Genomic DNA, 72,089 nt, shown 5'->3' on the forward strand with positions numbered 1-72,089 from the left:
GCTTTAGCTTTTTTACCCATTGCTGTTTGGCTTAGTGTTTTCAGTATGTGTGTGGTACCATTGCTGAAACACTCTCTCTCTCCTCTGAAGATAATGCTTCTGATGCGTCACAACTTGTTCATGCAGTCACTAACATTTTCTGCTAATATACACTTCAACTTTGATTCAGTCCTTCGAAACTTTCAAAACAATAACCCTACTCTACATACAAATCACCATTCACACTCTCAATATATATGAACAAACCACTAATATTAAAAAATGAAGCACACAAGTTTTAAAACTAAACAATTCTTGTGCTGCCATAAATATGTGATAGTCATATTTTCAAAGGAGCACCTGCACAATAAAAAGCTACCTAACTTTTTTCTATCGCTCAGCGTCGCAGTTACCATTTAATCCTACTTTACTATTATGTTCTTACGTTCAACACTTAAAAAACTGCTTTCACTGCATTTGTATTGAAACAAGTTCATTATTTTCCCACTCAAAACACTTGAAATTCTTTCATTATGAAACGTTTAAACATCAGGGTAAAAGTGCATTTGTTTGTTTTTTTTTTCTTTTTTTCAAAATTCTGACACTATTTGTGGCCTATATATACGTGACAGCATTTCATTTTTAGTGCATTAACTCCAAACCCTCTTGAACTTTTTCTCTATGGATCAAATTTCTACACCTGTACTACTCATAACCATGATCTATCATGAGATTTATTTTCCCTGATAAAACTATGCTTTTCTAACAATTTAGCTAAGTAAACTATAAATAATCCTTCTATAATCCAGATTTTTTAAGAAATTCAGCAAAAATAAAGCAAGGTTATTTAATCTGCTTTGTAACATGTATATATATATATATATACAAACAAATTTGTGTGCCCTCCAAAAGTTAGAATTCTGTTTACGTTGTCATAATCAGATATAAAAAAAAAAAAGAGTAACTAGTTTTTTTTTTCTTGTTTGACAAATTTGTACTCTTTCTTTCTTCGATCATGACAAAAAGTAAAAAAGATGAGTAAACACAATAATGGCATAGAGCTAGAGAAGTTTGATCTGTTTTTGACCTAATGGTCGATTAAGCTATAACTGATTGGTTCTGTAAATGAATTAATTGAGAGTGGTCACGTAGACAAATTACTGGAACATCCTCAGTCATTGTTGAAGTTTCAGAAGGTGTGATATTCTGAGAACGGTGCTCACGTGGGGCTCTCTTACTCTCTATGTTTTCATAATGTTCCTCCGTTACAGTTCCCAATTTTCTTGGCTTCTAGTAACTTTTTTTCTCCTATGCTCGTTCACTCCTTACAACTCCTCGTGATAATGTCCTATAACATTCAAACCATATATTATTAAAAATTCAATATTAAACTATTTGATATCGAGATACGATGCACATACAGCAATTCATGCAATATAATTTTTTTATCTATTTCTCTTCATTATTGTATCATTTCTTACGTAATCTCTTTCTTTTTTTCTCCTCTACCAAATCATTAACAATGTTGTTACTTCTGGAAGCTGTTTAAATGCATCGGTAAGGTGTTTTTTTAATATAAATTTGTTGTTTATGTAAGCAAAGCTCATTGTTTATGAATAAAAGGTGTTTTTTTATGCTAAGAACCAGTAGAAAAATTAAGTATTAATTAGTTTTGACAACTTTTAATATAGTATAGTTTTACGTAGAACTTTTATATCTATGTCATAATATTTAAGACACAGAAATTAAATCACATTAAAAGGATTAAAATGTGGTTTATTTATAGAGATTTCATGTGGGAAAGATCGCATCAACATCATCAAATGTGTTTCGTGGGAATTTTTCCTCATATATCCTTGTCTCCGTAGTCAAATGAAATAGTACCCACAAGAACCTCCAAAATCCAAAAGAACATGAAAATTGCCATCCCTTTGTATTTGACATTTCAAGTTTGGATTTTTAAAGAGAAAAGTGTTATTTAGTAAGAAATAATTAATTTTCATCTTTTTCACTCCAACAAAACTCTATTATAAGTTACATTTAATTAAGGTCACTTCATATTTTCCTTCTTTTTAATTTTTTTCTCTTAATATAACAGTATAAGAAGATGTTATTTAATAAATCATATATATAATCAATCATTACATTTACTCTAGATCCACGGCCGAAATAAAAAAGCAACGAAAAGTATTATAAAAGAGCAATTGTAGTTGGTCGAATGCATTTACTAAAATAAATAGGTTTCTTTAAAAGGCCCACAAAGAAATAAGCAAGTTATGTAATTAATTAAAGTAAAGCTAAAAGAATGGTAACATTTACATGATCTGAGGGATATGGGTGCAACGTCAATAAAAGGAATTTATGGATGAGATTGTAGTGACAAAAGATGATGAGTTAATTATTTGTTTGTGAGATGGTAATTAATGAGAGATGATTGAAGAAATGGAAGAATTAGTTTGTGATGTGATGTAATGAAAGAGATAGTGGGATATGAATTATTATTATGAGTGGTACATGAGACGAGAGTATTAAGTGAGTGAGGATGGGAGATGAGAAAGAAGTTGGAGGGGAAGCAGAAGTAGAAGTTGGATACTACAAAGAGCTTTGTCTCACCTATCTCTGTCAGGATTTTGGGGCCGAAAGAAAGGCCTTCCTTATCGCTCAAAGCTCTGCTTTAATTTGGGAGCAAAAGGTACAGAGAAACACCAGTGGAATCTGTGCACCAAACGAAAGCACAGACAATGAATGGATTTGTTTGTTTGCAGGAAAATTGAAATGGAAACCCAGATCCCGATTTTGTGCAAGGAAGCAACAGATAGATAGATCTAGAGACAGGAGAGGTGAAAGTGAGATTGTCTCAGCTTTCTTCTCTGTGACACTGCAAAGATATAATTAAGGTGAAAGGGAGAGGTGGAGGTTCAAAGAAACACAAGTGAGTGAGGTGAGGCTATGTGTTGTGTTTTATTTACCTTCCTTTATTTGTCTCATATGAGTGTAGCAGTGATGACAGGTTCACGTACCCTCTTTTGAGGGCCAAACGAGTTCTCCTATGTTGCTATTAATTTCCCGTTTTCTAACCCATTTTACCCATTTTGCAAAACTGCCACCATTTTTTCTTCTAACACAAAGAGATAGTGCCACAATTGAAACACCCGATTCATAGGTCTATGATCAAATATGGTCCCCTTTCAAGCCTTCCTGGGGGCCAACTGACACATGCCTTCCCTTTTTCACGCCTTCCTCTCTCTCTCTCTCTCTCTCTCTCTCTCTCTCTCTCTCTCTCTCTTCCCAACCTACTCTCTAGTACGGTCTCTGCATTAAACACAATACTTTGTTGCGCCCCAAAAGTGAAGTAGGATCATCCACGCAACAAAAACCTCACCAAATTCACATCCCTTCTCTTAATATACCCACCTTTGTTTTAAATCCTTCTCAGTACACCTTTAAATGCCATAAACTCTATTCTTTTCTTTTTATTTTTCTCTTAGAGGAATCTAATCCCTTAAACTCTATTTATCAGCTCTCTCTATCTTCTCTTCACTGCCTGTGTGGTCCATGTATTTGCCGAAGCAAGTGAGGTCCATATAAAGCTTGGAGCAAGAGTGTGATAAGTTAAAGGGAAGAGAGACAAGAAAACAAGAGCAGACATGGAGTGGAATGGAAGCACAAGACGTTATGTTCCTCGACCAGACTCTTCCTTCGGCTTCCTTTACAACTACAACTACACACCATACCCAGGTAAACTAACTATCTACTCTTCTTCTAAAACCCTTCTTCACCCTTTTCCCTGATTGGCATCAACTTACTTTTCTTTTTCACTGCTTACTCCCTTCTACCATGCATTTTACTCACTCTTTTACGTTTTCCACACTCTATTTTTGTAAACTTCGAATGAATAGTAACTTCCACTTCAACCTATTACGCTCCATAATTATTGCTTTTCTTCAACAACTGCTACACAATAGAATAGGTATACTCCTATGTTAAAGCAACAGCCGAGTTAATTTGGCAACTACATCTCATATTTTGGCTCGGTCAACGTTAAAAAAGACACTCAACCCTTTAAGAAAATTGCAACTCTTGTTCACCGAAAACTCTCTTTCTGTTTCTGTCTGTTACTTAATCAAGGAATTGAAGTGAAGCAACAAAATATAGCAGAGTCAAGTTCGTCCATGGAAAAAATGAACTGCGGGAACCAGGACAAGAAGAAGAGATTAACGACTGACCAGTTGGACTCGTTGGAGAGTAGTTTTCAGAAGGAGATAAAGCTAGACCCTGATAGGAAGATGAAGCTTTCCAAAGAGTTAGGGCTTCAACCTCGCCAAATTGCTGTTTGGTTCCAAAATAGGCGTGCAAGGTGGAAGAACAAGCAACTCGAACACTTGTACGATTCACTTAAACAGGAATTTGATGTCATATCCAAGGAGAAACAGAAGCTAGAGGAAGAGGTAGGTTACATTTACACAACACAGTGATTAGATATATCATCGTTTATTACTATTTTTTCATTCTTTTTTTTATCACATCACACACTAATTATGATATATGTACTTCTCTCTCTTTCTTTCCCTGTATACATGTCATCTGGTATTGGGTCACCGTGAATTATTTTCTTAAACAATATGTTCCCAAATCTCAAATTTTTACACACGTGACGATAGTGCAATCACCCATTTGTCGCTTTCCATGTCTATCCTTTTCTTCTGATATCATAATATCGATTACATTTTTCTTTTCTGTTTCTTTCAACCTCAAAATAGACACCTCACTCTTTGTAGACACGTATTGAGATTTCTATACCCAGAAAAAAAAAAGTGATAAATTTGATAAATTTGAACTGGGTTTTCTCTTGGATGCACCAGAGTTGGAGTTAATTATACACACACTCTGTTGAACCTTTTTCTTTCACATTTGAGAAAATATACTTTTAGCAGCACTTATACAACTCCTTTTCTTTTTCACAACACTGTTTTTCGGTGCTTGCAATGACGTAATGATTGGTGCTTTGGTGAAGTGTAGCATGAAGTAGACATTCATTCTTTGGAACTGGTCACTTCCTTTAGCTGTTTTGCGTGTGCAGGTAATGAAGTTGAAGGGTATGCTGAGAGAGCAAGCTTCTAGAACACAAGTGTCAACAGGTTACACAGAAATCTCTGGAGAAGAAACAGTAGAAAGCACGTCAGAGGCTCTGCGTTGCTCCAAACGGAGAACACTGCAGCAGCAGCAGCAGCATCATCATCATCATCAGAATATTGGAGAAGGAAACTGTTCTTTCACTTTGGAAGATTACAACACAGTTCCAGTACTACCCTACTGGCCTGGGGTCCCTTACTATCCCTAATGAATAATATTTTGTGTTTCAAATAATAATATTGCGAGTGATGAGTTTAGTTAATTAACTTAATTTATTGGTAACGTAATGTGTGTGTAGTTAAGGTGATGGAAAACCCTTTTTCCGTAGGAACTGACATTAGAGATCAAATCAAAGCGATCGAGCAGAGAGACCTGCATGTTGTTGGTTGGTACGATAATTATGACGTTAAAATAGCTGTTCCTGCAGACATAACTTTATTAGTCCATTCCAAGATGCATGAAAATCGTTAATTGTTACGTACTGTTATTTTATATATATGATCCTTGTTTATCGCTAAAACTTTTATGATCTTTGTTTCTATACTATAATGTTAATGTTTTGAATGTGTCTTAATTACTTCATGAAGTGAAGTGTCCGTCTACGCAAGTAAAGTCTTTTTCTAACTGGGCTGAGGAAGACTCTATTGCATATGAATGATACCTAAAACACCAATTTATACTTAGTCAAAGAGGGAAACTAAAAAATAAAAGAGAGAGGTGATGGGTTTCTAGAAAATATGATATGACAACAAGAAAAAAGGTTGGGAAAAAAATGTGTTTATTGAAAAAATATTATATATATATATATATATATATATATATATATATATATATATATATATATATATATATATATGTATGTATGTATATTGAAAGTTTAATTAGTTGAGAATTGAAACTTTTTCTAAGGTTGAGTTTGATTTTCTTAATTACTATCAAAGTTTTAATCAGCTTACTCAATTCTTTGACATAAATATGTGCAAAATACATGTATCAAAGTCCAGCGTGCGCTAAATACAATTTCATTTATGATGATTTGTATTGTTTGGTTTGAGACTTAGTTAGTTTTGGTACTGAAATTTTGTTTCTAAAATTTTGTAACAACTAGATCATCACTAAGTCGTATTTCAAAACAAATATTAAACATAAACAAAATCAATAGAAAAAACATAAGTATTTATAGACAAACGACGTATTAAAAAGTATAAAAAGATAACTGAAAAACATAAACATAAGTCTAAAATAGTTACAAATGTTAAAACTGTCTTGAGTTGAAACACAAGTTCCTTACGATGTTGTCAAAACTTGTTATAATAAAATAGTAAGTATTTATATTTTTGTCACTTTTAACAACAACAAAAGTTGTTAAAAAGAGTATAAAAATTATTATTTGGTGAAAGGACATACAAATAATAACTTTTTATGGGAGAAATATTTTACAATGTGATGATTTTACAAAAAGAAAAAATAACACATTTTATCGTTTAGTAAAATGTTTCTATGATGTAACACATAAAGAGAATTTGGCAATGGCGCTTGGAAAAATTAATATATTTTATGTAGAATCATCTTTTATTTTCGCATGACAAATTTTTCATTGTGAGAGTAGTGCGCAATCATCTATTGTGTCAAAGTTGTAATTGGAGTTAATGAGATTTTAAGTGACATGATCAATATTGCATTCAACCTGTTTTGTTTGGTAGTACCTTTTGGCTTTCATGTTTTCCTTATATTGAGAGCTCTATTTTGAGCATTCAAGAAAAGGAAGTTGGTCTACTAGCTTTGTAAGATAATATGATAGATTTGAATTGGGGTTATACTTTGTTCTAAGGTTTCGATTTGTGTCATTTCATCTTTTGTTATTATGACCTTTAGGTGAGTTAGGTGAGAGGGTTTCTCCTTACACCACACCAGATTTCTTTCTCCATCACCTCATTTCACAATTGTCCCTTAGAGAACAATTTAACCAGTGAAAAAGAAAATTACTGCTTCACCTAATTTTTTAACTTTTAACCACTTCAATAACTGGTCCCCACTATATACACCGCCCTCACAGAAATGGCATTCTCATTCTCATTCTCTGTTGTGTGCTTCCTTGATAGTGGTGTGCTTCCTTGGTGGTGGTGTGCTCGTGTGGTGGTGCAAGAACTTGGTTGAAGAGGTTCATGGTGCAGGAAGGTGGTCCAATGGTCGTCCATAGTGGTGGTAATGGCTTGTACCAGCTCGTCGCAGGTACAAATGCTTAAACGGAGGCTTCAAACAGATTTTCATATTCGTGAATGCTTTCAACGGATATCAAAATTTGTTAACGGATATTGAAATCCGTCAATGAAATTTCAAATCTGTTGAAGGGTTGATAGATTTTTATATTCGATGACCCTTCAACGGATATCGAATTTCATTGACAGATTTTGATATTCGTTGAAGGTATTTACGGATATGAAAATTCGTTTCAAGTTTACTGTATTCAATTATTTATTTATTTTTTATTCTTTTATTTTAATTATTTATTGTATATGTATATATTTCATAATTTATAATGTTAGTTTATTAATTTAATAATTAGTTTTTTTAAATGCTAGTTTATTAATTTATAATGTTAGTTTGTTAATTTAAAATAATGTTAGTTTTTTTATAATGTTAGTTGATTAATTTAATATAATTGTGTAGGTGAATATTGTATAGATTCCATTATTTAAAATGTTAGTTTATTAATTTAATAATTATGTAAATATTTTTTTTATTAATTTGTATTTTATTTGTTTAATAATTTAATAATTGTATAGGTGAATATTGTGTAAAATAGAAGAATATTGCCATTATATGGATTCTCAAGTTCATTCTAGTTTATATCATATTTTTCTTCTTTCATAAAAGAAGTTGAAGAGGGAGATTTTACAAATAATTTTACCACAAATGAAATATTTCTTTCTCGCGATCACTTAATTGAATTGGTGAGAGACATGAGTTATAATTTAGGATTTATCGTGGTTATAATAAGATCTGACATAGCTACTGGTGTACGGAGAAGAAAAACGTTTGTCTTACTTGCATGTGAAAGAAGTGAGAAATATCGGAAATACAAACCTGATGCAGAGGCTAGTGTATACGGGACTCGAAAATGTGAGTGTTCGTTTAGGTTAAAGGGTAAATCGTGCTCTGATGGGGACGAATGGGTGTTGAAGGTGATGTGTGGACATCACAACCATGATTTCATTAAAACTTTAGTTGGTCACCCTTATGCTGGCAGGTTAACTCCAAGTGAACAGTCATTACTCGTTGATATGACAAAGAGTAAAGTCACACCTGCAAATAATTTATTAACCCTGAAAGAAAATAATGATCGTAATGTCACAACGATTAAACAAATCTACAACGCAAGGCATGCGTATAAATGATCATTGAAAGGTTCCAAAACTGAATTACAACAACTTATGATGATGTTGGATCGAGATAAGTACATTCATTGGAGCAAGTGTGTCGACGAATCAGAGGTTATTAGTGACCTCTTTTAGACACGTTCTAATACGATGAAATTGTTAAACGCATTTAATATTGTACTTTTGATTGATTTGACGTATAAAACAAACAAATATAGACTTTTGTTGCTTGAGATTGTTGGCATGATGTTTATGGGGTTAACCTTCTAAGCCGCATTTGCATTCTTGTCAAGTGAAAGGAAAAATAATTTCACTTTGGCTTTGAAAAGGATGAAAGGTTTATTTTTGACATCTGAGGGCGGTTTTAAAGTCATTGTGAGTGACCGAGACTTAGCTTTGATGAATGTTATTGTAAATGTTCCCTGAGTCATATCAGATGTTATGTTGGTTTCACATCCTTAAAAATGTTAAAGCTAAATGCAAAGTGTTAGTTGATTCTATTGAGGCTTGGGATGTGTTAATGGAGGCATGGGAAAACATGATGGAATGTGCTAATCAGACCATGTTTGGTGACTATATGAATTGTCTTCAATACGCCTCTAGTTCATGACCTTTATTCTTCGAATATGTGAATCATACTTGGATTATTCCATGCAGTACATACTTTGTAAAGGCTTGGACGAACAGAGTAATACATTTAGGGAACACAACCACAAAATAGGTATTTTTAATTTTATTTTACTTAGTTATTTTTTATAAATATTTTTTGCTACTGTTGATGCTTTTCTTTTCTTTCAGGCTTGAGTCTATTCATTAGAGTCGGAAGAAACTTGTGCAAAATATATAATCTGAATGTGAAATAGTATTTATAGGTTTACTTGTAAATTATTTAATGTGAAAGTGAAATGATATAAAATTATCATATTGATGTATTTAGATTCTAATTGACTTTAGGTGTCATATATAATGTGTTGGTTCTAGCTTATTCTAATTAGATATATATAAACATAAACAAAAGCAAACAAAATATTTTTAGAAAATGAACCAAAGCACGAAGGTTATCAGATTTCGGTTCGGGTAATAACTTAAGTCTAATCCTTTATTGATTAAAAAATACTTAATTTTACGATTATTGGACTTTTATTATAGTAATAATCGAAGTTTAATCCTTTTTGATTTAAAAATTATTTAATTTTAAGGACATTAGGCTTGGGTTATATGAAATCTAATCCTTTCTGATTTAAAAAAATTATTTTGTGTTAAATAGTATTAGTGTTCAGTTCTTAATAAAATTAAACTCTAATACGTTTTTTTTATTTTCTATTATTTATTTATAATTTTATGTTTTAGTTCTAAAATAACTAAAGCTTAATATGAAAATTTTTGTGTCAATTTATAACCGAAGTAAAAAGACTATTCTTTTTTTCCTAAAAAAAATATTAAAAAGTTAAACTTCAAATTTTATAATAATATAATAATGATTTAACGTTTTAAATTTTATTCAAAAAATAAAATTAGTTTGTTCTTTTATCTTTTCTTTTATATTCTTTATCCTCTTCTTTGTTCAATCTCTCTTCTCATTTCTCTTCTATATCGTTTATCTCTCTTTTCTTTTTTCTTTTTTCTCTCTTTCTGTTTTCTTTATATTATTATATTGATATAATAAAAAAGTGTTAAAATTTGTATTTTTGAATTACTTCAATACTATTTATATTAAATATTTTAAATAATCTGATTTTTATATTCAAATAATTTAATTATGAAGTTTTATTTTTAAAATTATATTTAATTGTTCTGTATTCAGTAAATATCAATTTTTTTATCTAATTTGAAATTTAGAATATTTGAATTGAATTATACAATAAAACATTTAAGAAAAATTGAATGAAAGAAATTTAAGTTCTAAATATTTCAATTTATTATCTAAACATGTTGACAAAATAGTGAACCGTAACATTCAATATAAAATTACTGAGAAAAAAAATAGTTGTATTCCCAACTAATAATCACTTTAAAATAGTTTTATAGAATAATTTTATAAAAATATATTAGAATGTCTAATAATAACGTATAAGTTGTTTTTTAAATATTAAAAGAATTTAAAATTCTAAGAATGAAGGACAAAACAATTTTCAACTCCTTAAGTTTTTATAAATAATTTAAATATATTTTCAACTTTCGTACTCCCATTATTTAGGAGTGAAGATGTTAAGATATCGACAAATGTACCGAATCGTATCAAGTAATACTTAACTAATTAAGACTTTGAAGAACAATTGAGGGTTTTTAAAAGCAAAAACAAGAAAGTAAATATGAATGCAATTTTGATCAATTGAAAAGAAACGCAAAAGTGAATGATGATGTTTAAACTATGAGATGAAGATGTTGTTGGGGTTTAGATTTCACCTAATCATTCTCATGCATATATGAATTCTTCTTCTTTATTAATTGTTAATGTCACTTTCTAAAGTACTTAGAACCTGATGTCTCGGCGAAAAAAGTCTATCCTTAATTACTAGTTTATAATGTCTTGTCTTCCTATTAATTAATTTTGCATTACGAATGGAAGCTTAAGACAACCAAGCGTTTTATCCCTATGTCTAGGCAATAGTTCCCATGGGAGAAATTCCCTAGTTCTAGGTTTCTCCGTATGTGTCCATATCAAAGAAAACATATAATCATGCCATGAATGAGTTAAACATAACAAACATAGAGCAAAGGAGAATAACCCTAACAATTAATGAAAGAAGCATAAATAAATTGGAATCAATTCAAATACATGAGAGTTTAGAGGTTACATCTTCCCCAACAACAAATTGAATTTAGTTCCCCCTTGTCATGGAGAAACTAGATGAACAATGGAATGAGAATCAAAGATAAACCCTAAAAACCGAAAAGAAGAGCTTCCGCATCCAATTCTGCCTCTAGAGAGCTGAGAATATTTGAATTTGTGTCCCTTCTGTCAAAAGATACCTTCTCTAGAACGTTCAAGTCCTTAAATAGGGTTGAATTGGATCATGGGCCAACGTCGTCAGTGCTCAGCGCCCCTACTTAGGGCGCCCAGGCGAACTTGCGAGAAGAATGGTGCTCAGCGCCCCAAGAAGGGCACCGAGGCATGAAACAGTGCTCGAAGGCTGGCGCTCAGCGTCCTTGAAAAGGCACCCAAGTGTGGGTGCGAGATTTCCAGCACTGAGGGCTCCAGAAAAGGGCGTCCAAGCATCCTACGAGCTTTTGCAGTCTTATCTTCTGGTGCTCTTTTTTTCCTTTCTAAGTTCCAACTCCTTGATATTTTAATCCTCTTCAAATTCATTCCAATTTCCTACAAAATCAAGGGAATTTAGTGATATAATCCTCAAGTATAACCTAAACTCTCTTATTTATACAATAAGCTAAAAACATAAGTTCAAGCAAGCTTCTAAGTCAAAAAGGGTTATTTCAGTATCAAAATTGCATCACAGATAACGGTATATTCAACCGTTATCACAACCCCAAAAGTATCAAAATTGCATCACAGATAACAATAAAAAGCTTGTCCAGCCAATCTCTCCAACATTTGATCCATGAAAGGAAGAGGAAAGTGATCCTTCCTTGTAGCTTTATTCAATTTTCTATAATCAACGCACATCCTCCACCCAGTAACCGTCCTAGTAGGTATGAGCTCATTCTTGTCATTGTATATAACTGTCATTCCACTTTTCTTTGGCACCACCAGTACTGGGCTTACCCAAGCACTATCAGAAATAGGGTATATAATACCAGCCTCCATAAGCTTTAACACTTCTTTTTTAACCTCCTCTTTCATCACATGATTCAGTCTTTTTTGTGGTTAGGCAACTGGCTTATACTCATCTTCCATGAATATCTTGTGCATGCAATAAGTTGGGCTTATGCCTTTGAGATCTGAGATTGACCATCCAATAGCCCCTTTGTTGGCTTTTAATACTTCCACCAACTTTTCTTCTTCTTTGGAGGATAAAGAATTATTGATTATGATCGGCTTATTCCCACCTTCTTCTAAGGAAACATACTTTAAATGTGGAGGTAACATCTTCAATCCCGATTTATTTTCCTTGACTTTTTCCTTGGTATTAATCTCTTCAATTTTCACCTCATGAAAAGGGATTTCTTTCAATGAATCCAAGTCAGTCAAGCACTCATCAATCAATTCCTCTTCTTCCTCACTCAAATCTTCACATGCATCAATGAGCGTTTTCTCCAAAGGAGAAGAACAACGTATCATCTTCTCTTGAATCATACATACTTCATCTAGTGCATCAAGATGAAAACACGCCTTATCATCTTTTGGATGAGACATGGCTTCAAACACGTCAAAATTCACTTCTTCATCTTGTACTCTCACCTTGAGTTTGCCATTTTTCACATCAATTAAGACTCGAGCCATCTTCATAAAGGGTCTCCGAAGAATAAGAGGCACATCAATATCCTCTTCCATCTCCATGATGACAAAATCCATCGGAAATAAGAATTTGTCCACTTTAACAAGCACATCTTCAACCACCTCATAAGGATATTTAAGAGATCTATTCGCTAATTGGAGAGTCATCCGAGTATGCTTGAGTTCTAAACCTTCAATTTTTTAAACATAGAGAGCGACATTAGATTGATGTTGGCTCCTAAATCAATCAAAGTTCTTCCAACAGCTAACTTCCCTATAGTACATGGAATGGTGAACCTTCCTGAATCTTTAAACTTAGGAGGTAAGAGTTTCTATATGATAGCACTACAATTCCCTTGCACTTCAATAGTTTTTTCTTCAATGTATTTCCTCTTTTTCAAGAGAAGTTCCTTCAAAAATTTAGCATATGAAGGCATTTGCTGCAATGCCTCAGAGAAGGGTATGTTAATCTCCAATTTCTTGAAAATTTCCATAAAATGCTCAAACTGTTTTTCTTTCTCCTTCCTAGAATAATTCTTTGGGTAAGGAAGGGGTTTTTCAAATAATTTTTTCTTTTTCTTCTCATCTTCTTCTTCTTTTTCTCTCCCCTCATCTTTCTTATTTTCTTTTCTCTCACTTTCTTCTTTTTCACTCAACCTCTCTTTTTCTTTTCTCTCTATTTTTCTCTCATCTAAGACCTTGCCACTTCTAGTAATAATGGCTCTACACTCCTCCCTACGGGTAACTTCAGTATTAGCCCCAAAATCTTTTATCTTCTTAACTAGTTGACCAACTTGTGTCTCCAACCTTCTAATTGCAGCTTCAGTGCTTTTGTGATTGGAGTTGGATACTTGCATAAGTTGTTGAAGTGTGTCATCTAGCTTTGACATTCTGTCAGATAAGGAAGGTTGTTGTTGTCATTGTTGTTGTGGTGGTCTATTGAATTGCCCAGCTTGCCCTTGACTCATACTTGGGTGAGGTTTCCACCCTTGATTGTAATTACCTGGACGGAATTGATTACCTTGACCCATAAAATTGACTTCCTCTTGGGTAACTTATGGTATATCACATTGACCATTAATATAATCTCCACCACACAACTCACAAAGTTGTTGTTGAACTTGTGAAATATTCTGCAACTCTTTTGGTAATTCAGAGATTTTCTTCATCAGAGTTTCCAGTTGTTGAGTCATAATCTTGTTTTGTGCCAACAGAGCATCTTGAGATTGTAATTGTAGAACTCCTTTTTGTTGAAGTTGAGTTCTTTCACTGTGCATCTCATTATCATTTGTAGCCATATTTTCAATCAACTCATAGGCTTCCTTTGGAGTCTTGCACTTGATATTACCTCCAACTAAGGAATCCAACATCAATTTAGTCTGTGAGCTTAGACCTCCAAGGAATAGAATGACTACTGTAGGATCATCAAATCCATGTGTAGGCATATTCCTCAACAAGCCTTTAAATTTGTCCCATGCTTGACCTAATGTCTCATCCATGCCCTGCCTGAAAGAAGAAATTTCTTGTTTACCTTTGTTTACTTTTGATTGTGGGAAGTATTTGTTCAGAAACTTTGCAACCACAGGTTTCCACTCAGTAAAGTTGTTCTTTGGAAAAGAGCTTAACCACATCTTAGCATTGTCTCCCAAAGAGAAAGGGAACAAGCTAAGTCTAATAGCTTCATCTGGCACGCCATTGATCTTCACAGTATTGCATATCTCATTGAATGTGGCCAAATGCTCATATGGATTTTCATGTGATAATCCATTGAATTGGTTGTTCTTCCCCAATTGAATCAAAGCAGGTTTCATCTCCATATTTGCAGCATTAACCCTCGGCCTTGCAATGATATTAAAATGATGAGGGCCAATAACTATTGCATAATCTGCTAAGGTACGTCTATCATTCTGCTCTTTAGCCATATTTTTTCTTTCTTGGTCAGATCTTTGAGGTGAAGGCTGTAAAAGAGCCTCAGGAGAAGGGAAAAGTTCTTTGGACGTCCTATTCCTCCTTTTTCATCTACTATTGTCCAGACCTGCAAGAAGAGGTTCAGAAACTTTCGTGCTTCTAGTCCGAATTGTACCCTGTATACACTAGAGAACAAAATGCTAGAGCACCCAATTAGCACCAACATATAAAAACATTAAAAACAAACAAATAAAATTAAAATAAAGTCTAATTGGTTAAGTATCACACAAAAGTATAGTTTAAACCACGAGTCCCCGGCAACGTTAATGTCACTTTCTAAAGTAGTTGAAACATGATGTCTTGGTGAAAAAAGTCTATCCTTAATTACTAGTTTACAATGTCTTGTCTCCCTAATAATTAATTTTGCATTATGAACGTAAGCTTAAGACAACAAAGCGTTTTATCTCTATGTCTAGGCAATAGCTCCCATGGGAGAAATTCCCTAGTTCTAGGTTTCTCCGTATGTGTCCATATCAAAGAAAACCAATAATCATGCCATGAATGAGTTAAACATAACAAGCATAGAGCAAAGGAGAAGAAGGATAAATAAATTGGAATCAATTCAAATACATGAGAGTTTAGAGGTTACATCTTCCCCAACAACAAATTGAATTTAGTTCCCCCTTGTCATGGAGAAACTAGATAAATAATGGAATGAGAATGAAAGATAAACCCTAAAACTGAAAAGGAGAGCTTTCGCGTCCAATTCTGCCTATAGAGAGTTGAGAATATTTGAATTTGCATCCCTTCTGTCAAAAAGATACCCTCTCTAAAACGTGCAAGTCCTTAAATAGGGCTGAATTGGATCATGGGCCAACGTCGTCAGCGCTCAGCGCCCCAAGAAGGGCGCCCAAGCGTGAAATGGTGCTCGAAGGCTGGCGCTCAGCGTCCCTAAAAGGGGGCCCAGACGTGGGTGCGAGACTTCCAACGCTGAGGGCTCCAGAAAAGGGTGCCCAAGCGTCCTGCGAGCTTCTGCAGCCTTCTCTTCTGGTGTTCCTTATGGCCTTTTTGAGTTCCAACTCCTTGATATTTTAATCCTCTTCAAATTCATTCCAACTTCTTATAAAATCAAGGGAATTTAGTGATAAAATCCTCAAGTATAACCTAAACTCTCTTATTCACACAAATAAGCTAAAAACATAAGTTCAAGTAAGCTTCTAAGTCAAAAAGGGTTGTTTTAGTATCAAAGTTGCATCACAGATAACAGTATATTCCACCGTTATCACAAGACCAAAGATAATTTAAATTTGAACTGTCAAAATGAGTTAAAATCCATGAGCAAACTCAGCCCATTAAAAATTCGGTTCACTGAAGTTGAACTCGTGGTAAGTTAGGTTGGCTCACCAATCCACTCATAAATTCTAAATATTAAATTATATTAAAAATTAGAAACCTTAAATGCTCTCGCTGATTTGATTTGAAAGAGGTCGTGCTCCTCCAATTGTGCTTCTTCATAGATTTAAAGCAAATCATGCTCCTTCGCATGTTTCTTCGATTGTGTTTCTCCAATCATGCTCTTTCGCAGATTTAAAGTAGATCGTGCTACTTTCCATGCTCCGCATATTTAAAGTAGATTGTACTACTTTCCATGCTCCTCTGACCGTGCTCCTTCACAAGTTCCTCTTTTCACTTCAAGGACAACAACCTTGGTTTTCAACTAAAAGAAAGTGTTATTTTTTTGGATTAAAAAAATTACAATTAAGTGAGTCAACCTGTTTAATCCACCAATCCGTGATGAGCTAAGTTGGATTCAAATTTTTTAGGCTTCCTAAGTAAATGAGTTAGGTTGGATTAGCTACTAAGTGATCAATCTGTGATGAGTCGGCTGAGTGACACATTTTGACAATTCTAATTTAAATACACATTTCTTTTCTAATCTTTCGAGACATGTTTTAAAGATAAAATCGTAAAAAGATTTTAAGCTTTAAAAGAGTACATCATTAAATGCAACTATTAACCTTAACGATATCATCTCAATGAACTTGAGATCTAAAGTCTTTTGTGACAATGAAAATGAGATTCCAAAAACTAATTATAATTAACCTAGGTCCCTCAGTGACAATTTAAACACATTATTTCTCCAATCTTCCAATACATATTTTAAAATTAGTTTCATACAAAAAAAATCAGACAATATCTCTACAAATTGACTCTATCAACATTACCTAATTGTACTTAAGCTCAACATAAATTATAATAATAGTTTAATAATTAGATAATTTTAAAATTTAGTTAAAAAGAAAATAAGAATTTAAAGATTTTATACTCTCATTTATGATTTTTTTCTCTTTTTATAATATTTCTGACTTGACTATAGTAGAAACATTATTAATTCAACTAAGATCGTAAAGTTGTCTACTCGGCATTTTGTACAGCTTTCTTTCAGGTTAAAATGAATCAAGGTTACTTTTCAATCACCATCATCAATTTTTTTTTCACCGTAGATAAATATTATTTATTAATTAATATTAGTAAGTGTTTTCTTTTTAATTGAAGTCAATTACCAATATTTTCAATAAAAATTAATCGAAACAAAAAACATAACATAGAACTACTTCTTTTCCAATGTCAATCAACGTTAATAAAGTTATTTGTCTCTGTCAATGAACAATAGTAATCGACCTCTATAAGAAATTTTCTACTTTTAATTAATACATGCTGGAATTGTTTTCCCAACTATATCACTGATTTTGATACTGCAAGTGCAAAAGAAATTCATTCTACAATCAAACGATTATCTTGAATATATTTTCTAATTATGTAAAAAGCATTCAATCTTTACTCATACATTCGAATTCTTAATTGGGAGACAATAATTTAGTCTTTTTTTTTCTTTTGGGTACCGACGAAGAGATGTAATTTAAACATTAGGTAAAAAAACCCTTAAAGTGACGGTCCAACTATATGATTTTTGAGACTGGAAGGATTGTTGCAAAATTAAGAACTTTGATTTTACATATATTGAAACAAAGCGTCTTATGAGGTACAATAAAACTGAATAGATGCTTGTAAACTTTTCAAAATTAAAATCAACCTCTTGTAATTAAGTTACTGTCCTAATTCCATCACATGGTTGAGAATACTGCAATCTCTAATAACAATATAACTATATAATTATTTGATATTTGAAACACATGCATTAAGTTACGGTCCTAATTCCATTACACAGGGTTGAGAATACTGCAATCTCTAACGACAACATAAATATATAATTATTTGATATTTGAACCACATGCATGACTAAGAACTGGTTGGAAAGGTAAGGAGTGATATTCCATTCTACGATTTGAAAAACACAAGGTATTTTTATAAAATTAAAATTAGCTCTACGGGAAAATCCATTCAATATAAGGTACTATAAGCCCAAACAGGTTTTGAATAATGAAGCAAATAAAATATCAGCACAAAAGGAACAAAAACAGCTCTATTTGAGTACAAGGCCAAAATGGAACAAAATTTTAGACTCAGCGCTTGCCACCGCCACCACCAAGCTTGGGTCCTTTGGGTGCAGCACCCTTGCTGACAGCACCTTTGCCTTGGGATTTTTGTAACTTTGCCTGAACTTCAGCCTTCTTTGCCTTCTTCTCATCCTTTGTTTTCTTTACCCTTTCTTTGATTTCGCTGCAGAACATGTCAACTTCAGATAATGAGATACTGTTCTATATTTGTATGCGATGAAATACAGATGTTGTTATATAATCACTCAACGACAACATTGAATTTTAGCATGAGATAACTAAAAAGAAAAGAAAACACACCGCAGAGCAGCTTCTCTAGCAGCATCGCGAACTTCTGGTTTCTCTGTTCTTTTTTTCTGAATAACTTCCAGTGTAGCACCAACAATGGACCTTGAGTAAGGTTTCTTTGTGGCCCTACGCCTCTTTTTCACAGCTTCTTGGGCAATATCCTACACATTACAACACACAGATTGAAAACCAATGTAAAATTTAATCAACACATACACAGGTGCATAGAGATATATGGTAACATCATCACCAATATCGTGGTACAGTAAGCTGTTTGAGTGTGTAAAAATTTAAAATAAGGAATAATAAGATTGTTATGATACAAATAATTTCATTTACATATTTACCTTCTTATGCTGTTTCCTGTACATGGCAGTCCAGGTGAGCTTTGAAGGCTTCAATCGGTTGTGGAAATACCTCTTGCATTTGGAGTTCGCAAAGAGGAAGACCTACTCATTTAAAAATCAATACTCTCGCATAAGTAACCAATTATCAAGGCAGCATTGCTTGGTACTATACCATCCGTAAAATTCAGTAAATGACACAATAATGTTACCTGAGAATCACCACGCACAAATCTTATGCCTTTACCAGGGTAGATTTTTGCACCACTGAAACGGCAAAGTTCGGTCCTAACATACAAATATCAGCTACCAGTTAGCATACAGTTTAGGTGCAGAGATTATAATTTGAAATATCACCAACCATTTAATTCATACTAATACAATGATCCATAAAAGACTATACCCTTTATTAGTGAACAAGAGTTTTATATATATAGACACAACTTTTTTTTTCGAAAAAACAAATAACTAGATACTAGCACTGATACATAAAAAGTGCAAATTACTTGATACTAGCACTGATACATAAAAAGTGCGAAAAATTTTGAACTCCCACGTATATTGCCTCAAAAACTTAGATAACACCAAGAGTAACTGCAATGTGTGTTTTCCATGTTTTATTACGCAGTCTAACAATAACAAATTTCGGATAAATACATCCAATCAACTCGACAGGACAAACTCAGGCAGAAAACGTTTCAAACAGAAAACAGTAGTTCTGAAAAACGATCAAAAATTTATTATTCCACTGGGATGATGATCATGACTATCATCATTCAAACATATCACCAGATCAACAATCACAAAAACAAAAAATACACGTCGACATTTCAGAAAACTAAAGGTTTTATTTGCAAAACATAAAAAAACAAAACATGACAGCATTGCAAATCTCTCATCTATTATAAATTATTCGATCAACGATGTCAATTTCTAACAAATACATAACAAAACAACAATAATCTCTAATAGAAAAAACAACCCCGCTTAAGCCAGCCTAAATCGATTGTTCAGCACTCTAACAATTTGCCCATCCCAAAAAGATGGTGCAGCTATCAACTACAAGAATGACAAAAGGAAAAGTCGCGTGCTCGCACCGATAAGAAAAAACGAAAACAAAGAGCAGAGACGTTTCAATAAAGATCTAGAGTGCATGAAAATCAGGAATAAGTTTATTGAACGAAAGCACAGAGTTCGATTTTGGAGAAAACTTACTTGAGAACCATTGTCGCTGCTGTTCCTCCTGAATCTCCGTTTCCGTAGAGAAACCCTAGGATGCAATGGTTGTTTATATCTATGTATACCCAAAATCTCAGTAAATAGCCTTGGTTTGTAATAAAAATACAATAATGCCACCCCAAATTAGGCCGGACTGTCAGTATAATTAGAAAGCCCACTTCTAAAGAAGGGGAAAAGGCTGCTATTTCCTGTACCTCCACATTTCTAACTGCACCCCCATAAGTTATAATATCTCACTTTATCCTTTATTAAAAAGTATTAAAAACCGTAATTTCACAATCCTTTTCTTTCTTGTATCGCAAAATGTTCTGCACCTTCCTCCCTCTAATTTTTTTTTCACACAAAGTCATACAAGATTAAATGTAAAATCCCCCTCAACATTGATGAGAGGTGAAAGATCGAAGGAAAAAAGAAATATTGAAGAAAATTAATGATGAGAAAGAAATTGTTTGAGTTATTTAAAAGAGAAATTTAAAACATCCAAGAATATAACTCCTTTTTATATTTAGAATCACTTAAATATATTTTTAAATCAGAAATGAAAAAATAATTTTTAAAATAAATATTCCAAAAGATATTTTCAAATTTAAAAAATGTATTTTGGTACATCTATTTTAGAATTATTTTATATTCCAAAATAACTATTACAAAAGTGCACCTATTACAAAAACAAAAAGCGTATTAGATAATTGGGTCTCGACTAATTGTAAGAAATTTATTAAAAAAACTCAAAATTGTTTGAGGGTTTCACCCTACACCTCCAAGCTATTCATGCTACACCTTCAAGTATTTTCAGAATGTCAGCTCTATCCCTACCTAAAACATTATTAATATTTAAATAATTTAAATGGTCAAAGATTTTCTACACTAGTCAGTTTTTATTCTTCACGGTGCTTTCAAATCTCACTGTCTCACTTTCACTCTTTTTCATTTTTGAAAAAATACTTTCACTCTTTTTCATTTTTTAAAAACCCTCTCATTTCATTTTCCAGACACAGTTTTCGCATCTCATTTCAGTCGAACACATACATAGCACAGTTCCTCTTCTTCATCTTCTTTCACTAGTTGGACGCATACTCCAGGCGGCACACACAAACACCACACCACCATTGCTTCCACAAGTTTGTGTTCTTCCACTGCTTCCAGGGCACACAAATAGCACAATTTCTCGCTTCTTTTCGCTGGTGGCCAAAGGTTGGTGGATCGTGCCATATTTATTTTGATACTGTGTTGTGGATATAGTAGTGTAGATGATTAGAAGTTGTTACGGTGGTATGATTTGTGTTTGGTGGGATATGCAAAGGCGAAGGGGGCTGAATCGGATCTGCATATTCGATTCATACTACATCGGTTTTCTATATCCGATGTAGGCTGAATCGCATATGTAGATCTGATTTAGCCCCCTTCGCCTTTGCATATCCCACCAAACGCAGATTCGTCTTTGACCTCTATTTGTCCTCTATGTATGCTATCTATCTTCTTCAACCTTTCCCGTATAATTTTCTTTGTCTCTTTCCAACCTAAATTGTACATGACCTATACTCCATATTAGTATGTTGTGGTATATTTGAAACTGTTGTTTAGTTGTTTAGAAGCGTAATAACATCTTATTTATGTAAATAACACTCTGACTCTGACATTGGTGTTCATGATAGGAAAAAGTGAGTGTTATGTGGTTGAGTTAAGTAGAGAAAATGGAGGAGTTTTTTTTGGTGAAGGTGTGTGATTTTAATGTTTTTTTAGAATTTATGGTGGATGATTGAGGGCTTGTGATTTAAGAGAAGTGATTGAGGGTTGGTTTTTGATGTACTCATGGGATTATAGTAGAATAGATATATGAAAAAGGGTATAAGTAGTTGGTTTAACGGTGAGGAAAAAAGAAGGAAGCTAGGAGGAAGAAAAGAGTATTTGGAATGTACCTAAAGAAATGGGAGTGGTTTCATAAAATGAGAAAAGAAGTGGAATTGATGCATGGGTCATTGATATAAAGAAGAGTGAGTGTGGTGGAGCGTTTTCAAACCTAGGAAGATGATCTGAGGCATGTATTGGTTAGAATCATTTAATGTTATGGAGGGTTAGCATGTATTTTGGGGAAGTGGTGTACATAAGTTTGACTATGGGAGAAGAAAACAAAGAAAGATAAGGAAGATTATGCGACTTGGCATTGGGTGGTGTTAGAAATCAAAATGGAGATTTAAGTAAGGGAGCCATGGTGTTAGAAATCAAAATGCAGCACTAACATAGGAGCGACGGTGTTGCATGACAAAGAGTGTTATTCATATAAATATTTATTTATATAAATATTTTAATTATTTTTTTAATTGTATAATTAATTGAATTGGTTATTTTTTGTGTAATGTTGTTAATAAAAATAGATATGGCTCGTACTCGAGGAGGTTCATCTTCACATCGTGGAGAGAGTTCCTCACATGGTGAGAGGAGGAAACTTACTACTTCTACTCGCAAAAGACGTGGAGTAGTTGAGTCTTATGTTCATGTTGAGGACCATGGAGATGTGAGGTTTCAAGAGGATGCAATTGAGGATCATGCATTTGAGGAGCATGATATTCAGCAAGAGGAGGAGCATGAGGATGTTGCTGAAGGTGGATTTCCTGGAGGTCCAATAGACACTTCAGTATTGACACATTACATTCACCATGTTCCTTATGCGATATGACAGGGTCGGGTAAGTGCAAAACTTTAATTTTAATGATTATTGTTTAGTTGAAATAATTTTATATTAAATATTATTGTTTAGGAATGGGAGGAAATCAAGTTGATCTCCCATGGGAAGAAGTTAAACAAATTAGGATCCTGCCATGAGGGCATTAGAAACATCGTTAATGGTTCTGGTCTGATGTCTCTAGTGGGCATCTCATATGACTACGTTCACAGGGTCTACTGCTGGCATTTGTAGAGAGATTTCATTTCGAGACCAGCAGTTTCCATCTCCCCATGGGTGAGATTTTCGTGACTTTTGATGATGTGTCATCCTTGCTGCACCTCCCAGTTTTAGGCCAGCCATGTCATCTAGAGGAAGTAGATTTTGAAGAAAGTAGATGCGCCATTGTGGAGCTTTTAGGAGTGGATAACGGGAGAGCTGGTGCTGAGTTACATGTAGCTCATGGTGTGAAATTCATATTGAGTTGGCTTCGAGACATCTACACTGAGCACTGTGAGCAACAGCAGTGGGAGTATGCTATTTGGGCATACTTTTTGCATCTAGTTGGATGCAGTATTGATGGACAAATTTATGATCACCAAAATATGATGTCACAAACTTGTTTTTCAATCGGCAAGTGTGACCGAATCGTTCAAGTAATAAACTTGGTAAGACCAAGTATCGTTCTTCCCAAAGGACTCACGGCCTAGTTTAGTTGTGTGGTTTCTTGATTAGCTAAGACTTAAAGACGAAATATTTGGATTTTATATGCAAAAGACGAAAATTAAATATGTATGCATGAAGTTTTGATCAATGGCAAAAAGCAAAAGATAAACACTTTCAATGAAATTTATGTATGAATATGTTGTTGGGGTCAATTTCATCTTATCCACTCTCATATATTTTAGGAATTCAACATTCAAATCATCATTGTTAATGCCACTCTCTAAAGTACCTTTCAAGAAGGCTTCTCCCTAATCACGAGTTCATACAATTCCTAGCATTCCTAATGATCAGTTCATAAGTGCAGGAGCTTAACGACAACCAATATCATATTGGGAGAAATTCCCCGGATCTAGACTTCCCCGTACGCGCCCGTATCGACAAAACCAATAATCATGCATCGAATGAGTTAAACAATGCAAGCATTAAGCAAAGAGGAAAAACCCTAACTAATGATGAAAGAAAGCATAAGTCTTAATTAAAAGATGTAAAAACAGATTCCATATATGAGAGCTTCAAAAGATTACATTGATTCCCCAACAAACATACAGAGTTTAGTTCACCATATTCATGGTGAACCTAGATGAATTACAATGAAAGAATGAAAGATAAAACCCTAAAAAGGTGAAGAGGAAGCCTCAGCATCCAAGATCCTCCTTCAAAGGGGTGGAAGAGAGAGTGTTTGCTTCGTTCCAGCCAAAGATACAAACCCTAGGAAACCCTAAAGCTTATATATTATTCGTAAATTACAGAAAATTAGGTCCAAGCCCATTAAAGTGCCGCTCAGCGGTAAAATACCGCTCAGCGGTAAGTGTGTGTCACGTTTCTTCCCCTCAGTAGCCATTTTGCCCCTCAACGGTCCTCCCGTGAGCTCCTGAGTGCCGCTCAGCGGTAAACTGCCGCTGAGCGGTGACTTCGGCTTCTCCTTTTGCACTTTTTGATGTCTTTTCTGATTCCATATCTCTCCTTCTTCATTTCTTTCACCAAATTCACCTTAAAACCTGCACAAAAACACTGAAATCAAGCATAAACCTGTCCAACTCTCTTATTTCTGAAAATATGAAGAAAAGCATGATTTCAAGCTAGTTTCTAAGTATAAAGGTTGCTTTTAGTATCAATTTTAAGTATGAAAATAACAGTTTTTCAACTGTTATCAAGTATATTTGTTGATAAGACTGCCACATCCGTTCGCGTGTCTTATCTTTTTCTCTTTAGAGGCATACACACATGTGGCTGATATGCTTGGGGCGTTGTTACACTAGCATATATGTATGAGTAGTTAAGAGATGCCAGCTTGGCTTCAACCAAATAGATGGGAGATTATTTGACTTTGTTAGAGGTACAAATTTAGTTTACACTTTGATTTGGTTGAATTTTTTCGATGTGGATTATGAAATAATTTGTAATTTTCTATTTTGTAGAGTTTGATATATGAACACTTAACTAGGCGTCTAGTGTCTTCGTACATGGAAGACATACCTCGTGCTGCAAAGTGGGAGTCACTAAGGCAGGGTTCCACCCTTTTAGAGGTCAGGGTACACTTGGATGCGCTTACATATGATTCAGTCATCTGGTACCCTTATGAGTCACATCGGGAGACTCGTCCTTTTTATAGCGTTTGTATGTTCTTGGGATGGATCAAGATTGGTGACACGTTTTGCTGACATTTACCTGAGTGTGTTTTGAGGCAGTTTGGGTTTCAGTAGTCCATCCCTCGAGACCTACCCGTTGTTGCAGCCACGGACATACTGGTGATTGATGATGTCTGGTTGCACTATCATGATCACGTGGTAAGGGTGTGTCCATCGGCAGATTCTCATCTGATTATGTTGATGGTTACCTTCCTTAGTTTAGGATGATATCTCATCCTTACATTATTCTTGTTGTTGATGAAGATCGGCCGAGTCCTTCTCCCAGACTCCGACGTGGCATTCCATATGAAGTGTTGCAATGTCGTAGATCGGCTTCATAGTCTCATGTGCTAGTATGTTGACCTACATTGTTTATGTTATATAATTTTGTTGTGATTTTTTATAAAATTTTGTCATTGTTATAATGTAGGGTGTAGTGAGGACATTTGCCAGAAGGTTATAGCAAATGCTCTCTTGCAGGGAAATTCTCGAGGGGACGGTAGAATACTCATGCATGGGAGCTACTAGATTTAGCTGAAGCAACCGTTAAAGAGTATTCACCGACTAGGACAACTGCTAGGAATGTTTGTGATAGGCATGTTCGTGGAAGATGGTCTACTTCAAATTGAATTAGCTTTTATACTTTTATTGTATCCAATTAAATAATTATTTTGGACTAATTTTTTATGTTATTTTTTCCTGTAAAATAACATTAAATTTTATATATGGATGATATTTAATGTTTCTTTACATTACATTTTTGAACTAAAACAACATTACATCATGAATCTATTAAGTCAACATAGGAGGTAGTAACATCCATCAACTCTGGAAATGCTTGCATCCTATTTGTATACGAATATGACCACATTCGCGTCTCTGGATAACAATGACTTGAGCATATCACATCTATCATCGGCAAAGGACAACCATCTTCTAGTTCAACCTGTAAATCCCCTATTAGTAATAAATCTTATTTTGAAATTAAACATAATAGGTTTAATCATTTCAGAGGTCCCTATTTGTATAGAATCGTCTTAAATATGTCTTCGTATTCTGTTTCATCTAAATTAGGTCCCTTTTCTGTAAAATTTGATCAATTTTGACTTTACCGTTAAATTTAATGGATGACGTTAAAATTGGTGTGTCTTAACTTGGAATTTATGTGGAATCCATTTAAATTTTGAACTCCATGTATAGAGAGACTCCAAGACTCCAAGACCTGGACAAGAACTCCATGGGTTCACGCAGTGTCTGTGGCTTAGCCAACGGCGGCAAGGATGATACCAGTTTAAATTGCTCATTCTCCTACACATCCTCTCAAGCTATCTCCAACCATGAAGCATTTTCCTCAGGTGGAAAAAATCCACCTTCCATGTTTCTTTTCTTCTGTAAAACCTTTTCCAAAACAACAAAAGACGAACTTAATTAACCCAGTTAGCCTCAACAATCGGAAAGAAGAAAATTTGATGAACCCATATCAAGCACCTGATATGCTTCATTAAGTACCACAAAAGATACTTCTTTGAGGCAACAGACACCCATTTCAATTAGATCTTGAATACGATCAGGAGTTCCAATGACAATTTCCATGCCAGATTTTAGTGAGGAGATTTGTGGGCCTTTGGAGGTTCCACCATACAAACAGATTGATTCCACACCACAAGAACTACCCGCATCACAGATGACATCTAATATTTGTTGTGTTAGCTCTCGAGTAGGAGAGAGCACGAGGCAAAGAGGGTTTTGTCCCCTGAAACCTTTACCCTTTCGCTTTCCCAAAACATGCTTAATCGTCGGTATCCCAAACGCCAATGTTTTCCCTAATCCAGTGGCAGTGATTCCAATCAAATCACGACGATCCAATAAGAAAGGCCACGCCCGCAATTGAATTGAAGAAGGCTTCTCAAAACCCTTGCAACATTCCAGCACATTCTCTAGCAGTCCCGAATCCGAAAAGCTTTTCACCGCCACGTACTTTGCATCTCCGGCATTCTTTCCAGTAACCACTACAGACCCGTCAGCCACCGTTTCATCACGATTAACACTGTTGTTGTTCTTCATATCACCGTTGGTTTCCCCTGCATTCTCTTTGGAGTCGTGGTGTTTCTTCTTTTTCTTCTTCTTCGATTCGGTTCCTATCATCCAATGCAATGTTCTTCTTATAAAGCTACAAGAGTGAGTATGTTGTTTCAAATTTCAGCAAGCACATTCGGGCTCCATCAACATTCAAGCACCTTTTAATTAGGATTCTCTCAAATTAGGTTAAATTAGGGACTTAAGTAAATCCCATACTTTTCTTTTATAACAGGAAATCATGTATACAAAGAAGAAGTTGAAGAAGAATCAAGAGCATAAAAAGGTGGCGTCAATGGCACAAGCGTGAGATCCATGGAGGTGGCCATGGAAGATTTACCGAGTAAGGGGATGGAGCAATTAGACACCTTCTTTGCTTCTTCTGTTCCTATTTTTTTTGTTTTATTTATTTATTTTATTTAGGTTTAATTTTTTGCTTTTTCATTTTGTAAATTACACGTAATGAGACTATGTCATTAAAAACTGCACAGTTAGCAAGCCAAGACACACAAATTTTAACGCCATCCACTGAATTTAATGGCAAGGTCAAAATTGACTCAATTTTACATAAAAAGGAACCTAATTGGGATAAAAAAAATACGAGGATCTATTTAAGACGATTCTGCACAAATAAGGACCGCCAAAATGATTAAACCAACATAATAATAATAACACTACTTGTACGAAATGATTCTCATTATATTAAGCGACGTTGTCTTACATCAGAAGGTGGTTTGGTACGTAGTGGGAATATCGTACAGTTTTGAGTATATGAAAGACAGATTAGGATGACATTATAGCAATTGCATACCCAATGTCTAGTATAGTCATCCACTTGGTTGCATTAGCCTGTAAGGAATAAAATAAATTGTTATGATAAAACTAATAAAACAAATAATAAATACATTGTCAAGTATACGAACGTGTACCGCTTACTATGGTCCACCAGCAAAGACCTCCTTAGCTCTTCTAGTCGGTCATAGTCTCCCACTAGTGTCGCATATTCATCATGCCACTAACTCAATTCTTTATAAATATCATTTCGTATAATGGGCCAAGAATCTTCCCTTAGCCCCAATGACGCAATAATGCATCTATAGCCATAGTGAGCATCAGCAACAACATCAACAACATTGACAATGTATGGTTGACAAATACGATGAAACTGGTTTATCATAGGTACTCGCCTTCGTTGCATAGGTTTTTCCTTAAGTTTCAAATTGTTTTTCGCAATCAAAGATTCAATTGTTGAGTGAAATGTGTCTACATGCTCAAAATATGAGGGATCACGCTTTGTAGACCTCTCTGTTCTCTGGAGTTTTTTCTTGTGCACCCTTCGTCTTAACATTATGCAATGGAGGTATCATAGATGTCATTACAGGGCAAAACAATGTCAAGTAACTTTTGTTTAATCGACACTTTACCTCCAATCTCAACCTCCTTAAAATTTTCTCCAACCATATCAAGCTCACGTTGTATGGATAACTCTAGCTGTGATTCATTTGATACAATATATGAAATAGACAATCTTGTCCACATCACATACGATTGAGACTGTTTTGGAACGACGCTTTGATCTTATTATGTTGCAACATTATCAATGACATCCCAGCAAGAACAAAGATCTCTTATATTGTTTCCAAATACTTTCTTTAAGTTACAATGAGCAGACTCAACCCTGACAAAAATAAATCAACAATATTATCAAATATTCAAATATACAGTAAACTAATATAACATTAAAACATACATGTTCTTTGTTGTATTACCTAAATGCATAACGTTATTTGTCCATGCCTTTACAAAGTAAGTATTGTATGGAATAATCCAAGTGATAACTCTTCAAATTTGCATATTTTTCTATGCTTAGGAGTCTAGGATAGTGTATTTTTGTCTTTAATTTTGTAGAATTAGATTAGTTTTAGGTTTTTCTTTAAATTCTTTAGTTTTGCATAATTTTAGTTAAAAATAGGTTTTTAGGTGTAATTTTTAGTTTTTCTTAATAATTAGAAAATTTAGAAAATCTTTGATAAAGATATTTCTTTTTAATTGTTAGATTTCCTTTTCTTTTCTTTAATTTGGTATTGAATTTTTTTTCCTTTTGATGTAGGTATAAAATGAAAACTCTGAAATTGGGCTGGTTGATAGTGGAATTGGTGCTACTATTTTTGCACATTTGGGCCGCCTACAATGGGCTTAAGTGAAGTATGCGTTTTGAGTGAATTGGGAGAAGACACCTGCTTTGGGGGGTTCTTGTTTAGAGCTTCATTTGAAGAAGAAAATACATTGGGTTGCTGCAAGACTTATTTATGTTGAGCCACTACCGTAGATTAAAAGAAACAATTGGGCCACTAAATAAAGAAAAGTTGGGTTGATTACCCTTTAGTGAAACGATGCACACAAGCAGCAACTGTCTTAGGGGTTTCCTTCCCTCGTTCTCATTTGAAGAAAGAACCCATTTGCTGGGGTTGAGGCAGAAAAAGGAACCCTCGAGTTAGGGCTTTTGGGCGAAGCAGGAAAAGAATAACGAAGCAAGTTGAAGCTGGAGCGCATCTTGTCCTGCCCGAAGAAGAAGAGCTGACCGGAGCTGCTACTTGAAGAGGATCAAACGGCCAGAATAAGGCAAGGATGCAAAGTGAAGATGGTCGTCTGATTAAGAAGAGGAAGCGTAGAAGAGAAGCTTCAAGAGTTGTCAAGGTTCCAACTTTTTCATTATTTTTCTTCTTTCTTCAACCCTATAAAAAGGGGTCTTTCCACCATGTAAATACACTTTACACTTCACACTTCCAGACACTCTACAATTTACATTCTTTAGTTTAGGTTTTTTTACGCTTTCTATAGAGTAGGTTTTCGTGGTTTCCGTTCTTCTGGCGTTTAACCGAAAACTCACAGTGGTGACAGCCCGTGGTGGCTTTGATTGCATCTCGTTTGGTACCTTTTTCTTGTACTCTTAATTTCTAATTAATAAAATGTCTTTTTCGTTGATGTGTTTCTATTGTGTCTGTTTTGTGATTCTGAGTTTGACTTTGTTTAGTTTTTATGTCGTGTTTCTTGTTTTACATTGAGAAAAATGATTTGGATTCTGTATCTCTGCAATTCTATAATTCCTTTTGGAATTAAATGACTTTGTATTGAGCATTCTTTATCGAGATGTCTTCTCGAGTAAGAGATGAGTCCAATGCATAAAAATTAATTCAAATTTCTGTTTCTTTTATCAGATTTAGGTTTGCATTGATTGAGAATGAGTAGGAATTACCACTGTAAGTTCTTAAATATGAACTATAAGACCCTGTGATGGGCTTACTTTAGTCAGAATGTCTTTCTAAGTGTAATTGAAACTTTATCCTCAATCATTTGCACATTTAAATTATGTTCTATGCTTTCTTGAATTTGTTTGTGAATTTTAGATTGATGAATAGGCTAATGAACCTTGGTTGGACAAATGAGTGGAAATAGTCAATTTAAAGTTCTGAAATATGAACTAGAATACCGTGGATTGGGATTCACATTATTAGAATGTCTTCCTGAGAACTCTAAGCACTCTTTTATTCAATCCAATGTGCATTTCACCTATGAATTCAATTATGCTTTGAGATTTTTAATTGTTTTGATAATAATAGACTTTGATTTTGTTTTTCTTTCTTAGGCTTGTAATTAGTTGATTTGTGCATGTTATATTTTCTGATTTGGTGTTGTTTTAAATCCGCATATTTCATTTAGTTGTTGATTTCAATTTTAGTTGATAATACTTTTTACTCTGATTCTTTGATTTTTGTCTTCCTGTGAATAAAGATTAGGTTCAGTAGCTTAGATGTTAAACTGTCCATTCTTTTGGTTCTGATACATGTATATACCACTTCTTTTATGCATCCTTAGTTTCTTATTCAGTTTTAATTTTAGTTTTCTTGCTTTGTTAATTTTTAGCATTCATGGGTTAGTTTTAGTTGCATTCACTTCTCATTTTAGTTTAGGTTCTGTTCTGTTATACACAGAATATATAATTTAGCTTAGGTTTTATTTTCTTACATTTTAGTTTCTTGTTTTCTTTATAAACAGATTTTGTTTCCTTATTCTTTTCTTTTTAATTTGTTTGTTTAATTTCTTTTCCCCACCCTGTTTTGTTTTAATAAATAGTAGTAGTAGAATAACAAGATTTTAACCAAACATTTATGAACTTAACTGTACCGAGTCTGAGGCTTGATACTTAGGTTATCTCTTTACTACATTAGTAGGGAAACTTAGTTTGTTCTGATTTTAGGCAACAAAAATCAGTTTAACACCAAGTATTATTCACATATTCAAAGAATAAAGGCCATGAACGACATGTGCATTCAAGGCGATTCACACAGTCATCGATTCATCTTCACAATCCATGACATTGTCACATGCTTCCATTACGACATCCCATGCTTCCATACAATCAATTAACATTTTGCACTTCGCTTTGACATTTTTTATAATATGGAAGCGACATAACAACTGATATGACTGAGGAAACACATTACCGCTGGAATTCATCAAAGACAAGTCTTTATTGCTGACAATGACTTATGGACCAGCCTCAGATGTCAAAAATAAACCTCTAAGCTTTTGAAGAGCCCAAGTGAAATTGTTTTGATGCTCACTTGATAAAAATGCAAATGCAGCTTGGTAGGTTAACCTAGTAGATGTCATACCAATAATCTCTAACAACGACAACTGATATTTATTTGTTTTATAAGTTGAATCCATTAACAAAACAACATTAAATGCATTCAATAACTTGATTGCATCAGGATGTGTCCAAAAGAGGTGACTGACAACCTCAGAATCCTCTGCACATCTACTCCAATATATGTATTAGTCGCGATCCAACATCATCATCAACTGTTACAACTCAGTTCTCGATCCTCTCAATGAGCGTTTATATGTATACCTTGCTATGTAAACTTGTTTTATTTTTATGCTTATTATTTTGTTTCAGAGTCAAAATATTTGTCAATGTTACTTGGGTTTTAGTCATATCAACAAGTACTGCTTGTTCAGTAGGATTTAACCTACCAACATAAGGATGTCCTACTAAAGTTTTTGCTAAATCGTGGTTGTGGTATCCACATATCACTTGCAATACTCACTCATCGCCATTACGAGATGGCTTGCCCCTTAACTGGAAAGGACACTCACATTTTTGGGTGTCATACCTACTAAGTTGGACATCGGGTTTGTATTTTCTATATTTTTCGCCTCTTTCACGTCCTAGCAACACAAACGCCTTCCTCCTAGGTTGACCAGTAGCTTTATCGGATCTTATAGTCACCACAACAAATCCTAGATTATATGTAATCTCTTTTACCCATTCAATTAAGTTTTCACGAGAGGAAAAAATTCCATTTATTGTGAAATTATTCTTTAGATTTCCCTCAAAAACCATTTATAAAAGATGAAAATTCTGATAACATGTTAGAATTTATTTGAGAATCTATCCCATAATGATATTTGTCCATTTAGACTATAATCACCTATAACAAAATAAAAAACTACTGCAATAAATTTAAAATTTATAATTATATTAACAAAAACTAATACAATACATTATACAATTATAAATTTATTAACAATGTAATCAATTTTTTAAAAAAAAACACCAAATTAAATAAACTTAAAACTATACAAAAAATTATTAAAAAAATTCACATCAATTTTTATACCTAAAAAATTATAAAAATTAAATATTTAAAATGCACTTTTTATATTAACAAAAATTAATAATTATAAAAATGAAGTTAACTAGTTTTATTAAATTTTGTATAAAACAAACCTAGTTAAATAATATTAATAAAACAACATGAAAAAATATGGAAAATTCGTAACAATTATTTTTTTAACAATGACATATTATCTAACTATATTAAAAATTCATAAAAATTATATATAAATTTAAATATAATTATAAAATAATAAGTAATATAACTAAAATTTTATATAAATGAATGATGTGACACATACGTCTATATATATATATATAATCGGATTTTTATATGCCATAGTAATATATAAATTTCTTTTTAATTTAAATTAATTTTATTAATTTTAATAAATTCATAGAAAATAATTTATATTAATTAAAAATATATAATTTCATTATAAACTAATACAAAATTATACATAATTTTAAACATAATTATAAAATAATAAAATAATTAAAATAGTAATATAATTAAACTTTTATATATAACACATAAAACATGTATATGATATTGATATTCGAAATTGTCACCTCCGAATCTCCACATCCGATTCTTACACATTTCAGATTTTCATATCCGATAGCGTATTAAGTTTAATTATTTTTTCAAAATCAGTTTTATTAATTTTAATAAATTCATAAAAATTAATTTATATTAATTAAAAATTATATATAATTACATTATAAACTCATACAAAATCATACATAATTTTAAAAATAATTAGAAAATAATAAAACAATTAAATAAGTAATATAATTAAACTTTTTATATAAAATATTAAACATTACTCGGATTTCCATATCCGAAATGATGATCATCGGATATCCACTTCTGATTTTGGTACATTCAGATTCTCATATCTCATACGGACATTTTAAGTTTTTTTTTATTCAAAATTAGTTTTATTAATTTTAATACATTCATTGAAATTAATGTATATTAATTAGAAATTATATAATACATTATAAACTTATACATAAAAAAGAAACTAATATAAGAAGTATTAAAAAAAATTAAACTAATATAAGAAGTATATAATGTAAACATACAGAATATAATGTAAATCGTGTATCTGATATCTATATCTGAAGCTTCGTAAATCGAATGTCCACATCCGAATCCACCTGCATTGGCTCTCCGCAGTCGATAAGTTTAGTTTCGATTTTTCATTTCATGCTTGCAAACATATTAACGAAAATAAAATACCTCTCCATCAATATCAATGCAACCAACAAATGTAACTATGAACATAGATTAAAAAAAAATACTATCATCCCTCTTCAGCAAGAACACAAAGAAGAATCAGCTAACACAAAGCACCCCAAGTGCACCACCACAAAAACAAGTCAAGCTTCATGGATGCACCACTCCAAACTGCACTCGAACAATCCATCTCAATTATCTTTAGACAACCCTCACTCATAAATATAACAATTGATATGAGCTGCAAAGTAAAAAGCTCAAGAGGAAAAATATTATCAAAGAGCTACAATTCAAAGGTACATGGGGTGTAGGATTTCTTTATAAAAGTGAAATGGGGTGCAAGGGTGCAAGGGTACAAGGGTGCAGAGGTTTAGGAATGCATGTTTGGTGATTAGAGGAAAATGGAGGTGGAGTCAATGGTGCGCACAAAATTTTTCAATAATCAAAAAATTAAACTTTTAAACCACTTATTAGTTAGGGACATTTTAGAAAATTGGAGGTGTAAAGTGAAATGCTTGGAGGTGCAGGGTGAAACACTCAAATCGCTTTACCATAGAATTGGGGCCAGCTAGTTTAATTTTGGGTGTTTCATAGTGTACTTCCAAGTTCTTCATCCTACACTTCCAAAGTTTTATAAAATGTCTACATTACCCCATAGTTAAGAAGTTTTAATATTTAAAAAAAAAAAAAAACAAAAGTGGTCAAAGATTCTTGAACATTGTTAGTAGTGTGCACAAATATGCTTTCCCTTATACTTCTCTCTCTTGCATTTCAATACTCCTCCTATCTCATTTGATAGAATGATAGAATTTATTTCAGAATCTATCCCATGACGCTATTCGTCCATTTAGACTATAATCACCTATAACAAAATAAAAAATTAATATAATAAATTCAAAATTAAAATTATATTATAAAATCATAAACTAATACAATAAAATATACATTTATAAATTTATTAATAATGTAATAAACTTTAAACAAACACGAAAATAGAAATACTTAAAACTATCTAAAAAATTATTAAAAGTTTTGATATAAATTTTAAATACCAAACTTTTTTTATTAAATAAAACAAAAATTATTAATTTATTTTATACAAAAATTTGAACAAAATACAAAACTAAAACAATAAATTAAACATTTATAAGTAAATTATAAAATCATAAACTAATACTATAAATTATACATTTATAAATAATATAATCAACTTACAAATAATTTAAATAACTATAAATATGTAATTTTTTATATTATAAAAGTTAAACATTTATATTATAAAAATTAAACATTTAAAATGCATTGTTTATATTATCAAAATTTAATAATTATAAAAATTAAATTAACTGGTTAAATAATATTAATAAAGTAACATGAAAATAAACATGTAGCAAACATTAATAAAGAAAGATGAAAAAAAAGAATAAAGAAAAACATAAACGCATGCATCAGACATGAAGTAACCACACAAAACATAAATTAATCGCATCTCCATATATAATCTAATCTAATTATTTTTCATATTGACAATCGAGATACTTTTCTCGGATTTTCATATCCGATACAAATCTTCACAATTTATTTTTTCTAAAATATTTATATTAAATCACAAAAACTCATAAAAATTATTCTTTAACAATTAAATATTATCTAATTAAATTATAAATTCATAAAAATTCATACATAAATCTAAATATAATTATAAACTAATAAAATAATTATAAAAGTAATATAATAAAACTTTTATGTAAAATATTAAACATAAACTGAATATGGACATATGAGAATCAAAACATCGGATATCCATATCCGGTATAATTGGATTCTTATGTTTGACAGGCACATGTTAAGTTTTTTTTATTCTAAAATAGTTTTATTAATTTTAATAAATTTATAAAATTAAATTGATATCAATTAAAAATTATAAAATTACATTATAAACTCATACCTAATTTAAAAATAATTATAAACTAATATAACAATAATTAAATAAATAAGGAATATAATTTAAACATAGATAAATATTAATCGGATGTGAAAAGACGAAAAACTTTATATCGGATGTCCACATCCGGTTTATCCTTCATCGAATCTCAATAGCTGATGTTCTCATTTTCAAATTTTCATATCCGATTCATGTTTCTTGTCTTTTGTATCTCATGCAAACATATTAAAATAAATAAAATCATAACCTTGCTCGAAGCAATGCAACCAGTAATCTCCCACCAACATTAGCAAGAACACCAAGAAGAAGCACCCGAGGCACACCAGGAATGCACCACCACAAAGAAACCCAAGCTTGTTCGAAGCACCACTCCAAGTTGTAGTGGAACATTAACAATCCCTCTGAAATATCTTTAATTTTGAAGACCACACTCACTCACAAATATAACAATTGATATAAGTTGGAAAAGGAAAACTTTAACCAAAACAAATCAAATGGAATGGAAAGAAAAAATATTAAGGAGGAGAAAGATTATCAGAGATGCAATTCAAATGGGGTGCTGGGATATAGGGGTGCATGTTATGTGATGGGAGGAAAATGGGGGTGTAGTCAATGCTAGACTAAGAAATAGTCAATAAACATAAAATTAATAAATAATCATCTAATTAATTAGGAATATTTTAGAAAATTGAAGGTATAGTATGAAAAGCTTGTAACTGTAAAGTGAAACCCTCTCTAATTTTAAACCAAGATAACTTGTCTCTCAAAACCATGATAAAATTCCAATGTACTTTTTAATCCAAAAAAATTATAGTTTTCTTTTTCAATGATGGGTTGTATGGGTGTATTGTTTATATAATATGTTAATGTTCTTTTTAGTTTTTCTATGCTTTTATTTAATTAAAATCTAACGTTAAATATGTTTGTAGTTTTTAAATTTAAACATAAATTAAAATTTGTTCAAATCTTAAATATTTATATATTTAGTTCTTAAAATTTAAAAATAATAAATATAATATTTTAATTTAATTATGTTATGTATTAAATGATGTTTTAGACCGTGTTTAAATTGAAACATATTAAATAATATAAATATTTCAAATGTTAGGCTAAAATATCATTTTATAAAAAAAAGTTTAACTCAAAGATTAAAATGATTATATTCCCTTATATTTAAAATTTGAAGACTAAAATATAAAAAAATTAAAAAAAGAAAATGAAAGTCAATTCTTTGTTCAAGAGACTACTACCATATTTAATCCTAAAGTTTATTGAAGAATAACCTTAATAATGTAATCTTTTCAAAGCGAAATGTATGGTTGTGTTATGTATTTTTATTTTAACTCTTAGGTTTATAATAATTTAAGATTGAATGTTTTCATTTTATGTTTGGTACGTAAATATTTAATAATTCACCCATTAATTAATACTCTAATTACTAACATTTTGGAGTGTTTTTTAAAATTAATTTTGATCAAAATTTTGAAAATCTGAAAGTAAACAACACCAGTTTTTACATGTCATCCCTATTTCCGTTACTTCTACCCAATTTATAACTTATTTGTATGTTACCAGACACGAATATAAAAATATTATAACATGATAAAAAAAATATATTAGAATGAATTGTTAACAGTTACCTTTTAAATATTTATTTACTATTTTCTAATCTCAATGAGATATAAAATATTAACTATCAAATATATTATATTTGTTTTACATTTACATTTATAATAAATTGTAAAAGGTTCTTTAATTGGTATTTTTAATATTATCTAATATAAACGTTTTGTTCTGTTTAAAAAATTTAAAGGCTTAAATGCTTACTTAGTGTAACACCCCAAAATATAAAACATCTCACACCCAAATTTATTTCATTAATAAAGAAAACATCGTACAATATTACAATCCTCCATTTAGGAGTAACATAGTTCACACTAGAAATACATTATAATTTCACACATAAATAAAACACTCTTAATTTTATTTATGTTTTATTTTTTTTTTCTTAAAATATTCTTCATTTTTCTGCTGCTTCCTCCTTCACTTGAATTGGTTCAGACGTCGTTCCCTCATCTGCTCCCGTATAACAAAAACATTATACGATCATCGCAAAAATAAGATTTTTCCGGCACAAACAAACAAGTAAGGGTGAGCTACCATGCAACATTCAAAGAAAAACATTACACTATTGCTATACGTAAAACATTCACCATAAATTCATGTAAAATGCAATTATCATTCTAGACTCTATTATCCGGATATAATGTTGATGGAAGTCTCGGGTGGTCATGCACTTGTGGTGATTTCAACAACAAAAATTTTGGCCAAATATAATATATCATATCACCCACAAGGTTAATCCATTAATGTCTATAAACATAGACTAGGACCTCCTACTACTCTCACCACATAACACATCCTTCTCTAATTGATACTGGAAGATTATTAGAGTTTTAGGATAACCACCAACAACAGGACCCTCAACATCAACATATACACTAATACCATACCAATATAGAATCTCTCCATGAGACTCATATCATGCTCATTTTCCTCAACTCATGTCATACTATTACAAAATCTCCTCATAAAACTCATATCATGTTCAGATTCATAATTTCATATCAACATCATAAAATACATTCAACACAGAAATCATACAAGATAAATATATTACAAACAAATTAACAATAATAAAATCTTACTATAAATAGTCAACGGAGAAGAATCAAATGTTTGACAATCATTAAAATAAACTTAATAAAAACTCTTGGGGAAACAAGAAGTTGAATCTGGCAGAGCCGGTTAGACAACTTCTCATCCTTCCAAGAATACAACGTAATTAAATAATAAGAATAATGACAGGTTTGGGGAAATAAGAAGTTGAATCTGGCAGAGCCGGTTAGACAACTTCTAATCCTTCCAAAAATAAAAACGAATAAGGAAAACAATATAAAGTATGGGGAAACAAGAAGTTGAATCTGGCAGAGCCGGTTAGACAACTTCTCATCCTTCCAAGAATACAACGTAATTAAATAATAAGAATAATAACAGGTTTGGGGAAATAAGAAGTTGAATCTGGCAGAGCCGGTTAGACAACTTCTAATCCTTCCAAAAATAAAAACGAAAAAGGAAAACAATATAAAGTATGGGGAAACAAGAAGTTGAATCTGGCAGAGCCGGTTAGACAACTTCTAATCCATCCATAGGCAATTAATAGCATACATATGCATAACATAATCAACATCACATTTTATAACTATCACACTTGGATCTAAGCACAAAAGCATGTTCTCATCAAAAATTCAAAATCATACAGAAACAAAATACTTCACACTCAAGATTTAAGATCAACCAAAAGCAACATATACAAGACTCAAAATAATACCAAACAAAATGTAACTCCCCTTACCTCTATTCCAGACTTAGGTTCCTCTTCTCAAACCGTTCTCCAGAAACTTCTAGAATTTCCCCTCTTCAACTAGAATTTCCTCCAACTCTCTCCTCTCACAATTTCCCTAGAATTTTGGTGCAAATCTTCCTCCTCCCCCCCTTGGCTATTTATAGCCAAAAATTTTTTACTATTCATTTTTACTATTCATTTTTACTATTCACTTTTACTATTCATTTTTACTATTCAAAAATTATTTTTTATTCACCATTCTTATCTCTGAATAATTGATTCTACGTGGAGTGTCCTCTTCCACAATTTATTTTAATATTTTTTTTTAACTATTCACTATTCACTATTCACTATTCACTATTTACTATTTACTATTTACTATTCATTCATTTTTTTTTTAACTTTTAAAATAAATTCTCAAATTTTTAAACTCCTTCCTTTGAAATTATTATTATTGTTACCTATCATAAATTTTAATTTATTTTTTTCTTACCATACTTTTATTAACTTTATAAAAATAAAAATAAAACAACTATTTATTAAATTTAAATATTTTTCATGGGTCTTACACTTAGTCCTTATGCTAAGAGGTGAATTTCTGTTTAGTATCCGGTTTTAAAAGTATGAAAAGTGTATGAATAAGGTTTTGTCCGTTACGTTGATAGCAACGACGTTAAGTCCATGCTGATGTGGCCGTACTTTTTTTTCTTCTCTCTTTTGCTGTCCAGCTTTTTCTCTCTCTTGTTCAGCTTTTTTCTTTGATGATTTGTTGATCTTGTTCTTTCTTTGTGGACCTTATTCATATACTTTTCATAACATAGGAACCAATATCTTCATTTTTAAAACCGGGTACTAAACAGAAATTCACCTCTTAATATGAGGTCAAGTAAACATTTAAGCCAAATTTAAAATATGCACATTATTTGGAATTCAGTATAATTATTATTTTTATATAGTTGAATATATTTATATTTTGTAAAAACTTTAATTTTAAATATTTTAAGCATTCTAAGTTTTAACTTTAATGATATCTGTCCTCTTTAATTCAAATGAAGATTATGTATGCAGAAGATATTTTCACTTTCAAGTGCGACAAATAGTAATAAATGTATTAATGAGTAATAATGTATTTTATGTATTGTATTATTTATATTATGATTTATGGGTCTTTTGTCTGGATGGGTCTCATTCACGAAGTTAATTACTTTGATTGGCTTATGGGTTAATAAATGTGCTAATATTACCTTAATCATGGTTTTAGAGTGGTTAACTTAGTTAGCGCTTATAAGTTGTTTTGATTGACATGTAGTCAGTCATGTCATTGTGGTGCAGACTTAAGGGCTGAGTACATCTATGCATAGGAGGTTGAGATGTGCTCGAATATATATGATAAAGTAGTCTGACAGGCTGGATATGTCTATAGTTGAGTGTTAAGACTGGATGTGTCTTTGGTGCAACGTAATTATATGCAAATAAAATTTCAAACTCTTTGGTTATCTAACCTTATGGGTATAATAACCATTCAACCTTGAGAATCATAACAATGAAGAGGTTGTAATGATGAAATGTTAGTTTTGACCAGATGTAAGAGATGAAGAGTTGTCAGGCTACACAAGAAACAAGACGATGTTGAGAAGTTTAAAAGTGGTTCCCTATAGCCATTAGATCTAAAGAGATATAAAGGTTGAGATAAAGGGTTTGGGAGACGAAAAGTTGTGAACATTTTGTTATAAATAAGGGATTCATTTGTCCTAGTTGAGCACCCTGGTTGTTGAGAGTTTACTTTTCTATCAACATCTTTTAAGAGAAGCCCAATGTATTAGTGTCTTCTAGTAATAGGTATGTCTTATAATGGTTTCAACATGGCATGGTCTCAACTCTAATCTTGTTTCTATACTCTCTCATTTCCTCTAGCCGCATAAACTTGGTAGCCCTCTACCTCAACTAATCCATACTTGCAAGTGACATTATGCACAAATCGTCCACAAAAGCTCTTGCGACCTTAGCATCGTGATCATGTAGTGTAAAAAAAATTTAGGATTTAGGTTCCTAATCTTTAATGCCATTTTGTCGAACCTATCAATAAATGTTCATAGATATTCCCCATTTTCTTGCCTCACATTGAGAAGTGCCAAAGAAGTGAGATGATAGTGCCGACTAGTAGAGAACTGCATCATAAAGGACTATGTCAAGGTGTCAAAGCAGTAGAGACATAAGCGGGAAAACCACTCCAGGGTGACTCCTTTCAAGGTTGTAGGAAAGGTCTTGCACATAGCAACATTGTTAGTCAAGTATAGGTTGACTTGAGTGATATGTAGGCAAGCAGTCATCGGGGTCAGTGCTATCATCATATCAGTAAAGTGTTAGGGTCTTCCATTACTTAGGGAGTGGGGTATCCGTGATACCATCGACGAAGGGGTGTTGACGATTTACTCCTATTGCTGAGGAGTTGTTTGTTACCCCTACAATCTTATAGCCGCTTTCTTCTTCAACTTCATGAACAACACGAAGATGAGATTCAACTTTCTACATTCACCTACATTCTCAAGAATTTCCTTTCCCTTCCCCTTATAAGTTACTCCTTCAACCTTGACCCTCCTTCTCAACCTAGCTTTCTCTCGCCTTAAGGCATCCATTTCTTCAGCACTTCGTCTCAAGCATCACAGTTATGTTAGCCAAAGAAGGTCTTGGACTTGTTTCCTTTTTTCCAACCATCCTACTCCTTGTAGACACCATATAATTATTCTCTTCACAAAGTATATGTCAGCCCCAAGGTGGACTTAAATTATTCTTACAAAGCCGAATATACTCTACAAATACTCCACCACTAAACACTCCAAGCTCCAACTTCAAGGATACTCGTCTTCATCGAATAGGAGTTTTGTCTGTAAAAGACACTTCAATTCTCAAGTCAAGTAAGTGCATCAAATGATAATAAATCCGGTAATTAATAAACGCAATATTGTACCTCTTATATTGTGCTATTTATATTATGATTTATGAAATTTTATCTATATAGGTTTGATATATGTAGTTAATCATCTTGATTAGCTTCTGACTTAATCATGTTAATACTATCTTAATGATAATTTTAGAATGGTTAATTTAATAACATCTTTTATAAAAGTTGTTTTGACCCACATGTAATATTAGAGCTATCAAAACGGGCCACCCGGCCCGACCCGACCCGGCCCACCACGGGTTGATCACTTAGTGAGCCAACCCAACCCGGCTCATTTATTAGCAAGCCAGAAAAATTCGAATCCGGCTCGACCCGCCACGGGTTGGTAGGTAAATGGGTTGACTCACTGGCTCACTTAATTACAATTTTGTTTAAATAAAAAAAATTACAAACTTTCTATAATACAAATCTAAACAAATTTCACTCCCAGATTTCACTTCCAACATGGGTGTTTGATTAATTTTTAAAATAAGGAACTTAAATAATTTTTTCAAGCAAAAACAAAATAATAAATATTTTTTATAAAATTAAAATTAAATTTTAATAAAATAAAATTAGGTAGGTGGATTGGTGGGCCAACCCGACCCACCAGGGGTTCAACCCGCATGAGCCGGGTTTAAGCGAGTCGGGTTGAAATCTTACCCGCATAAAGAAAATACAATTTTTTCTAATATAACTGATTCAAATCTGTGGTGGATCGGGTTAACTCGCGAGCTATAACCTATTTTGACAGCTCTGTGAGACATGATATACATTGTAGCGAGACTCATCTTATTAGAGTAGAGTATATCTTAAAAAAAATATATATTATGGGTTGAGATATATATGACACCGTCATAAATACTTACAAAATATTAAATAAAAAGTAAATTTAAAATAATAAAAACTAATTACTTATAAATATTATAATAAATAGTCATATTTTTCTCAACCAGCATGTTAATAAAATCTTCATAGGTCTTCGTTCACAATATTTATCTAAATAATATTATTTAATTTGTATAGTCATAATTCAATTTTAAATAGTTAAATTCTAAATTGTGTTTTAGTCAGTTGTCACGGAAAACAAAACGATCTCGAGAAATTGAATTTTAACATAACTCTTAAATAATGAAAATGTTATTCTATATTTCGTATAATTAAGTTAATAAATATATATATATATATGTAACGGAAAATGTTGTAATCATTAATTTAAATTTCCATTTTTTATCATAAAATTTGAATATTAATTACACGGAGCAATTTATTTAAATTTTTAAAAAAATATATTGCAATTATATTTTAATTCAAATTTCAAAATTTGTACTCTAAATTTAATAAAAATAGTTGAGAGTTTATGTTAAAATTTAGTTGTGAATAGCTGAATTATGATCTATTTTTGGCCAGGATGAACAAGAATGTAATTAAGAATTCAGTTGTTTCATATTTGAATTGTGATCATAAATATTTAAGATTTGGGAAAATACTTATTTTTATAGCCGTGTTACTTGGGAAAAAAAGCGATGGCAGGTGAACTGCTTCACCAACCAAATCAGGATCAATTATTATTGGATTTGCCAGGACTGTTAGCTATAACATATTTTTTAGGGTAAAATATGTTTTTAGTCCCTGAACTATCAGACGATTTTGTTTTTAGTCCCTGCTCAGAACTTTGATGGTTTTTAGTCCTTATAGTTTTGAAACTCTGAGTAATAGTCCTTAAAAATGGACGGTGTTAAGTTTTTGTGGATGTGTCAAACGGCGATGCCACGTGAGCTGTGATCTCTGCCTTCAGTCTCTGCCACGTGGAATGTTTAACTGTTGAACTTAGATTAAGCAGTTAATTACGTTGTTAATTGAAATTAGATATAGGGTTCAGAATTTGTGAAAAGTAAATATTTCAATTGGGGGGAAAACGTAGTTTTACTGGAAGCATTGTAGTGGAAAGCTTTGACAGGAAGCATTGTATCTTGATTGTCCTTGCGGTGGTGGTTGCGGTGGTCGTTCCGGTGGTCGTCAAAGACAAGCGTAAAGACAAGCTTAAAGGTAAGTTAAGCTATTGTTTTTGTTTTTCGGTTATGGTTGTTCCAATTTGTGCGTAAAGCGTTGATGTGTGAATGTAGGTCTAGAAATGGTTTTCGACATTTGTTTGCATCACATGGGGAAGTTTGTTAGTAATAAGGGGTTACAGTATGTTGGAGGAGAGATACACGTGATCAAAGGAGTTGATCCGGATCGTTGGTCATATTTTGAAGCGGTTGGAATAGTTAGAGAATTTAAGTATGATGCAGAGTTCAAACTTTGGTGGAAGGGGTCCAAAGAAAGGCTGATGAATAATGTCAGATTATTGAGTGATGACAGAGAAGCACTGTACTTGGCTAATTATGCAGAGGAGAATAACGAAGAGGTAGAAATTTATGTTGAACATGTTCTTCCTAGTGAGGCAGTGGAAGTTCACTTTCTTAGTTGTGGTGAAGTGGCTGAGGAAGTGGAAGAGGGTGATGTTGAAAAAGGAAACATAGACACGGAGGAAGTGGTTTCCAAAGTGGATGAGATTGTACAAGAGGGTGGAATGGGTCTAGAAGAGGGTGAGGAAGACTGTGATGGTGGTAATGAACAGCAGGAGGTTGATAAGGGTGAGGAAGACTGTGATGGTGGTCATGAACAGCAAGAGGTTGAAAAGGGTGAGGAGGAAGAGTGTGATGGTGGTGAGGAACAACAAGAGGTTCAAATGGGTGAGGAACAGCAAGAGGTTCAAATGGGTGAGGAAGAAGAGTTTGGTGGTGGTCAAGAGGTTCAAATGAGTGAGGAAGAAGAGTTTGGTGGTGGTCATGAACAGCAAGAGGTTCAAATGAGTGAGGAAGAAGAGTGTGATGGTGATGATGAGCATGAAGACGTTGAAATGGGTGAGGAAGAAGAAGAGTGTGATGGTCATGATGAACATGAAGATGTTCAAATGGGTCAGGAAGAACAAGAGTTTGTTGTTGGTGATGAATATGATTATCTTGGGGAAGAAGAGGAAGGGGGGAATGTTGTTGAGGGGGAAGTAGAAGCTTCAGCTGAAGAATGTATGGATGACAGTGAAGAAGACAGAATGGCTAATGAAGATGATGGGTTTGATGTTCAGAATGATAGGGTGGACCAATTTCGGAGAAACATTAATCCAGTTTTGGATAGGTGGAATAGAATGAAAAAGAAGAAGAAATGTGTCCGTGGAAGAGGCAATGTTGGGGAAGGTTCATTTTTACTGAATGAAGAAGTTGGAGATCATGAGATCAATGAAGAATACAACAGTGATGAATTGGATTCAAATGTAGATAGTGATGAGGATGTGAGGTCAAAGGGGAAATTTAAAAAGTTTAGAAAAGATGATATGAACAAGAACTTCAGATTTGAATTGGGGATGGAGTTCTGTTCTTTAAAGGAATTCAAAAATGCACTATTGGAGCATAGTGTATTAAATGGAAAAGAGGTTAAGTTTGTGAAGAATGACCTGAACAGAGTAAGGGCAGTTTGTAAAAACAAATGTGGTTTTCTGATTATGGCTAGCAAGGTAGGAGGGAAGGAAACATTTAGGGTGAAAACCTTGGTTGGACGACACAGTTGTGGAAGGACCTTTGGAAACAAAAGTGCAAGTGTGAACTGGATTGCACAAGTATTAGTAGATAGGTTTGTAAATGTGGCTAACATGACTGTCAACCAAATAATTGATGACATTAAGAAGTCATTCAGTGTTGGAATCACTGCTTGGAAAGCTGGAAAGGCAAAGCAAATTGCCTTGGATTCTTTGGTTGGTGATGGAGAGCGACAATATGCTCGTGTATATGATTATGTGGGTGAATTGCTAAGAGTGAAGGCTGGAACATTTAAAATTAAAGTCAATCAACCCCAACCAAGTTTGCCTCCAAGATTTGGCTCATTCTATATGTGTTTAGAGGGCTGTAAGCAAGGCTTTTTAGGAAGTTGCAGGCCCTTCATAGGGGTAGATGGTTGTCATCTGAAGACAACATATGGGGGTCAGCTGTTGGTGGCAGTGGGCAGAGACCCGAATGACCAATACTTCCCACTAGCTTTTGCTGTGGTTGAAAATGAATGCAAAGAGAGTTGGAGATGGTTTTTGACACTACTACTGGAAGATATTGGAGGAATTGATTGTCAACGTTGGGTTTTCATCTCTGATCAACAAAAGGTATCTTCATTTTAATATTTCCCTATTTTTATACAGTAGCAACTGGAATACTTACTCTTGAGCAAGACCTTTTCTGAATTGCAGGGACTAATCACAAAGTTTTATGATTTGCAGGGACTAATGACAGTTTTTGATGAGATCTTGGAAGGAGTGGAACATAGATTGTGCTTAAGGCACTTGTATAACAATTACAAGAAGAAGTTTGGTGGAGGAGTGCTTATTAGAGATCTTATGATGGGGGCTGCAAAGGCCACATTCAAGCAGGATTGGGAAAAGAAAATGGGTGAGTTGTCCAATGTTAACACTGATGCTTACAATTGGTTGCTATCTATTCCAACTAATCGTTGGTGTAAACATGCATTTAGTAGTTATCCTAGATGCGATGTCTTGTTAAATAATTTGTCTGAGTCATTTAATAGTACAATTTTACTAGCTAGAGACAAACCTATCATAACTATGATGGAATGGATTAGAACTTACATTATGAGGAGGTTTGCAACACTTAGAGAAAAAGCAAAGACATATACAGGGGTTGTGATGCCTAAACCACGAAATAGGCTTGCTGGGGAAGTTGAGAAGAGTGGAAATTGGATTCCAACTTGGGCAGGGGGAGCAAAATTTGAAATCACTCACGGGTTTACTATGGATAAATTTGTAGTTGACCTTAGTAACCATTCATGTAGTTGTTACCTTTGGGATTTGGTAGGAGCTGCATCAAGGTCAGAAGGAGCTGCATCAAGGGGAAGAACAACTGGCAGTGAAGCAGGAGCTGCATCAAGTCACCAAGGAGGAGGAACATCCTCAAGGGGAAGAAGAAGTGCCAGTGGAGCAGGACCTGCATTAGGGCACGAAGCTGGAAGAAGAACATCCTCAAGACTGGCTGCACAACATCTAGGGTCCCAAGCTAGTACCAATTGAAGATGCCTTTGTTCCAACCCTTTATTGTATTGAATTTTGTAATTGAAAGTGACCCACTAAGGGAACAATTATAGTACTGGTTACAGTGGTTGGTGTGGTTGCTTTTAATATTTTTTGTAGTGGAAAGGGACCACTAAACTTATGTTATTTAATAGTATGTGACCACTTCATTTTCAAAGGGACCACTAAACTTTGAGTTGTATTCCATCTTTGCATAATGGCAAGTTAACTTTATTTTTTTCCAAGTCCACATTTACAGATACTCTGCCTGTGCTTTCTTATGCTGTGAACTGTTTTCTTTATCAACATAAATGAATACACCAGTAACAGTATCAGTCCAATGTTAAAGGGAAAACAAACAACAACATAAACAATTTCCAGACAATCCTCATTTTATTCAACACCATAATTCTTAGTTACAATTCATCTTTAACAAAAACATAATACAAAAGAAAACCCATGACAAGATAAACAACAACAACATCATTTTTCCAACTTTCTTCTCTTCTTCTAACTTCCTTTTCAACTTGTCGTTCTTCTTCCTTAGATCCAATACGAGTTTTTCATTTTCCAAACACATTTGAAGTTCTTCACGTTTTCTTTCAAAGCTTCCTTCAGTTTCAGAAACTCCTTCATCATGCCATTCAAAGTAATTACAACTTGAATTACTCTGCAATCAAAACAACACAGGATGAATTCAAAATTCAGCAAATGAAATGAAATATTTAATCACTTACTGCCCAATTTCTACATCTATAAAACAATCTTCCTTTGTTCTTCACAGTAGTTGCCTTCAAAACCAACAATGCTTCACCACAACCACACAATTTAGAAGGTAGCCGTGAAGATGATCCACAGCTTTGCGACTTAGACGAACCAATTGACCTTCGCGTCCAACCATTTCCTCCACTGTCACCTTTCATTTCACTACAACAAAACAATCCCTTCATCAGCTTTGGTGCCCACAGAAACCCTATATCCCAAATCCTCATATTTACACGAAGAACAGAAGAAGACCAAAACCAAAACATACGAACTTACCTCAACAATGTACCCAAGTTCTTTCACCTTCAGATGTACCCAAGTTCTTTCTCCTCAGCTGCAGCGACGAAGAAGAACCAAACTTCTTCAAATCTCATTTATAAAACATCACGAAGTGCTTAATCTAAGTTCAACAGTTAAACATTCCACGTGGCAGAGAGTGAAGGCAGAGATCACAGCTCACGTGGCATCGCCGTTTGACACATCCACAAAAACTTAACACCGTCCATTTTTAAGGACTATTACTCAGAGTTTCAAAACTATAAGGACTAAAAACCATCAAAGTTCTGAGCAGGGACTAAAAACAAAATCGTCTGATAGTTCAGGGACTAAAAACATATTTAACCCTATTTTTTACTGTCCAATAAATCATAATATATATATATATATATATATATATATATATATATATATAAGTTGGTTAATTTATGTAATCTTATTAAATTTTAGTCGAAAAAAAAATCTTATTAATAAAAAAAATACTTTAAATCCAAAAATATTTTAATAATTTTTATTTTAAATTTAAAATAAAAAATAAAAAAATTCAATATTTTTAACTTTAAAACTTAAAATTCATTATTTTTTTAACTAAAATTTGTTACAATTAAAAAGTTACCAGTAAATTATATATATATATATATATATATATATATATATATATTCATGCACTAAAAAATAGATAAATATCTAGAAAAAATAGAACGATCTATATAGAGAAAGATGTTGATATTCTGAAATATAAAAAAAAAATTATTTTACATTATGAAACTGTATTTATAGAAGTTTTTTGGAAGGGTTGAGTTTGAATGCGGCACAAATCTCACTGTCAGTTTTCGAAAGGGAAAAAGGTCACTTTCATTTAATCGTTGTTGGCGTTAAATACAATCCAAACCTAATTTATTCGTTCAAGCAATTAAGTATGTTTTCATATATTTTAGGGAAAAAAAATGTAAAGTTGATACCAATATTTAATATACTTTAAATTTCGTATAAAAGATTTTAGAGAACGCGATCCACCGTATAAACATTTTCTTTCAATAATTCATATATAAAAAAACTATAAAAGGTTTTTAAAATTAAGAAAAATTAAATCAATATTAAAAAAACTTACTTTTTTCAAATTACACCATCTTTGATATTTTATTGTAAATATCAAATTTGTAACGATCCAAAATATATAGTAAAAACTATATAAATAGTAGTCAACATCATAATATGATAGAACAGTTTAAAGACTTGCAGATAAGGAGTTAATTTTACAGTCAACTATAAGATAAAATCTAAAATCTAAATATAAAATTTAAAACTTTATCTACAGAAAAGTATTTCAAAAAGATAACAGGCAACTATAAGATAAAATCTAAATACTAGACAGCAGCGTCATCGCCCTCCAATGCCTACTCTAGAGGAACCTCATCCACCTCTGCTCACATCCAAATGGATGATCATTGCAAAAGGAAAACATCACACGTACAACATACAAACACAAGAGTAAGGGTGAGCTAGGTAAACAAAGATCATATAATTATAATAACACAAGACACTTAGAGCTCAATCAAACACATTATACTGATCACACATCCTAACATGTTAACTTCTAAACTTGACTCGTCCGGACTTAGAATAATTGTCGAGCTATGGCGGGTTATGCACTCGTGGTGGCCTCTACTGCTTTGCAAAGCCATTGCCAAAGGGTTTCACCCTGCCACCCTCACGAGGTTAGTCTGTTCCGGGCCTTGAGGCATACTAGAAGCCCTCAAGACTAAGATCTCCTGCTACTCCTTACCACATGGTTCAATCTTCTCTACTTGAGAATGAAAGACCATTGGAGTTTCAGGAAAACCCCCAAGACTAAGCTCCCTACAATTACTCTAAACAACCTGGAATCTCACCAAGAGATTTTATACTGATCTTACAATCATCCCCTTGAATCACATACTTTTACTTGTAATTTCAATCATAATCATACATATTTATATACTACCATACACCTTAAACATACTTCATCAGATATATCAACATTTAATATAATTCCATCCCTTAAAATAACCAGAAGAGAGAAATCTGTTCACCATCATTCGCTCTACGCACCCAATTCGCAAGGCGAAACCAGGAGTCACTCGCATAGCGATTTGTCTTGCTATGCGAATTAACTCGCAGAGGTACCAGACCTCAACCTCTCGCATAACAGACCTAGGTCGCTAAGCGAGAATCCCAGACAGAGACCAACCCTCCCAAACCACTCGCTATGCTGACCTTTTCGCTATTCGAATAAAATTAGAATTAACCTCAGACCACTAGCAGGCGCATAGCGCCTTGATTCGCCATGCGAATCACTAGATAGAGAGCAACCCACTTCAACCATTCGCACAACGCCCAATTCGCTATTCGAATAAACTAAACAGAGAGCAACCTCTTACGTCATCCGCACAACGCCCTTGGCAAAGAGCACCTCGCCACAGCGACTCGCTATGCGAAACTATTCGCACAGCGAGTCTACATAATCTGCAGAATGAAATTCTGTTGATTTGTGCTACTCAACCACAACATACCAATTCTAACTATTTTTCCTAACTTCTAACACTCCTAAATTGTATTATATACCTATTTATGCTTGTCTAAGTGATTCTAAACATGCCTACCACCAATCTAAAGAGATTATGACCCAAATCCCATTCTAAAACACTCATTTTCACTACTTAAAGACCCAAATCAAATTCTATCACTTTGCACATGTTTCTCACCATTTAAAAGACTTCTACAAGTCCCAAATGACTTACCTATAATGCCTAAACAGACCAAAAAAGCCACTGACCTCTAATTCCCAATTTCACCATCTCACTTCCTCTAAAATGACCTAAAACCACCACCAATACACTGAACTTGATCTATAATAGCTACCACAACAGGATACAAACCTCTAACTTACTCAATTACAGATTTACCTCACATCTAAATCAACCCACGAATTACATTTCACAGTTTCATCATTTGACATTCAAAGCATCATAATTCACTTACACAATTACCACATTTAAGCTCAAGCAACAAATACTTACAGAACTCAATACATACACCTATCAAACTATCAATTCAAATAGAAATCTAACTCCCCTTACCTCAGAGATTCACAGTCCAGTTCGTCGGATCACCTCTACAGTACCTTGTACCACAAGGAAACTCAACAGGACCCTACAAATTCCCAATTGGTGATCAAGAACAGCTCTTAGAGCTAGAATTGGACAAAGAATGAACAAGAGAACACACAAAACACATGCAACCAGCAGAGATTGCATGCTCTAGGTTCAAGACAGTGAAGAAAAGAGAAGAACAACTTACCCGCTGGAATCGAGAAATTGATCGGTCAGTTACGAAGCCTTCAACGCTGTGAACGTCTGGGCATCTCCTGATCGTCAATCCGACAACTCAGTAAGAAGGAATTCTAGAGATAAGGTAGAGAACGAGTAGAGAACGGAGGTTTTAGAGAGATAAAGTGATTTTGATAATGAACTGAGCTTTAGTAAGTTATATCTATATTATACGATTATTTTAAAACTAAAAAGCTCGTCTCATTATTTTAATCCACTTATATACTCTATAACTCTATTTTCCAGGTTCTTACATTCTCCCCAACAACAAAATTTTCGACCTTGAAAATTAGACTTACCAGAGAACAGGTGAGGATAAGACTCTCTCATGTCTCCCTCTAACTCCCAAGTGGAATCACCTGTCCTACTATCCTAGACAACTTTGACTAGATAGATGGTTTTTCCTCTAAGCTGCTTGGTCTGGTTCTCCACAATCCTGACAGGCTGCACCTCCATAGACAAATCCTCCCTTACTTGCACAACTTCAGCTTCCAACACATGAGATGGATCAAACACATACTTCCTGAGCTGTGAGACATGAAACACTAAATAAAGATTCGCCAGTTCGGGTGGCATGGCTATATCATAAGCAACTGGCCCCACACGTCTCAATATTTGATAAGGACCCAAATACCTAGGAGATAGCTTCCTAGCACGAATGGCTCTTCCCACACTAGTGGTAGGATTCACTCTGAGGAAAACATGATCCCAACTGTAAACTCCAACACTCTCCTTCTCTGGTCAGCATAGGACTTCTACCTACTCTGAGATACCCTCATCCTCTCCTGAATGAGCTTCACCTTCTCTGTAGTCTGTTGAATTAATTCTAGGCTGGTGAACACTGACTCTCCCTCCTGAAACCAGCAAAGAGGTGTCCTACATTTTCTTTCATACAATGCCTCAAACGGTGCCATACCAATGCTGGCCTGAAAATTGTTGTTGTAAGTGAACTCCACCAACGACAACACCTCATCCCAGACTCCTAAGTAATCCAAGACACACGTTCTCAGCAAATCCTCTAGTGACTGGATCGTCCTTTCTAACTGGCCATCAGTCTGCGGATGATACGCTGAACACATCTGTAGTCTGCTGCACATCTCACTCTGAAGCGTCTGCCAGAATCTGGAGGTAAACCGCGGATCTCTATCTGAAATAATGTTGGAAGGTACTCCATGTAGTCTCACAACCTCTCTAATATATAACTGTGCAAGCTTTGCCATCGACATTCTCAAATTTACCGCCAAGAAATGAGCACTCTTGGTTAACCTGTCTACAATCACCCAAATAGCATCATGACCTCTGACTGTGTGTGGCAAATGGGTAACAAAATCCATAGCTATGCTATCCCATTTCCACTCAGGAATCTCTAACTGTTGTGATAAACCACCAGGTCTTTGATGCTCCACTTTAGCCTTCTGACAGGCTAAACAAGAAGAAACAAATTGTGCTACATCTCTCTTCATCCCAGACCACCAGAAAGATTCCTTGAGATCTTGATACATTTTAGTTATGCCAGGATGCATGCTAAAACGTCTCTGATGACCCTCCTCAAGGATCAATCTCCTAAACTCAGAATCACTAGGAATACAAACTCTGCCTCTGAACCGCAATATACCATCAGTCCCCACTGATAACAGTTGAAAAACTGTTATTTTCATGCTTAAAATTGACACAAAAAGCAACCTTTACACTTAGAAACTAGCTTGAAATCATGTTTTTCTTCATATTTTCAGAAATAAGAGAGCTAGACAGGTTTATGCTTGATTTCAGTGTTTTTGTGCAGGTTTTAAGGTGAATTTGGTGAAAGAAGTGAAGAAGGAGAAAGATGGAATCAGAAAAGACATCAAAAAGTGCAAAAGGAGAAGCCGAAGTCACCGCTCAGCGGCAGTTTACCGCTGAGCGGCAATCAGGAGCTTACGGGAGGTCCGCTGAGGGGCAAAATGGCCGCTGAGGGGAAGAAACGACTCACGGACTTACCGCTGAGCGGCACTTTTATGGGCTTGGACCTAATTTTCTGTAATTTACGAATAATATATAAGCTTTAGGGTTTCCTAGGGTTAGGTATCTTTGGCTGGAACGAAGCAAACACTCTCTCTTCCACCCCTTTAAAGGAGGATCTTGGATGCTCAGGCTTCCTCTTCACCTTTCTAGGGTTTTATCTTTCATTCTTTCATTGTTATTCATCTAGGTTCACCATGAATATGGTGAACTAAACTCTGTATGTTTGTTGGGGAATCAATGTAATCTTTTGAAGCTCTCATATATGGAATTTGTTTTTACATCTTTTATTTAAGATCTATGCTTTCTTTCATCATTAGTTAGGGTTTTTCCTCTTTGCTTAATGCTTGCATTGTTTAACTCATTCGATGCATGATTATTGGTTTTGTCGATACGGGCACGTACGGGGAAGTCTAGATCCGGGGAATTTCTCTCAATATTATATTGGTTGTCGTTAAGCTCCTGCACTTATGAACTAATCATTAGGAATGCTAGGAATTGTATGAACTCGTGATTAGGGAGAAGCCTTCTTGAAAGGTACTTTAGAGAGTGGCATTAACAATGATGATTTGAATGTTGAATTCCTAAAATATATGAGAGTGGATAAGATGAAATTGACCCCCAACAACATATTCATACATATATTTCATTGAAAGTGTTTATCTTTTGCTTTTGCCATTGATCAAAACTTCATGCATACATATTTAATTTTCGTCTTTTGCATATAAAATCCAAATATTTCGTCTTTAAGTCTTAGCTAATCAATAAACCACACAACTAAACTAGGCCATGAGTCCTTTGGGAAGAACGATACTTGGTCTTACCAAGTTTATTACTTGAACGATTCGGTCATACTTGCCGATTGAAAAACAAGTTTGTGACATCATATTTTGGTGTTCATAAATTTGTCCATCAAGTTTTTGGCGCCGTTGCCGGGGACTCGTGGTTTAACTGGTTAATTTGTGTGATTATTGATTATCTTTGACTTTAATTTTGAATTTCTGTTTTTATTTTCTGTTTTTATTTTTTTTCGGTTTTTATTTTATTTTATTTTATTTTATTTTATTTTATTTTCTGTTTTCTGTTTTTATCTTCTCCTATATCTTTTTGTGCTAACCAAATATTCTAGGGTTTTGTGTTCTTGTGTATGCAGGAGGCAATTCGAACTAGGAGCAAGAAAACAACAGAACCTCTTCTTGAAGGTCTAGACGAGAGTAGACGGAGGAGAAGAATCCGAACATCTAGAGAACTTTTCCCTCCTCCGGAAACTCTGTTGCAACCATCACCACAAGGTTCTGTTCATAGCACAGAAAATATGGTGAACAATAATATCATAAGAACTCTTGCTGACTACACCAATATAGCTGGACCTCAGCATTTTAACAGTATAGCTAGACCTAGAGTCAATGCAACTAACATGGAGGTCAAACCAGCACTGATCCAACTGGTAAAAAGCAACCAATTCAATGGGTTATCTCATGAAAGCCCATATGAGCACCTCACTACCTTCAATGAGATTTGCAACACAGTCAAAATTAATGGGGTGCCAGATGAAGCGATCAAACTTAGTTTGTTTCCTTTCTCATTAGGAGGCAATGCTAAACTTTGGTTAAATTCTTTTCCAGAAGGAAGTTTCACAGATTGGGAAGCAGTGGTAACAAAGTTTTTAAACAAGTACTTTCCACAATCAAATGTGACAAAAGGCAAGCAAGAGATATCTTCATTTAAGCAGGGCATGGAAGAATCACTGGGGCATGCATGGGATAGATACAAAAGTCTGCTAAGAAAAACACCCACGCATGGCTTTGAAGAACAGGAAGTAGTCTTAACTTTCCTTGGAGGGCTTGGTTCACAAACCAAGATGATGCTGGACGCCTCAGCAGGAGGCAATATTAAATGGAAAACTCCAGAGGAAGCCACAGAAATTATAGAAAACATGGCTACTAGTGATAATGAGCTGCACAGTGAGAGAGGAGCTCCTATGCAACAAAAAGGGGTTCTCCAATTACAGACACATGATGCCTTGCTAGCTCAAAATAAAATTCTAACTCAACAGCTGGAAACTCTGACTAAAACTCTTGCACAATTACCCAAAGAGTTGAAAACTGTTGCACAGGTACAAACCCAGTTGTGCGAATTATGTGGAGGTGACCATATCAATGGTCAATGTGCCTTTCCAGTTGAAGCTGTAGAGGACGTTAATTTCATGGCCAATCAATTTCCATACCGTCAAGGGAATTACAATCAAGGGTGGAAACCACACCCAAGCATTGGTCAAGGACAAACTGGGCAAGCTAGTCAATATAATAAGCAGCAGCAGCAACCAACCTTTTGGCAACAGTTATCTATGCTTAATGAAAGATCAACAAGGTTGGAAGAAACTCTTCAGCAATTCATACAGAAAACTGAATCTTCTCAAAAGAGCACTGAAGCTGCTATAAAGAACTTGGAGATTCAAATGGGTCAGATTACCAAGCAATTGGAAGAAAGGCCAAATAGAAATTTTGGGGCTAATACCGAGGTTAACCCCAGAGAAGAGTGCAAGGTGGTAAAGAGTGTTGATGATGATAAAGTTGAGTTAGATACAGCAGAGAGAAGAGACATAGAGAGCAAAAGTACTTTTCCTTTTCCAATCCATCAAGGGAAACAAATGGACTTCACAAAATTATTCAGAATGGTGGATAATGAAGCACCTTGGGAACAGATTCTACAGCAAATCACAGTTTACACAAAATCTGATGAAGAAATCTCTACAAAAAAGAGACGTAGAGATGGTGAGGCAAAAGAGTGTATAACTGTTAAGAAAGAGTCATTCCCTCCTAAAGCATCAGATCCAGGAAGTTTTTCTATCCCTTGTACCATAGGGAAGAAAAAGGTAAAGAAAGCTCTCCTTGATTTAGGTTCAAGTGTTAACTTGATACCTTATTCTTTACTGGAGCAAATCGACAATGTTAAAGTGAAACCTGCAAAGGTTAAAATAGTAATGGCCGATGGATCTTCAAAGGAGCCATGTGGGATTGTAGAGGACATTATAGTTTGTGTTGGCAAACTTCAGTTCTTGGCAGACTTTGTGGTGATGAAGATGGAGACAGAGAAGATACCTATCATACTTGGAAGACCGTTTATGAAAACGGCCAGAGCTATTATTGATGTAAATGAAGGTATAGTGGTGCTCCAGGACAGAGAGGAGAGAGTGGTGGTAGACGTCTTCAAAGATGAGACGCAAGCAAAGGAGGAAGAAGCTAGTTATAAAGCTGCATTTCAAGATGCACCCATGACTAGCCGTAAAGTTGAAAATCTCACGGTTTCAGGTAACCATTGTTTGTTGTTTCAGGTACCCAAGGAAGAAATATTGGAAGAGGAGGAGAAATTCCTAGTGATTGGGAGAAAAGAAGACTCCAACTTGGCTCACCTGTAAGAATCAAGAACAAGTTGTGGGTTGTGAAAGGCTTTAAAGAGAAGGAGATGATAGAGATAGAGTCTCCATATTCTAGAAGGACCAAGACAGTTCAGAGGAAACAGCTGAGGAGTTGGTGGAATGACAACATCAACTATAAAGAAGATGGAACTTGAATTTTATTGGGTCAAGCTAATGACGTTAAAAGAGCGCTTGCTGGGAGGCAACCCAGTGGATTTAAAGACTTTTGATTTGGTTTTGTAATTTTTAATTTGTCAACATTATTTTTGTAATTATTTTGTTGAAGATAGCATCTACTGAAGGATGTTAGGTGGTTAAGTATCTACTGAAGGATACTATGTTTGTAACACCTACTGATGGGTGTTGGTAAGAAAATTTTGCACCTACTGATGGGTGTTGGTGGATTTTGGGTCAGGCTCGTGACGTTAAACAAGCGCTACCTGGGAGGCAACCCAGTTGATTGAATATTTCTGTTTGTTTGTTTTAGTTAGGGTTTGCATAAGCATTTTAAACATTGACTTGCAGGGAACTAGTGAGGGGCATGTATGGGAGACATTTAGGTTAAGAAAAGAAGGAGAAGAGCACATCACGAAAGTGCCACTGAGCGGTAATTTACCGCTGAGCGGTACTATCGCAGAATGGGCTTTAGTTCCCCTTAGCGGGACCCGAGCCCATTAGGGTATTTTTAAACCCTAAGCTGCGCAAGTTCTCATACTTTCAGGCTTTTCTCTGCACAAACACTCCACATACCTTCTCCAAGGTTTTCCACATCTTTTCACTCTTCCTCTTAAGAAAATTTCTCTTCCACTCACTTTTTCACTAGTGTTCCATCAAGTTTGGGGTTGGAAGAGAGCATCTAGCTTGGAAACATTCTCATTGCATCTAGTATCTCCACCCAAGTAAGTAAAATGCATTTTGTTCATTCTAGGGTTTTGATTTTGAATGTGATTGTCAAAGCATGAATATTTAGGGGTTTTGATTTCTATGCATGATTTGATGATATATTTGATGTTTGAACCGATTAAACATGATTATGAACTGGAAAAAAAAGATTTTAAAAGTTAATAAAAAAAAAAAAAGCATTTGAACCGATTAAACTGCATGATTATGAACTGGAAAACTGAAAATTGCATTTGGGTGGAGTTAGGACAGCTTTAAAACAAGATTTTCAAAAATCTGCAGAGTTACCGCTGAGGGGTAAACTGCCGCTGAGCGGCACTCTGCCAGATTTGGTTTTTCTGAATTTTTGCGTGTTGGAATGTGGCACTGGTGGCGCTGAGGGGAAATTCTGGCCCTCAGCGGTGGTTTAGCTTCGAAAGGAGTTGTGTTCTGTGTTTTACTAATGATTAACATCATGTTCTGTGGTTTTGTATTTGTGTTTGAATGTAGGAATGGCATCCTCTTCAGGAAAAAGATTGAAAACCATGGCAACCAAGAGAAAGGAAAAGGAACCAGAGCAACCCCACTCTAGCAGGTTCCTCTCTAGGAAACATGAGAAGCACTTTAGGGTGGTTCAGGACAGGAGACTTCTGATGGAGAGAAAGGTTGGAATGATACCTAACTTTGCTCCTCAATTTGGAGAGCAAGTGTTAGGGAATGACTGGGGAAAGCTAGCCACTTATCCTGCACCTGCCAACATAGCTGTGGTAAAGGAATTTTACACCAATGCAAAGAAGATTGGTGATTATCCAGCTGAGAATTATTTGGGCTATGTCAGAGGCCATGCTATCAGGTATGATCCTGATTCTATTAATAACTTCCTGGACACTGTATGGGCTGGTGAGCAGTGCCAGTTTGCTCTTTGCATGGAGGAAGGTGCTGATTATGAGGATGTGGAGAGAGTACTGTGTATACCTGGAGGACACTTCCAAAGGAATCGATCTGGCTCAGTGGTTAACATTAGGAGGACGGATTTGACTCCTCTTGCAAAGTATTGGATGGCGTTTTCTCATGCCAACATTCAGCCATGTTCACATGTGTCAGATATTACTCTCAGCAGGGCACTATTCATCTACTGTGCTATCAGAAACTTGAATGTTAATATTGGGCAGGTGATAGCTGATGAGATTAGTGTGTGCGCCAATACCTCAAACAACAAAGCACCACTAGGACATCCTCTTTGATCACGCACCTTTGCAAGATAGCTGGGGTGGACACTTCTGCTCCACCATTTGAGAGGCCAAGAAAAGCTATTGATGAGGCTTATTACAGACAGTACTGTGAAGGTGAGGAAGCAGCTCAGCCAGTTCCACCACGCCGTGCTCGTAGAGAGAGAGGGCCAGCACAGAGCCAGACATCTGCTGAGACACATGAAGCAGAACCATTCCAGATGAGGGACATGTATATGTCTCTTATAGGTGCTCAGTTGCAGTCCATTCACAGAGGGCAGGTGGCCACTGCTGAGATGATTGTGGGGATGTATGATACACCTCCAGCCCACAGGTGGACTATGGATGAATTCCATAATGTGGTAGCTTGGCCAGAGGAACCAGTGCATGGAGGAGGAGCTGGAGCAGCTGAAGCTTCAGCTAGAGAGATGGAAGAAGATGAAGCTGATGATGATGATGCATTTGAAGATGATGAAGATGAGGAAGAAGAAGAAGATACAGAGGACAGCTCAGACTGATGAGGAGCTGAGATAGCATTTACTGATAAATGCTATCATATGATTATGCTTTTGTGGTTTAAGTTTTCTGAACTTATTTGTTTTTGTTTTTAGATTAGGGTTTGATGTACTCTATTGAACACCTGGTTTGTTATGATGGTTTGCTATTAACTGTGATTGTGTGATAAGTAATGCTGAATGATGCTTATTGATTGATTGATGTTGAGATGATGTGCACATTAAAATGCTTATACAGGTGATTCACAAGCTTTGTGAACAAATGCATGATATCATGATTGTGATTGTGAAATTAAGCAGGATGTGTATGTCAAATGTGAATGAGCTTATATGTGAGGTTTTGAGCTCCAGAGTTGTTATTGTTAATGCTATTACTTTGAAAGCATGAATGACTTTGCCCAGGTTTTCTATGATTGAATCAATTGCTTGTTTTGCATCATATGATCAAGGCCGTTTGTTGGAACCTTTTTATTGGCCAAATTCATAAAGTTAGCCCACTAAAGAGAACACTTTGTGTTCTATCCTTTGAACCCTTAGCCTTGAACATACACTGAAACCCTTGATTGAAAATCTTTACCTTGAGTTAAGTAGAAGATCTTGTGTGGTATTGTTAAATGTTCAAGTTTGGGGTTTGTTAAAACATGAAAAAGGAAAAGCATTGAGCTAAGAGCTAAAAGGAAGTATAGGCAAAGAAAAAGAAAAGAAAAGAGAAAGAAGTAAAGCTCAATGCAAATGCAAAGGCAAGTGGGGAAGAATAAGAATAATTGTGTTGTTATGATTTTCTTAACTCAAGGATTTTGTGATCCAGAAAAACCAATTTTCTTGTTAGCCCAGCCACATTATAAGCCATTGAAAAGTCCTTGTGATGATGCATGCTTGTGAATGTTTTTGATTGTGGTAAAATGAAAGGCAAAGTTGATTCATGTGACATTGTGATAGTAGAGTGAATGAGTGATTACCTTTTATACACTTGTGTGTTGAGTGAAATACTTTACCTAGTGAGGAAATATTCCATTAGCACATGAACATCCATGCTTAATTGATTGATCATTCATGAAAAAGAGCATTTGTTGGGTATTAACTGACTTTGTGAAACACTAAAGCATGTGCACATCTTGATTGAACTCTTGGTCATAAGTTTGATTGAAGTTTTTACTTATCTAAAAAGAGGATTTTTGAATGAGTGAACCATCATATGAATTGGTTGAAGATTGAGTTATATCTTGTTTGCTTGAGGACAAGCAAAGTTCTAAGTTTGGGGTTGTGATAACAGTTGAAAAACTGTTATTTTCATGCTTAAAATTGACACAAAAGCAACCTTTACACTTAGAAACTAGCTTGAAATCATGCTTTTCTTCATATTTTCATAAATAAGAGAGCTGGACAGGTTTATGCTTGATTTCAGTGTTTTTGTGCAGGTTTTAAGGTGAATTTGGTGAAAGAAGTGAAGAAGGAGAGAGATGGAATCAGAAAAGACATCAAAAAGTGCAAAAGGAGAAGCCGAAGTCACCGCTCAGCGGCAGTTTACCGCTGAGCGGCACTCAGGAGCTTACGGGAGGTCCGCTGAGGGGCAAAATGGCCGCTGAGGGGAAGAAACGACTCACGCACTTACCGCTGAGCAGTACTTTACCGCTGAGCGGCACTTTTATGGGCTTGGACCTAATTTTCTGTAGTTTACGAATAATATATAAGCTTTAGGGTTTCCTAGGGTTAGGTATCTTTGGCTGGAACGAAGCAAACACTCTCTCTTCCACCCCTTTGAAGGAGGATCTTGGATGCTCAGGCTTCCTCTTCACCTTTCTAGGGTTTTATCTTTCATTCTTTCATTGTTATTCATCTAGGTTCACCATGAATATGGTGAACTAAACTCTGTATGTTTGTTGGGGAATCAATGTAATCTTTTGAAGCTCTCATATATGGAATTTGTTTTTACATCTTTTATTTAAGATCTATGCTTTCTTTCATCATTAGTTAGGGTTTTTCCTCTTTGCTTAATGCTTGCATTGTTTAACTCATTCGATGCATGATTATTGGTTTTGTCGATACGGGCACGTACGGGGAAGTCTAGATCCGGGGAATTTCTCCCAATATTATATTGGTTGTCGTTAAGCTCCTGCACTTATGAACTAATCATTAGGAATGCTAGGAATTGTATGAACTCGTGATTAGGGAGAAGCCTTCTTGAAAGGTACTTTAGAGAGTGGCATTAACAATGATGATTTGAATGTTGAATTCCTAAAATATATGAGAGTGGATAAGATGAAATTGACCCCAACAACATATCATACATATATTTCATTGAAAGTGTTTATCTTTTGCTTTTGCCATTGATCAAAACTTCATGCATACATATTTAATTTTCATCTTTTGCATATAAAATCCAAATATTTCGTCTTTAAGTCTTAGCTAATCAATAAACCACACAACTAAACTAGGTCGTGAGTCCTTTGGGAAGAACGATACTTGGTCTTACCAAGTTTATTACTTGAACGATTCGGTCATACTTGCCGATTGAAAAACAAGTTTGTGACATCATATTTTGGTGTTCATAAATTTGTCCATCACCCACCACGAAATCTCTACCCTAATCTGTACCAATCAACCCTACTAATCTCTGTAGCTCGACGTCTGCCAACTGTTTCTCTCTTATACAACCCAACAGATCGCTCGATACTACTAAACTATTACACCTGATGCTATCTGCCTCAAAATCCACATGTAGCTTCAAATCCCTGAAACTCTTCACCAATTCCAACTCTCTGACCATCAATGCAGATACATGCATTGTTTTCCTGCTCAACGCATCCGCAACCACATTCCCTTTACAGGATGGTAGAGGAGATCAGACTCGTAATCCTTCAGAAACTCCATCCATCTCCTCTACCTCATATTCAGTTCCTTCTGATCAAAGAGATACTTTAGACTCTTGTGATCATTGAATACCTGAAACTGTGCACCATACAAGTAGTGCCTCCAGATCTTCAAGGCAAATACAACCGCTGCCAATTCTAAGTCATGAGTGGGGTAATTATTCTCATGAACCTTGAGTTGCCTTGAAGCATAGGCAACTACCTTCTTTTCCTAAATCAATACACACCCTAGTCCATGATAAGAAGCATCACAAAAAACTTCAAAAGGTTTACCTGTGTCGGGGATTACTAACACTAGAGCACTAGTCAGCCTTTGCTTTAGCTCTTGAAAGCTATTCTCACACCTGTCCGTCCAAGTAAAAGGCTGATCCTTCCTAGTCAACTGCATTAACGGCGCCACAATCCTGGAGAAACCCTCAATGAAACGACGGTAGTAGCCCACCAAACCCATAAAACTTCTTATCTCAGTAGCTGACTTCGGCCTCTCCCACTAAAGCACTGCCTGAACCTTGGTTGGATCCACAGAAATCTCACTCACAGATATTACATGACCCAGAAACTGAACTTCTTCTAACCAGAAATCACACTTAGACAGTTTAACATACAACTTCTTCTCTCTTAAGATCCCAAGTACTGTCCTAAGGTGATCCTCATGCTCCTCTCGCGTCTTAGAGTAAATTAGTATGTCATCTATAAAGACAACAACAAATTTATCCAAGAACGGCCTGAAGATTATGTTCATATAGTGCATAAATATGGTAGGAGCGTTAGTCACACCAAATGGCATAACCACATACTCGTATATTTGGACCTAAAGGCAATTTTCTACACATCACCTGCCTTAACCAGAATCTGATGATAACCTGACCTCAGGTCTATCTTAGAGAACACCGTAGCTCCATGCAGTTGATCCATCAAGTCATCAATCCTAGGTAGAGGGTACTTGTTCTTGATGGTTAACTTATTCAACTGCCTGTAATCTATACATAACCTGAAGCTACCATCCTTCTTCTTCACAAGCAACACAGGTGCACCCCACGGCGATACACTAGGCCTGATGAACTGCTTCTCCAACAAATCTTCAATCTGATTCTTCAATTCAGCTAATTCTGCTGGAGCCATCCGATAAGGAGCTATTGACACTGGCCCAGCACCTGACACCATATCAATAGAGAATTCAACCTCCCTCTAAGGAGGCAATCCATACACTTCCTTTGGAAAAACATTAAGAAAGTCACTCACAACGGAGTGATTCATTGTCTCGTTACTCTGCTCCACTTCCAGATGAGTGAGCACCATGAAACAAACTGAACCCTCAGCCAATTCTTACCTCACTTGCCCCGAAGATAACAACGCCGGTTCCTCCACCTCAAGAAATAACAACTTCTTCTCACCGCAGTCAATAAGGATGCGATTGGCAGATATCCAATCCATCCCTAAGATCACCTCTAATACTTGTAAAGGTAAACAAATCAAGTTCACCTTGAACTGACGCCCCTCAACTACTACAGAACATCTAGCATAAATCGTAGATGTCTTAACCAATCTCGAAGTGGGAGTAGATACAGTCAGATCATATTGTAGCTCTCTCATTGCCAACCCCAAATTCTCTACACAAGACTCTGACACAAAAGAGTGTGTCGCTCCAGAATTAAACAATACACAACACAACTTCCCAAACAGTAAACAACAACCAGTAATAAGATTACCTGAGCTAGCCGCCTCCGCCCCCGTCAACGCATAAACCCTACCAGCTGTCTGTGGTATGCCACCACCCCTCTATACTAACCTCCCAGCCTGGTGAGTTTGTGAACCTGCCCTCCTCGTCGTAGGACAGTCCCTGGCATAGTGGCCCTCTCGTTTACAGATGTTGCACCTCCTGAACCCCGACATCTGAGGACAAACGGACTGAAAATGGGGCCCTCCTCACAAGTAACACCTCACAACGCTGGAGGGACTAGATTGCCCCGAATGAACTGAAGGCTGAGAGGAAGAACCCCTAGACCCAGAAGAGGATGGTCTAGGATAAGGGATCCTTCTAGCACTAAAACCGCCCCTGGACACTGCTGGTCCTCCAACCCTTAGTGGTTGACTCTGCTGACTCTCAACTTCTCTCTTTGTCTTCTCTAAAACTTTTGCCCTCTCCACTAACACCGAGAATTCTTTGATGCAAAGACCCGCCACCAGTAATTTCACATCGCCTTTTAACCCGTTCTCAAATTTCCTACATTGTCATTCTTCATCCATGGCTAAGGTGTGAAACCGAAGTAAATGCTTGAATCTATCAGCATATTCTGAAACAGTCATGTTGCCCTGAACTAATTGTAGAAATTCCACCTCCTTGGCAAATCTTACACTGTCTGAGAAGTATTCAATGTAAAATTTCCTCTTAAAAACTTCCCAAGAAATCTGGACTCCAATGCTCTCCAACAAAGAGCTGGTGCTACTCCACCAGTGGCTAGCTTCCCCAGATAACAGATATTATGAGAAAGCCAACTTATTCACCTCCAGACACATCTTGGCATTAAAAATCCTTTCCATGTCTCTGAACCATTGATCCGCCTCATTAGGACTGCATTTTCCAGTAAACTTAGCTAGATGATGCTAAAGGATCAAATCCACTAAGCATCAGATCCAAATACTGCCTCTGGGACGCCTCAGCTGACACCCTGGCAGCTTTAACCTGATGCAAAGCTACCATGTGCTAGTTAACCAATATAGTGTTATGTTGTTGCATCGCTTCTAACACTGACTTTATCATTCTCATCACATTTGAGGTGTCAGGATTATGGGGTGGAGAAGGAGGAGACCTATCCATTTTCTGTTTACACCGAAAGAAAAAGCCATCAGTCTAACTCAAAGAGACAAGGACAACCACTACACATAACTAAGACTACACAAGCACAAGCAAGACACACTCAAAACCTACAGGATTTCTAAGGAAAGAACTGCTCTGATACTATTAATGTAACAACCCAAAATATATAGTAAAAACTATATAAATAGTAGTCAACATCATAATATGATAGAACAATTTAAAGACTTGCAGATAAGGAGTTAATCTTACAATCATCCAAAGTGGCTATAAAGTTTAAAACTTTATCTACAGAAGAGTATTTCAAAAAGATAACAGGCAACTAAAAGATAAAATCTAAATACTAGACAACAACGTCATCGCCCTCTAGTGCCTTCTCCAGAGGAACCTCATCCACCTCTGCTCACATCCAAATGGATGATCATTGCAAAAGGAAACCATCACATGTACAACATACAAACACAAGAGTAAGGGTGAGCTAGTTAAACAAAGATCATATAATTATAATAACATAAGACACTTAGAGCTCAATCAAGCACATCATACTGATCACACATCATACTGATCACACATCCTAACATGTTAACTTCTAAACTTGACTCGTCCGGACTTAGAATAATTGCCGAGCTATGGCAGGTTATGCACTCGTGGTGGCTTCTACTACTTTGCAAAGCCATTGTCAAAGGGTGTCACCCTGCCACCCTCACGAGGTTAGTCTGTTCCGGGCCTTAAGGCATACTGGAAGCCCTCAAGACTAAGACCTCCTACTACTCCTCATCACATGGTTCAATCTTCTCTACTTGAGAATGAAAGACCATTGGAGTTTCAGGAAAACTCCCAAGACTGAGCTCCCTGCAATTACTCTAAACAACCTGGAATCTCACCAAGAGATTCTATACTGATCTTACAATCAACCCCTTGAATCACACACTTTTACTTGTAATTTCAATCATAATCATACATATTTATATACTACCATACACCTTAAACAGACTTCACCAGATATATCAACATTTAATATAATTCCATCATTTGACATTCAAAGCATCATACTTCACTTACACAATTACCACATTTAAGCTCAAACAACAACTACGTACATAACTCAATACATACACCTATCAAACTATCAATTCAAATAGAAATCTAACTCCCCTTACCTCAGAGATTTGTTACCAATAAGGAGCATTGGTATCTTGAAGCTGTAAGACCCTAGAACCTCAAGAATTTACCAAGTTGTAAAAAGTTCAAGTTATAATGTAAAATGGAATGCTGTCAGGTTTGACATGGTTTACTATTTTAATCATAACTTTTTGTAGAAAATATCAATTGAGTTGATTCTTGTTTTATTGGAAACTAGACTCAAATATCTTTAATTGGACATATAAATATAAATTTTTGGACTACCGGGCTAGCTGCAGTAAAATTATTAAAACTCGGAAACGTTAATCACGCTCAGGTATGTTCAGTTTTGACCTATGATGACTGTTTTGCTTATTACTTTCTCTACCGAACTCCAATTGAGTTGATTCTTGTTTCATTGGAAACTAGACTCAAAGAGCTTCAATTTGACTACTCATACGCATATTTTGGACTTCGGGAAGGTGTCTAACTGAGCTGGGGAAAACGTGACAGTGTTGTTGTCCAGGGGCTAGCGTCCAACCTTAATTTTAGGTACATTTTTACAAGTTGCGATTTTTTTGGAGTGGGTAGGTTGTGTTCTGAACTAGGAGAACATTTTGGGACCCTTTGGAGACTTTCCTACCATGTTTTAGGGCTGAAAAAAAATGGTTTAGGATGGTTCATTGGTTGTTTATTATTGCTACGTACCAAGTGCATGGGTCCTTAGTTGTCTAAGGCATCTTCTTTTAATTCCAAATCAGATTTGGAGTTTTGGGGAAGAGTAGAGAGGTCCTTGGTGGGAGGTGAACGAAAATCCTAAGTGTCCTAAGTGTGGAGACTGACTTGGTCTAGCAAGGAGGAGAGGAATTGCTTTCTTTGAAGAAGAGAGATTTAAGTTAAAAATTTCTTTGAAATTGAAAGTGAAAACAAGCAAAAGGTGGTGGTCTAGGTGTATCAAGAGTGAAGAATTTCTTGCAAGAAGAAGAGGTAGGGGAGCTAATCCTTTCTTGATTATGATCATGAATATGAGTATGAATGTGTTAAAATTTGGTAATGGTAGTTATCTATTGACTTGTGAAAAATTTGGGTTTCATGATTATAATTTCTTATTTTCGAGTTACTGTGGTGAAAATTTTCTATTAATTGTTTTCACCGTTGGATTTAGCTAAACTTTTAGTATGTGAATCCTAAGACCTATTACTAAACTTTGACCGTTCGGATTTGAAAATAGAAGTCTGTAATTGGAGAAATAAATCCTGCAAGTTTGAGTAAATTAGTTGCCCCTGTAGTTCTGTTACTGAGTTGTCTCGGTATAATATAGATTCTGACCTATTGGACCGTTAGATCAACCTCAAAATTTGATATATGATCCTAAGACATATAATACACTTTGACCGTTCGGATTTGTAATTAGTAGTCTGAACTTGGAGATATATATCCTGCATGTTTGAGTGAATTAATTACCCTTGCAGTTCTATTACTGAGTTCCCTTTGTAAAGTATAGATTCTGACTTATGGGACTGTTAGATCAACTTGAAAATTGGATATATGATTCTTAGAATACATTATTACAATTTGACCGATCAGATTTGGAATTGAAGGTCTCTGTTTAGAGAAAGAAATTTCGAAAGTTTGAAATATTTGAGGAACACTGCAATTCTGTTCTTAAGTTATAATGGTAAATATTTCATATATATTCCATTTACCGTTAGATTGAGCCCAAACTTTAGTATGTAGTTCATAAGACATATTAGGTGATTTTGACCGTTCAGATTTGGAATTAGATGTCTGTGCTTAGAGGAATTCATTCCGCATTTTGAGTTTAACCGAGAATCACTTAAATTTCTGTCTCTGAGTTACCTCGGTAAAATCTCCATATCTACTTAGATAACCGTTAGATTAATCTGAAAGTTTAGTATGTTGTTCCTAAGAGATAGTGGCATACTTCGACCGTTCGGATTTTAGATCGGTGTTACAGATTTAGAGATATTAAGTTTGTATCTTCTCAGGGATCTCAATACTGCTTAATTTATGATTTTGGATCCGTTATACAAAATTGATGATTTCCGTCTCATTAACCGTTGGATTGGACTGAAAAGCTTACCATATGATCTAAACATGTGTTGATTAGTTTGATTCGTTCAGATCGTCGATAAATAATATGTTGAAAAAGGTAATTTGGTTAATTTGTGCTACTTTGGTAAGTAGGCAGAATCGAAACTGAGATATGTTGATTGGTTATTATGTGCTTGTTGAACATGATTGGTTTGGGATTAGTGGTTGAGATGGCATGTGATTGGTTATGAATGATATGTTAGGAAAATGTAATTTGGTTAATTTGAGCTACTTTGGTAAGTAGATAGTATTGTCTTGCTGCGCTACTTTGGTAAGTAGGCAGAAGAACTTGGTTTGCACTACTTTGGTAAGTAGGCGAGAAGATGTTGGGTCTGCGTTACTTTGGTAAGTAAGCAGGGTGATTTGCGTTACTTTGATAAGTAGGCAGGATGAGATGATGAATGAAGAGATAAAGAGAATGATATAAATCGGGCTACTTTGATGAGTAGGCAGATTAACTATACTGTGCTACTTTGGTAAGTAGACAGTATTATCTTGCTGCGCTACTTTGGTAAGTAGGCAGAAGAACTTGGTTTGTGCTACTTTGGTAAGTAGATAATAAAAATCACCTTGTTAGATTACTTTGGTAAGTAATCAGTATATCATGGTTATACTACTTTGGTAAGTAGACAGAAGGATTGTTGACTGCTGTGCTTTGGTAAGTAGGCAGATTAATAATATGTTGTATTGACTCTAGTGAATCGACTGATGATTTTGACTGGAGAAATATTATAAAGTATCAGTGTAATAGTTGGTTTTTGAGTATGTTTGAGATGCATGTATTTGACTGATTGCCACACTTGTGATGTTAGTAAGATTGTGGATGATGTATATTTCTTGAATTGGTTAGCTCACCCTACTGTTTGTGTTGTGTGTGCATGTGAATGCATGATCGTATAATGTGTGATATTATACGGGAGCAGAAACTATATCAGATGAATTAGCAGATGGTTCTGGACTGCTTAGAAGATGAGAGATCTGTGGGGAAAAGGAGACATGGGGAATTTCTAAAATAAATCTGTGTTTGAATTTCCGAACTGTGAGAAATTTTAAATTTCAGAAGTTTATGAACTGTGTGGAATTTTATTTTCAGAAGACTTGTGCTGTAATAAAGAACTTAATATTTTATGGGTGTTGAAATTTGTTAAAAAATTACATATGTATTTTGTGGAAAATAAATTGTAACGCCTAAATCGGGGTGTTACACTGTTTGGTATCAGAGCCATGGTTTTCAAAAATCTTTTGGGGCTTTTGGGAAGTGAGCTCGTTAACTTCTGTTGTGACTCTGTGATTTGTTGTGATTATTTTGTAGCTCTTTTGGAGAGCGTTGGTTTGAAAGGTAGAGATATGCATTGTTTTGACTTGTGTTTAAATTAATTTCTTTTGACGTATATGGTAGAACATGGCACGTCGATCTAACAATGTTGGTCAAACACCCCAATTGATGATTTTAATCGGGCTGTTGATCGGATGATCAACGCAATGGAGAGGCAGCATACCACTCAGGAACCGAGGACTTATTCGAGGCTGAATGACTTTTTGAGGCACGACCCAACAAGGTTCAATGGAAGAGCTACGCCAGATAAAGCAGATGCTTGGATCAAGGACATTGAGAAGATCTTTCATGTGATCAAGTGCACAGATGAGGAAAAACTAGATTACGCAACCTTCATACTGAAAGAGGAAGCAGAGTACTGGTGGGATGGTATGAAGCGACTGATGGAATCTGATGAAGAGGCTATTACTTGGAACAGTTTCAAGGACAAGTTTTTGGAAAAGTACTTCCCGACTAGTGCCAAGATCGAAAGGGAGCAAGAGTTCTTGGCCTTGCGTCAAAGTGGGATGTCAGTGCAAGAGTACATCGACAGGTTTGAGTATCTTATCCGTTTTTATAGTCAGCACATGACGGAAGGGTGGAAGTGTCAAAGATTTGAGCAGGGTCTGAGGTATGACCTGAGGAGAATGATTGTACCTCTTGAAATCAAGAAGTTTCCAGCCTTAGTTGAGAAGACAAAAAAGGTGGAGTTACTGGAAATGAACCGAAACCGAGTTGACAAGACTCAGAAGGACAAGTTTATTAGAGGAAAGCCATGGAAGAAGCCATATCAGCGACCCCAACCGCTTATGCGAACAGCCGTGAAATGTTTTGAATGCGGTGGTGCGCACTACAAGAAGGATTGTCCTAAGCTCTCTGGAGTGAAGGTTGAAGAGAAGAGGTGCTTTGTGTGTAACAAGCCAGGACATTTCGCTCATGTTTGTCCTGAGAAGAAGATAGCATATGCACCACAACAACCAAGTTCTTCAGGCGTGAAGCCCAAGATAGCTGGAAGAGTTTTCGCTTTGACCGGTGAAGAGGCTGCAAAGCCAGGTAATCTCATCCTTGACACATGCCTTTTGTTTGGTAAATGTGTGCATGTATTGTTTGATTCCGGAGCTACGCACTCCTTTGTTTCTTCTACTTGTTTGAAAGACTTCAGTATACCGGTGAGTAATCTAAGGTATGAATTGGTGGTTTCGACACCAACATCGGGTCAGATCTCAACCAGTTCAATCTGTGTTGGATGCCCGATTGTAGTCTTCGGACGCAAGTTCAAAGTGAACTTGATTTCCTTACCTCTCGAAGGCTTAGATGTAATTCTGGGAATGGATTGGTTGACCGCCAATCACGTTCTTCTTGACTGTGGACAACAACGATTGGTTTTTCCAGACTCGGATGGTTTAGAACTGATCTCAACCAAAGAAGTTCTAAAGGATGTTAGTGATGGGGCCATGTGTTTTGTACTGGTAGCTCAAGAGAAGAAGAGTTTTGAGGTTCAGACGATGGGTATCCCAGTAGTGGAAGAGTTCGAGGATGTCTTTCCAGATGAAGTACCAGGGTTGCCACCAAGCAGGGAAGTGGAGTTCTCTATAGACTTGGTACCAGGAGCTGGACCAGTGTCTATGGCTCCGTATAGGATGGCTCCGACAGAGCTAGCAGAGCTGAAGAGACAAATTGAGGAACTACTGAAGAAGGAGGTTTATCAGGCCGAGTGTGTCACCATGGGGAGCTCCAGTCTTGTTAGTAAAGAAGAAAGATGGTAGTTCAAGGTTGTGCATCGACTACCGGCAGCT

At 34.9% G+C, this 72,089-nt stretch overlaps 3 protein-coding genes and 1 pseudogene across 6 annotated transcripts in view; 2 read left to right on the forward strand and 2 right to left on the reverse strand.

Moving 5' to 3' along the window:
* Positions 1-2,512: 2,512 nt before the first annotated feature.
* LOC148193924 (homeobox-leucine zipper protein ATHB-22-like) lies at positions 2,513-5,589 on the forward strand. Of its 4 annotated transcripts, XM_088096106.1 has the most exons (5): positions 2,516-2,671; positions 2,745-2,920; positions 3,500-3,717; positions 4,108-4,427; positions 5,060-5,589. In XM_088096106.1, exons 3-5 carry the CDS (start codon positions 3,627-3,629, stop codon positions 5,318-5,320), a joined length of 672 nt encoding a protein of 223 aa, XP_087952232.1. In that variant the 5' UTR covers positions 2,516-2,671; positions 2,745-2,920; positions 3,500-3,626; the 3' UTR covers positions 5,321-5,589. The 4 variants fall into 4 exon arrangements, with proteins under 4 accessions (XP_087952231.1, XP_087952233.1, XP_087952232.1 ...); XM_088096105.1 differs by having other exon boundaries at positions 2,513-2,920; XM_088096107.1 differs by having other exon boundaries at positions 2,513-2,911.
* A 12,552-nt stretch (positions 5,590-18,141) lies between these two features.
* On the reverse strand, positions 18,142-20,246 carry LOC124835846 (large ribosomal subunit protein eL24). The gene is made up of 5 exons (XM_047310861.2): positions 20,162-20,246; positions 19,159-19,234; positions 18,950-19,051; positions 18,615-18,763; positions 18,142-18,477 (listed from the first exon to the last, which is right to left on the reverse strand). Exons 1-5 carry the CDS (start codon positions 20,170-20,172, stop codon positions 18,321-18,323), a joined length of 495 nt encoding a protein of 164 aa, XP_047166817.1. The 5' UTR covers positions 20,173-20,246; the 3' UTR covers positions 18,142-18,320.
* A 6,275-nt stretch (positions 20,247-26,521) lies between these two features.
* Positions 26,522-27,346, reverse strand: LOC148193925 (DEAD-box ATP-dependent RNA helicase 5 pseudogene; annotated as a pseudogene).
* A 43,078-nt stretch (positions 27,347-70,424) lies between these two features.
* LOC148193926 (uncharacterized) overlaps positions 70,425-72,089 on the forward strand; it is a 7,495-nt gene continuing 5,830 nt past the window's right edge. The window contains exon 1 of the mRNA XM_088095678.1: positions 70,425-71,346. Coding sequence (XP_087951804.1) covers positions 70,449-71,346 — 898 coding nt within the window. The 5' untranslated portion in view covers positions 70,425-70,448. The remainder of the gene's footprint in view (positions 71,347-72,089) is intronic.

The sequence above is a fragment of the Vigna umbellata genome, chromosome 8 (genome assembly GCF_029865625.1).
Source record: "Vigna umbellata cultivar VRB3 chromosome 8, Vumbellata_1.0, whole genome shotgun sequence".
NCBI classification, from domain to species: Eukaryota; Viridiplantae; Streptophyta; class Magnoliopsida; order Fabales; family Fabaceae; genus Vigna; species Vigna umbellata.

Coding starts and splice junctions, on each gene's coding strand:
- LOC148193924 (XM_088096105.1), top strand. CDS start 3,627: ATGGAGTGGAATGGAAGCACAAGACGTTATGTTCCTCGACCAGACTCT. Junction 3,718..4,107: donor CAACTACACACCATACCCAG/GTAAACTAACTA, acceptor TACTTAATCAAG/GAATTGAAGTGAAGCAACAA. Junction 4,428..5,059: donor AACAGAAGCTAGAGGAAGAG/GTAGGTTACATT, acceptor TTGCGTGTGCAG/GTAATGAAGTTGAAGGGTAT.
- LOC124835846 (XM_047310861.2), bottom strand. Junction 19,052..19,158: donor TTGTGCGTGGTGATTCTCAG/GTAACATTATTG, acceptor TTAAATGAGTAG/GTCTTCCTCTTTGCGAACTC. Junction 18,478..18,614: donor GCTAGAGAAGCTGCTCTGCG/GTGTGTTTTCTT, acceptor CATGTTCTGCAG/CGAAATCAAAGAAAGGGTAA.